A 72,089-nucleotide genomic window follows, 5' to 3' on the forward strand; every position below is an offset into this window, starting at 1 on the left:
AGGTCCTCCACCACCACCACTCACAGAGCCTGGCCACTTGGCTTCCACATTTGTGATAATGTTGGCAGCATCACATATGATCTTCACAGTGCAGAGAACACAAATTAGCATCCATTACTATAATGGAATTATTTGTTAGTTTGAAATGCTACAGGGAACTATGTACCTGTACATTAATGCTGTGGAAAGACTTCCTGTTCACGTAGTCTCCTTCCTTTACTGAAGGAGAAATGATTGGAATGTGAGTGCCATCTATACAGCCAATCACGCCTGGGAACCGTGAAAATAAATGTAAAATTTAAGTAGTAGTTCAAGTAGTAGTTCAAGTATCATCATGAATTAAGTTTTGTTCATCCTGATACCTGCAATTTTGTGGAATCCCTCTTTGATAAATCTTGTGGGTCTATGACCAGGGAACACCACAGACGAGTACAGGAGACGTTTCAGTGTAACTGTAACATTCCTGACTGCCCGACAGACGGTAGCCTTGGAAACGTGCTCAGCGTCACCAATATTATACAGAAAGCTCCCGTTTGCAACAAACCGAAGTGCAATACAAATAATATGTACAGAACTGAGAGAATGTCCGCGATGTGTCACATGAGCAATATTAGGCCTGAGGATGTTATTCAAATAAATTATAGATTGTGCTGAAAAACGATGACATTCACACAGAAAATCATCAGGAAATGATAAAATGTCCAAACGCGCTCTAATCACTCTCTCCCGGCGGAGAGCTCTGCGGAGAATTTGGGCTTCAACATCTACTGGCTCTTCAAGCAAGGGACACGCCATGTCTGACACTTCCTACAGTCAGGTTTCTGACAAAGAGGCGGAGAAGGTCAGGGTTAGTTGAAGTAAACCTGCTAGGGGGCAGGTTAGCTTCACGGAGTGTGTCGTCATAGTAACTCACTCAGAATTAATCTAAACTCACTTTGTGAAACCGAAAACCCAGAGTTTCCGTTAACTCAGGGTATACTTACTCAGAGTTTGCACTAAACCGGCTTCCTGAAATAGGGCCCTGATCTCCTAACCTGGGCCCTATTTCAGGAAGCCGGTTTAGAAAACTCAGAGTTAAAAATGATACACGGGGTTAAGTAACCCCGAACTGTCCAACTCGGAATATTCGGTTTCAGAAAGGCTGATAACAATTAGTTCAATCAACGTGGAGTTGCTTTAACCCCAAGTTAAGCGCACGCACAAGGATACATAAAGCCCTGATTAGTGGAGCACAGATTAAGTGAGTCACCATGGAGACGGAGGGAAAGAAGGCACGGTCAAAGTATTTTACAGCGCTTGAGGCCGAAATTCTGATGGCAGTATAGGGCTTTGGAGCGTGATGTCACGGGGCTGGGCGATAACATGCAAATTTTGCGGAAAAAAAGTAACACAGCCTCAGCTGCAAAAGAAAGGGAGCATGCATGGCAAAACATAGCCGACAGAGTCAATGTGTGAGTGTTAATTTAAACATTGATCTAGGGATTTCCACCCATTTAACACGTTATTTTATTATTTTTTATTTTATTTTTTATTTCATACATTTTATTTTGTGATGTGATGTGAGCGCAGGTGCAACCCAACAGGCCCCAAACGTTCCTGGCAGCAAGTAAAAATGAAATATAAAAATATAGTCCAAACAGGTAAGGTGTAATTGTATTATGAGCCATAGTGCTTGGTCTGTTTGTCCGATGTAAATCAATTGCAGTTAGAGGCTACATTAATTTCCCCTCTGTAAGCACTTATTGAAATTATCTGAGCACATTACAAGTACATATTTGCTTACTCTGTATGCTCAAATGCGACCCGTTATAGCCACTAGAAAAAAAGCAGAGGCCCGAAAAACAGGTGGAGGTCCTCCACCACCACCACCACTCACAGAGGCTGAGCAGTTGGCTTCCACATTTGTGATAATGTTGATCTTCACAGTGCAGAGAACACAAATTAGCATCCATTACTATAATGAAATAATTTGTTAGTTTGAAATGCTACAGGGAAATATGTACCTGTACATTAATGCTGTGGAAAGACTTCCTGTTCACATAGTCTCCTTCATTTACTGAAGGAGCAATGATTGGAATGTGAGTGCCATCTATACAGCCAATCACGCCTGGGAACCGTGAGAATAAATGTAAAATTTAAGTAGTAGTTCAAGTATCACCACATCATGAATTAAGTTTTGTTCATCCTGATACCTGCAATTTTGTGGAATCCCTCTTTGATAAATCTTGTGGGTCTATGACCGGGGAACACCACAAACAAGTACAGGAGACGTTTCAGTGCAACTGTAACATTCCTGACTGCCCGACAGACGGTAGCCTTGGAAACTTGCTCAGCGTCACCAATATTATACAGAAAGCTCCCGTTTGCAAAAAAACCGAAGTGCAATACAAATAATATGTACAGAACTGAGAGAATGTCCGCGATGTGTCACATGAGCAATATTAGGCCTGAGGATGTTATTCAAATAAATTATAGATTGTGCTGAAAAACGATAACGTTCACACAGAAAATCATCAGGAAATGATAAAATGTCCAAACGCGCTCTAATCACTCTCTCCCGGCGGAGAGCTCTGCGGAGAATTTGGGCTTCAACATCTACTGGCTCTTCAAGGAAGGGGCACGCCATGTCTGACACTTCCTACAGTCAGGTTTCCGACAAAGAGGCGGAGAAAGTTAGGGTTAGTTGAAGTAAACCTGCTAGGGGGCAGGTTAGCTTCACGGAGTGTGTCGTCATAGTAACTCACTCAGAATTAATCTAAACTCGCTTTGTGAAACTGAAAACCCAGAGTTTTCGTTGACTCAGGGTATACTTAGAGTTTGCACTAAACCGGCTTCCTGAAATAGGGCCCTGGTATTCTCCCCCAAGATCCTTGAGGTCTGCGGACCAAATGTTTTTGGTTTTCCCAAGGTCCAGATTACAACACAGAGGAGACCGGGCATTTGTTGTGACTGCACCTAAATTATGGAACACGCTGCCCCTGCATATCAGGACCTCCCCAACACTGGATACTTTTAAAACCTGTCTAAAGGCCAACTTTTATTCTCTGGCCTTTAAATCAATATGAGTCTTTTACTATTGTTCTTTCCATGATTCTATTTTCTCTTAATCTATATTTTATTTTATCTGGTATGTCTTCTGATTTTACTATTTTATAGTACAGTACCTTGGTCAACAGCTGTTGTTTTTAAAAGTGCTATATAAATAAATAAACTTGAAAAAAAAAAACCTAATGTGTACACTTATGTCTGCATTTTTATTTTGTTAAATACAAAAAAAATATAGCAGAAGTGTAGTAGGTTGCAACTTCATATTTTCATTTATTTCTTTAAACTCCTATGTGTCAGGGCTCTGTGTGCGGGCAGGTGGAGATGTGGATCCAAGTGCAGGACTCTCAGACGGAAATATAACTGAAAACCACAGCTTTATTGCTGGCACCAACAAAACAGAAATCAAACATGAAAACACTAACTGGAACACACAGTCAGGATCTGAGGGTACAACACAACACTGGGTTGAGGACAACACAGGGTGGTAATCAGGGAATGGGTAACAGAAGGGAGACACAGCTGGGGGAGATCAGGGCTAACGAGACGGGGGAGCTAAGCTGCACACACTAACATAAGACAAAGACTTTCACAATAAGACAGGAAACAACTTGATATTCAGCTTTTGTTGTTTCTGTTAAAACCTTCAACTTTTTCAAGCATAAAGCTCTCACAGTTATCCCAGAATTTTTAAAAAAGACTGATATCTGATGTCGGAGTTTTCATGAACGCAGCTTTGTGTTTAAAACTGTTTCTTGACATAAACTAGACACTAGAAACTAGTCCCTAAGGACCCCAAAGCGCTTTACATATCCAGTCATCGACCCATTCACACACACATTCACACACTGGTGATGGCAAGCTACATTGTAGCCACAGCCACCCTGGGGCGCACTGACAGAGGCGAGGCTGCCGGACACTGGCGCCACTGGGCCCTCTGACCACCACCAGTAGGCAACGGGTGAAGTGTCTTGCCCAAGGACACAATGACCAAGACTGTCCAAGCCGGGGCTCGAACCGGCAACCTTCCGATCACAAGGCGAACTCCCAACTCTTGAGCCACGATCGCCCCGGTCATTAAATCAAGTGGAAATTACTTAAGCATATTTTAAGTTACTCTCTGTTATAAATTCAACATGATGTTAACAAGTTTGCAGATGTATTAACAACAGTTTTATTAACATACTCTGGACTGCATACTAACAGTAATGTAAAAATCTAAAAAAAATCCTTTGTGAATATTTTTTTAAAGAACAAAAACCATTAATGGCATTCACTAAGAAGGTTTCACAGACAGGCAGAGATGGACGGTTGCTGCTTGTCTGTAGAAGGTATTTAGGTATTTAGGTATTTATTTATTTATTGTCATTGTCAAGAACAATGAAATTGCGTTTGGGGCTTCCATACAACCCAAAAAAAAGAAGAAAATAATAAATACCCCTTAAAACCCAAGTGTACATATTTAACCCAGTGTGACTCCAATGCAATAAGACAATCCTTAGCAATAATGTTCGTAGAAATTCAGACAAAGACCTGAGAAACATGACAAAATACAACAATGCAACCCATTCAATATTATTGTACTGTGAGATATGATATCAGATATGATAGTTATCTATTTAAGAAAGAGGGGGGGGGGGGGGGGGCAGGAGGGGGAAGAGAATAAAGATATGATGCACCAATGCAGACCAGTTCATTGCTATTAAGAAGTTGGATATGGTTATTGTCCGTGAGAGGGGGGCAGAGAGTTCAGGAGCCTCACAGCCTGTGGATACAGGCTGTTGGCCAGTCTGGATGTTCTGGCCTGTATAGACCTGTACCTTCTCCCTGAGGGCAGCAGATGGAAAAGGTGGCGCGCAGGGTGATGTTGGTCCCGCAGGATACTGTGCACCCTCCTCAGACAGCGAGTGGGGAAGATATTACTGATCTCTGGCAGACTTGTTCCAATAATTCTGCCAGCTTCTTTCACCACCCGCTGGAGTGCTTGCTGATCGGCCTTGGTGCAGCTGGGGAACCACACTAGAAATCCATACGTCAGAACGCTGCTGATGGCACAGTTGTAGAAGTTCAACATCAGAGATCTGGGAATGTGTGCGCTCCGCAGTCTCCTCAGGTAGTAGAGGCGCTGTTGGGCCTTCCGTACAACTGAGGTGATATGGTTGCCCCAGGACAGGTCCTCGGTCACAGTTACCCCCAAGAATTTAAAACTGCTCACCCTCTCCACCGCCTCACTGCCAATGAAGAGAGGCAGATGGTTGTTATGACCCCTCTTCCGGAAATCTACAATGATCTCCTTGGTCTTTTTGGTGTTTAAGACCAAGTTATTGTCGTGGCACCATGACTCTAGTTGTTGCACCTCTGTCCTATAGTTTGTCTCATCATTGTTGGATATAAGTCCGAGCACTGTAGTGTCATCTGCAAACTTAACAATGAGATTGGACGCGCAGGAGGAAATACAGTCATGGGTGAAGAGAGTGTATAGCAGAGGGCTCAGAACACACCCCTGAGGGGCACCGGTGTTGACCACAAGGGTGGAAGAGGTGTTCTTACCCACTCTGACACTCTGTCTACGGTTAGTGAGGAAGTCCACAATCCAGTTGCACAGAGAGGAGTTAAGTCCCAGTTGGTGGAGTTTGGGACGGAGTTTGTATGGCCGGATGGTATTAAAAGCCGAGCTGTAGTCTACAAAGAGGAGCCGTGCATAGGTGTTCCTGTGTTCCAAGTGCTTCAGTAATGTGTGCAGCACTGTGGCGATCGCATCCTCGGTTGACCGGTTCTCCCTGTATGCAAACTGGTGCGAGTCCAGGGATGGTGGAAAAGCAGCTCTGATGTGTTTAATGACCAGTCTCTCCAGGCATTTGGCGGGAATGGGGGTGAGTGCCACAGGTCTGAAATCGTTCAGACATGTGACATTTGACTGTTTTGGGATGGGAACGATGGTTGCTGCTTTGAAACAGGATGGTACCAGTGAACAGGACAACGAGGTGTTATATATAGAGGTGAAGACGTCCGCCAGGTCCGCAGCACAGTCTTTTAGCACCCGGCCCAGCACTCCATCCGGCCCGGCCGCCTTCCTGGTGTTAATGCTCCGGAACACACGCCTCAGCTCATGAGTGCTCAGGACCGGAGCAGGGTCGGTTGAGGGGAGAGGGGACAGGACAGGGTCGGTGTTCTCCCTGTCAAAACGGGCATAAAAGAGATTTAGATCCTCAGCCAGAGTAGAACTGTCGGCTGAGGGTGATGGTGTTCTTCTTTTGTAGTCCGTGATAGCCCTGATGCCCTCCCAGACCTGCCTTGGGTTTGTGTTGTTCTCAAACCTGGCCTCGATACGCCTCCTGTGCTGCTGCTTGGCAGTCTTGATGCCTCTTCTCAGGTTGGCCCTGGCAGCACTGTATGCCTCCTGGTCCCCGGATTTGAAAGCGTTGTTCCTTGTTCGAATAAGTTGTTGAACTCCGTGTGTCATCCAGGGTGGATTATTAGGGAACACACGGAATCGTTTCCAAGTTGTTACATTGTCCACACAGAAACAGATGTAGTCCAAGACAGTGGAGGTGTAACTGTCCAATGCGACACGATTGTCAGTGTCCTGCACCTTGAATACATCCCAGTCTGTGCAGTGGAAACAGTCCTGAAGCATCGGAATAGCATCCTGCGGCCATGTTCTCACGGTTTTGGTTGTAATCCCAGTGCTCTTGATCTTTTGTGTGTATATTGGGTGTAGCAGAAGGGAGAGATGGTCTGACAGACCCAGGTGGGGATAAGCCTGGGCTCTGTACGCATTCGCCATGTTGGTGTACACCTGGTCCAACGTTCTATCTCCTCTGGTAGCACACTTCACATTACGGTGGAAATTGTGAAGTACAGATTTCAGGTCCGCGTGGTTAAAATCCCCAGCCGCAATAAAGACACTGTCCGGGTGTGCTACCAGGCTGTTATTGATGCTGCTGCTCAATTGTGCTAACGCTAGCTTAGCATTAGCATCTGGTGGAATGTAAACAGCGCAGATGTAAACGGCAGAAAATTCCCGAGGGAGATAGAATGGACGGCACTTTAACACCAACAGTTCTACCTCTGTACTGCACAGTTTTTCCGTTACCGTGACGTTCGTGCACCAAAGGTTGTTAATATAGATGCACAGCCCCCCGCCAGTCTTCTTACCCGAGTCCGCAGACCTGTCGGCTCGATAGGCGGTGCGGCCTGCTAGATCGATAGCCGCATCGGGAATGGCGCTGTCCAGCCAGGTTTCAGTGAAAATCATGCACGAACAGTTATTAAAAGTCCGTCGAGTGGCGATCTGCAGTCGTATTTCATCCAGTTTGATCGGGAGTGGTGGTTTAAACGGACTAGTCTTTAGCCGTGCCCACAGGCCTCCCCGCTTGCCTCTCTTCTGCCTCCGCTCGCAATGTCTCCTCCTGCGGCTTGCTGTTGCGGGTAGCCCCGGGGGTTGCTTAACGATCTCCGGGGGGATGAGATACTCGGATGTTAGTTGAAGATCTCCACGGCTTAGTTGTAGTAGATCATCTCTGTTGTATTGAAGTAACCCCAGACTGTGTGAAATAATACACAGTACCACCAAAAGTGCAAAAGTGTAGGAGCTCCGGGCCGCTGCGTCTGTGCGCGCCGCCATCTTGGTTCTTATTTCACATCATTAAGAGGTGACAATATGCAAATGAAGCGCGGCAGCTGAACAACAAGCACCAAAATGACAAACTCAAAAATCCCTCATTTGAACTTTGTTATAAAGTTGGGGAAAATACAAAGTGTAAAAAATAACTGTGTTCCTTAAATACATTCTGTCAGTGATTCCTGGAATACTGTTTACATGTGTCAAAATCACAGAGAGGATACTTGGGCCTGGGTTTGGCAATCATTGACCTGCTGTGGATGGTTGGAGAGCCTTTTGAATGGTCACCTAATGTGTGACAAAGGAATCAACTGTGATGCTAATGACAGTCTGCGCTCTCTTATCCATCTGCAAAAGTTGGAATATTACTGTTATTACTACTGTTAAGACATCTACGTAATATATTTAACAAATTGTGTTATTAAAGTTTGTAATTATATATTCACCGATTCAGACGGGTCCTTCCACGCTCTGCATGTCTCTGACACAAAGGGAATTGTCAGGAAAGAGATGGCTGTTTGGAGATACACCCCTTTTATTAATATTTTGAAAAACAAGTTATGGGTACATATTTGCATAACTTTTTAGGTATATGTACAAGTAGCGGTAATTACAAGTACGAAACATGTACTGTGCTTCATAAATGAGTAACAAATGTAGTACATAACAATAACCTACAGCACACCAGAAAAATAGATTCGGACTACCTTTTAGGCTCAGGTGCAGTGACACGGCTTTAACAAGAAGAAAAGTCAGTCATTCACCACCATCTTTCTCTTCTTCCTGCAAACTAAACCACCGAAGTCCTCTTCTCCAGTGTCGGAAACGAATAGGCTCAGGGTGGCTTCATCATCCACTCTCAGCTTCTTTCCTTAGTTGTCACTTTCAAAACCAAACAAATCCTCGTTGTCAGTGTCAGAGTCGAACGCCCTCTGAAGGGCCGTGGCGGTGTCCTCCTCTCCATCATGCAGCAGTCCAGCCCTTCGAAATCCGTTGGTGATCGTGGATGTTTTCACACTTTTCCATGCTGTCAGATTCCACCGGTGCAGTTGAGCATAACTTGCTTTTCACAAGTTTATCGGCGCTCGTCATCCACGCCTTCCCGCTGAACGCGTAGCGCTATTTTGAAGTTTGTTTTCCGCGCTACTTGTACGGCAATATGTTCCCTGGTGAATGGACATGTGACCAACACACCACTCTTGAACCCCGATACTGTGTGTCTGATCATATGCCCTTCCGCCAGGCAACGTAGTGCCGTACAACAGCGGAACAAACAAAACAAATAGTCTTACGATATGACAAAAATCATGGACAATCCATAGAAAAGCCGCACCTGACTAAAAGCCGCAGGGTTCAAAAGTAGAAGCTTATAGCCCGACAATTACGCTAAATGAAATTTGTATGTTTTGGATACTTACTAAAACAATATATGAAAGTAATGAGAAAGTGGCCACTTTCATGAGTAAATCATGTAAGCCTTATATGATTTACTCATGAAAGTGGCCACTCATGAAAGTGGCCACTTTCATGAGTTTTTACTATTTCTTTTCCATATGGGTTACCCATGGATGCAAATGTGAGTGTGAATGGTTGCCTATTTCTCCGTGATAGACTGGTGACCCATCCAGGATGTACTTATGACTGCCAATAGCAGCTGGGATAGGCTTCTTGTGCTCCTAAATTGGATACATGGAAGAAAATGGATGGCTGGATGGATGTTGCCAGGTGCTTGCTCACAGGAGATTGTGTGATTGGTTTCTATTATTGTAGGATCTTTAGCTTACAATATAAAGCACCTTGAGGCAACCGTTGTTGTGAATTGGTGCTATATAAATAAAACTGAATTGAATTGAACAAACGAACACCTTGTTCGAACATAAGAGTGTCCATAAGTGGACGTGGCACCAGGACGCTCTAGGCCGTAGGTCGATGATCGATTTTGTAATCGTATCACCAGACCTGCGACCATATGTTCTGGACACTCGGATAAAGAGAGGGGCTGAGCTGTCAACTGATCACCACCTGGTGGTGAGCTGGATCAGGTGGCAGGGGAGGACGCTGGACAGACCTGGTGCACCTAAAGGCGTAGTGAGGGTGTGCTGGGAACGTCTAGCAGAGGCCCCAGTCCGCAAGATCTTCAACGCACACCTCCGGCAGAGCTTCAACAGCATTCCGAGGGAGACTGGGGACATTGAATCCGAATGGACCATGCTCAGCGTCTCCATTACCGAAACCGCTGCATTGAGCTGCGGCTGCAAGGTGGTTGGTGCCTGCCGTGGTGGTGATCCCCGAACCAAATGGTGGACACCAGAGGTGAAGGGAGCCACCAGGCTGAAGAAGGAGTCCTATCGGGCTTGGTTAGCCTGTGGGACTCCGGAGGCAGCCGACAGGTATCGACAGGCCAAGCGGAATGCAGCTCGGGCAGTGGCTGAAGCAAAAACTCGGGTGTGGGAGGAGTTTGGAGAGGCCATGGAAAAAGACTCTCGGACTGCCTCGAAGAGATTCTGGCAAACCGTCAGGGGTCTCAGGAGGGGAAAGCGGTGCTCTACCTGCACTGTAGTGCTGGCGGAGCGCTGCTGACATCGACTGAGAAAATTGTCAGGCGGTGGAAGGAATACTTCGAGGACCTCCTTAATCCCACTGACACGTCTTCCGAGGAGGAAGCAGAGTCTGGGGATGAGGGGAATGACCCGCCAATTTCCGGGTCATTTCCCCATTGCTACGGGCCATTCGATCCCTATACAACCGTTGCAAGAGCTTGGTTCGCATTGCCGGCAATAAGTCGGACTCGTTCCCGGTGGGTGATGGGCTCCGCCAGGGCTGCCCTTTGTCTCCGGTTCTGTTCATAATTTTTATGGACAGGATTTCTAGGCGCAGCCAAGTGGCGGAGGGCTTTCGCTTTGGTGGCCTCAGAATCTCGTCTCTGATTTTCAAATCAAATCAAATCACTTTTATTGTCACATCACATGTGCAGGTACATTGGTACAGCACATGTGAGTGAAATTCTTGTGTGCGAGCTTCACAAGCAACAGAGTCGTGCAAAATACAATAATGTAAACAAGCAAAATACAAGAATGGCTACATCTGAAACTAATAAATATATGTACAATATATAATAGTATATGCATTTCTGGATGTGTATACTAAATATTTTTCTACGTGTGTGTGTGTGTACACATATTTTACAAATTAAATAGAGTCAACAATAAATAAAATATATAAAAATATACATTAAGAAAAATATATGATTTTTGCGGATGATGTGGTTCTGTTGGCTTCATCGGGTGAGGGCCTCCAGCTCGCACTGGAACGGTTCGCAGCCGAGTGTGAAGCAGCGGGAATGAGGATCAGTACCTCCAAATCTGAGGCCATGGTTCTCAGCCGGAAAAGGGTGGAGTGCCCACTCCGGGTCGGGGATGAGTTCCTGCCCCAAGTGGAGGAGTTCAAGTATCTCGGGGTCTTGTTCGCGAGTGATGGGAGAAGGGAGACGGATTGGGGCTGCAGCTGCAGTAATGCGGACGCTGCACTGGTCCGTCGTGGTGAAGAGGGAGCTGAGTGTAAAAGCGAAGCTCTCAATTTACCGGTCGATCTACGTCCCTACCCTCACCTATGGCCACGAACTGTGGGTAGTGACCGAAAGAACGAGATCGCAGATACAAGCGGCAGAAATGAGCTTCCTCCGAAGGGTGGCTGGCCTCTCCCTTAGAGATAGGGTGAGAAGTTCGGCCATCCGGAAGGGGCTCAGAGTAGAGCCGCTGCTGCTCCACATCGAAAGGAGCCCCCTGGGCGCCTCCTGGGTGAGGTGTTCTGGGCATGTCCCACCGGGAGGAGGCCCCGGGGCAGACCCAGGACACGCTGGAGAGATTATATCTCTCGGCTGGCCTGGGAACGCCTTGGTATTCCCCCGGATAAGCTGGAGGAGGTGGCTGGGGAGAGGGAGGTCTGGGCCTCTTTGCTTAGGCTGCTGCCCCCGCGACCCGGCCTCGGATAAAGCGGATGAAGATGGATGGATGGATGGATGGATGGATGGATGAATTGAACAATAACCTAGAGGAGGTCTGAGTCATCACCGATGATGACCCCAACTCTACCTCTGAAGACATACTGCATGCTGCATCTGTTACAACAGCATGGCCTGTCTGCAGCAGTTTGCAGTTGGGCCTGGGCCCCCTTTCCCTGGCGGGTCGCGGAGTATGGGAGTGCCTACTGGGGTCAGCGGGGGAGCTGGCCCCAGGGAGGGGTCACCTGCCCCTCCCTTCCTTCCCTCCCCATCTCCAGCTGCCTCCCTCTTCCCGCTCCACCACAACCACCCACACATGCAGGGCCTTGGAGTAGGGGTATGTCACCAGGGTGCAGAGGAGGCTACCCCCCCCTCTGTCCCCTTCTGGCTGCCTCTGCCTCAATTTTATCCCACAACTTAGACATTCACATTACTCACACTCTCATTACACATACATATAGGATCTTGGGGGTGGGCACGCTACACGGAGTCCAAATTACCATCAGGGTGTACACCTCACCCCTGGCGTCGTTGCCCACCTCTCAATTTTGAATACACGTAGACATTGAGGGCTAGCAGGAGGGACTATGCGCTTACCTGCTGCTCTCTGGCAGGTAGCTCCATGCCCTCCTGGGTTTTAATTGCACCTTAGAACACACATGCATCAACACTACAATGAGCGGGTGGAGGGAGGTTTGGAGTCTTCTCTCACCCCCGTTCTCTGCGGCCTGCTGGAGCGGGGGGACTAGGAGGAGTTGGCTGTCTGACTGCGGTCTGGAGTGTCGGGCCTCCCTGCTGCTGCGGAGTCGGGGCGGTCTGCCTCTCCCCACCGCAGGGAAAAGGGTAACACCACCTGGGTCTGGGTGCAGTTTCCCCCTCCAGGGGCAAGGGTACCTAGACCCAGTTCGTAGAGTACGCTTGGGGAGTGTGATCGTGTGTACAGCGTCTCTTTATGTCTGTCTCCACATTGGTTGAGTGTGGAGTAAGTGCATATGAGAGCATGAGGGTTGGAATGGATGTTTGTGTCTGTGTGTGCCTGTATGTCCGTGTCTATATGTCAGGTTGGGTATCAGACACCACCTCTCTGGGGACATCTCAGGCCCTCCAAGGTTTGGAGGCCTATCTCCACCCACCACCACTTCCCCTGCCAGTGGCGGACTCCCTCAGGTGTCGGTGCGTTGGTGGTTCTTTGTGTCTGGGGATGGGCGTCCGGGTACACACCGGCTCACTCCTTGGCCGCCGCTTATCAGGGCCTGGAGCCTGGGGCTCGCTCGGGCCACTTCGGAGGTGGGGTGCCCCCGGCCTCTCGGCCTGGGGCTCGGTCACTCAGGCACAGCTGGCTGCCGGCGGAGCTCACGGGCGCGTCACTGCAACTCCCCCTGGCTTCTGCTCCGCGGCTGCTGAGTGAGCCCTCATCTGGGACTCTCCTCAGCTCTTACTGGGACAGTGGCACGGCTGCCCCTCTGTTGGTCTTCCTTGGTCTCTTGTGTTCTGGGGGCCTCTGGATGTCTGGAGGTTTGATCTCCTCCATACCTGCTTCATACCCTGGAGGACGGGGCTGTGGCTCCCCACACTCCCTAGCAGATCGTTACATGGAGAAACCTTTGGAATGCAAGCATGCTGATCCACACAGGTATGCACACAGGTGTACACACGGGTATTCACAGACGCGGACTACAGCTTTCTTGGCTGCTGCCTCAAAGCACATTGTGCGCTGTCTATCTTGCGTGCTGCACAATATCGTTTATTATTTAGTATCTATTGATATCTACTGCTAGCTAGTTTATTGTGATGGTGCCGTTTTTTTTTATTATGTTGCTCTTTGTTGTTTGCTTTCTCTTCTGTTTTTTTTTCTCCATACAGGTGACCCAGGTGTTTTTTTTTCTTTCTTCCCCCCCTTCTCACCGTCTCTTCTCCCCTTTGGTTCTCTTTCTCTCCCTCTCTTTCTTTCATTCTTTCTCCCTGTCCTATCCCCCAGTCATGTCTGTCCCGTTTGTAGCAACTGAAAATAAAATAAATTCATAATTATAATAAAGGTCAATCAAATGGACCAATATGGCAAGGCCATGATGATCCACTTGGTAAAATAAATCCTTTCTTCTTGCTTCCTCCACTTCTGTACCATTGTTTCCTGACTGAAGTTTGGTCCGTTTACAGCATCCTGCCATGCGATTGCATTTGTCTCTAACTATCAGGAACCTTCACGTTAACTTTTATCGAGTGGAAAAGTGAGCGTTCATCCTCCAGCTTCACTGTTTATGTTATGCTAACATAGCTGTGTCGCTAGCGATCACGTAGCACATCATTATATACCAGCTAGCCCAACTTCAGTAACCTTACAAATGTCACTGCTGTTTAGTTTCCTGTCTTCATTTATGTTGGAAATGATAGCAGAGCTGTACGTTTGAATTTTTTCAGAAATCTCTCAGTCAGAACATGCTATATCATGCTTAGGTAACTAGCAAAACTAGCGAGCTAACTTCTGCTAACTTCCTGCTAACTTCTAACTCTGTTAAATGTAATAAATTCTGTTTTCATGGATGCCTGGATGTTAAACTTCATAGTTACGTCTGGTAAAGCAGCAATGCTGATCGTTTTATTAAAGATGAAAGAATTTAGACAGTTTTTAACTCTCAGTGATGCTGCAGTGTTCGTTTGACGGAGTTTAGGACCCAGATTACTCCCAGATTTACGAGCACCTTAGTCCGACAAATACGGCAATAACGACTGCCCGCTTGCATGTTCTACAAAAAAAAAGTGCTTAGGTGTGTATTTGACGGACAAACACCAAACCAGTTCCACACCACTGAAGTTGCACCATTTTTACAAACCAATTCTGATTCATCCGTTTCACTCAACGATCCGCTTTCTCCCTTCTTATTCTCTGTTTCCGCCATGCTTTTTCAGCCATGTGTATGAAAACAAAAGCACTGCGCATGCGCCTTTTACCCATATTCTATCGCGATATTTTATTTTCTTATCGTTGCCTAACATTGTACCGGTATTACCGTGAACGGTATACAGGGAGTGCAGAATTATTAGGCAAATGAGTATTTTGTCCACATCATCCTCTTCATGCATGTTGTCTTACTCCAAGCTGTATAGGCTCGAAAGCCAATTAAGCATATTAGGTGATGTGCATCTCTGTAATGAGAAGGGGTGTGGTCTAATGACATCAACACCCTATATCAGGTGTGCATAATTATTAAGTAACGTCCTTTCCTTTGGCAAAATGGGTCAAAAGAAGGACTTGACAGGCTCAGAAAAGTCAAAAATAGTGAGATACCTTGCAGAGGGATGCAGTAGTCTCAAAATTGCAAAGCTTCTGAAGCGTGATCATCGAACAATCAAACGTTTCATTCAAAATAGTCAACAGGGTCGCAAGAAGCGTGTGGAAAAACCAAGGCGCAAAATAACTGCCCATGAACTGAGAAAAGTCAAGCGTGCAGCTGCCAAGATGCCACTTGCCACCAGTTTGGCCATATTTCAGAGCTGCAACATCACTGGAGTGCCCAAAAGCACAAGGTGTGCAATACTCAGAGACATGGCCAAGGTAAGAAAGGCTGAAAGACGACCACCACTGAACAAGACACACAAGCTGAAACGTCAAGACTGGGCCAAGAAATATCTCAAGACTGATTTTTCTAAGGTTTTATGGACTGATGAAATAAGAGTGAGTCTTGATGGGCCAGATGGATGAGCCCATGGCTGGATTGGTAAAGGGCAGAGAGCTCCAGTCCGACTCAAACGCCAGCAAGGTGGAGGTGGAGTACTGGTTTGGGCTGGTATCATCAAAGATGAGCTTGTGGGGCCTTTTCGGGTTGAGGATGGAGTCAAGCTCAACTCCCAGTCCTACTGCCAGTTTCTGGAAGACACCTTCTTCAAGCAGTGGTACAGGAAGAAGTCTGCATCTGATAGGTTTGTAGCTTGAACCTATTCGCTGGAACGTTGAAGGCAATATAATTACACAGCAAGCAAGACACGAAGTAGGCAAAGTTCTTCTTGTTACTCATGCATGAGGGAGACCTGCCTGGAGCCAAGTGTCGTTCCACCACTTGACCTCCATCAGACTCTCAGCCAGGTTCCCCATAGCACTCCTTTTATTGTGGTTACATGAATATGCATAGGGTCATTAACATATAGCATATTACATAGGTATACATGTGAACAAAGAATACTCTGTGTGTGTGTGTGTGTGTGTGTGTGTGTGTGTGTGTGTGTGTGTGTGTGTGTGGGGTACTGCTGATCAAAGGGTCATATAACATGAAAGCACAAAAGCAAACATCCTTGGTCAGGAAGAGGGTAGTCTCCCCCTCACCCTAGATGGTTCACCCTAGATAACATGGTGAGGAAGTCCAGCAGTTCATCTAAACAAAAAGCACTTAGACTAGAACAGACGTAGCTACGTTAATCCTACTGTAAAACAATAAGACAAGGTACGACCTCTCTCGTGCTCCCAGAGTGCTCTCTAATGCACACAAAGTTTGCAGACTATTAAGGATCAAAACTCTACCAATCTACAACTAATTATAAAACTCTAAGCATATATAAGTAGATATTTCTAAGCATAAATGACAATCAACAATACAAAACCTAACAGCATCCTTCAAGAAAAACACGATTTTCATACAGGACAATGCTCCATCACACGCGTCCAAGTACTCCACAGCGTGGCTGGCAAGAAAGGGTATAAAAGAAGAAAAACTAATGACATGGCCACCTTGTTCACCTGATCTGAACCCCATTGAGAACCTGTGGTCCATCATCAAATGTGAGATTTACAAGGAGGGAAAACAGTACACCTCTCTGAACAGTGTCTGGGAGGCTGTGGTTGCTGCTGCACGCAATGTTGATGGTGAACAGATCAAAACACTGACAGAATCCATGGATGGCAGGCTTTTGAGTGTCCTTGCAAAGAAAGGTGGCTATAATGGTCGCTGATTTGTTTTTGAATGTCAGAAATGTATATTTGTGAATGTGGAGATGTTATATTGGTTTCACTGGTAAAAATAAATAATTGAAATGGGTATATATTTGTTTTTTGTTAAGTTGCCTAATAATTATGCACAGTAATAGTCACGTGCACACACAGATATCCCCCTAAAATAGCTAAAACTAAAAACAAACTAAAAACTACTTCCAAAAACATTCAGCTTTGATATTAATGAGTCTTTTGGGTTCATTGAGAACATGGTTGTTGTTCAATAATAAAATTATTCCTCAAAAATACAACTTGCCTAATAATTCTGCACTCCCTGTATGTGTATCCCAGTCCTTTAAGTATAGCAATCAAGGTCCCCTTGCTTTAGAATTTTAGACTCATGTGCACATGTACCATTGTTTCACAAAAACACGTTGAAACCAATTTACAGAAGTCCCTGAGTGAGCCTTGTAAAACATTTGCCTGCACAAATATCTCATAATTATCCACAAACCTCACTCTACCTGAGGCAGCAAATGAGAGAAAGCCATTCTAGCAGCGCCATTAATGGCTTCACACTCTCCGAACATATCCACCTGCACTTCATATCATCCAAAAGCCAATTTTATAAAACATCTTTCATAATTTATGTGAATGTAACAACACCTCTGTAAACTGTGTCACATTTCCACAGCCTCAGAAAGGCTCTGGCAGATGTAGGGCCAGTCTTTCTAACTGAAGTCAATACATTTAATGTCCACTGACAGTGTTATCAAAAAAAAAAAAAGATTAGGAGAACCATTCAGTTAATTTCTAAATGTGTGGGCTCCTTAGAGGAAAGAAAGGTCCGAAATGTAAAGAACAGATAAAACAGGCTAGTGAAGTGGGGCTTCATTGTAGGCAGGAAAATAAGTAAATGTATTTATTGGCCTTTTCCAGTAGTGTCCCTCCTTCCCCCAGAAACATCTCCCCTTCGTCCTTTCCCTACGTTTCCTTCCACATCCATGCTTTCTGTACCCAATCAATTATTCAACGTGCAGGTTTCACAAGCTCTACCTCCCACTTTGCCAACTGCACGGCTTGTTGTATGCTCAGATAAACACAGCTACTGTAGGCTGCAGACACCAGCCAAGCTACGACCTGCACCTCCACTCACAGACCTGCAGGACTATTGCCAAGGGTGTATACTGTCTGCAAAACCACTATTTATTCCCAGCATCTCTGTTTGATCTGGAAACTTTAAAAACAGTTTCTCAGGGGACCAATAAAGTCTGGCTCCAAATTCCCATAGAGCCCCATGTTAATATACTTTTTCATTTTTAATATTGTACAGTTGAGTATAACTGTACAATATTAAAAATGAAAAAATATTACTGCTGAGAAGTAATGAAATATAAAGTATAAAGTATAAATATTTAGTATAAATACCATACTTCCACAATAAAACTAAAATAAAAATGTCAGATATCTGCGCTTTACTTTTGTATTTATAGCTATAGGATATAGCTGATTTGGAGCTTGAACTTTGAATTTGAAATTAAGGTAAAAATGAAACATAACAGACGACTCTTGTTTTCACCCGTAGTCTCTTCATTCCTATTGCAAACGAAGAGATGAAAGTGGAAAAAACAGATATTTTATGGATCATGTATAGCACGATCTGGAATGATCTGGAATAATGCTTTTGAGACAGATTACTTGTGTTTTTTTAACAGCTCAGCAAATCCCAGCAAACACAAAATGTTTCTGGTGCAGTTGCTATTTTTTCCAATGTGAGATGCAGAAAGATCTAAGACAGATAGGAGAGGACGAAGAGAGATTAGTTTTAGTGGTGAGGAATGCTCGCTGACAGTTTTTCATTTGGTTCCACCTTTTCTAGCTTTATACTATTGTAGGGTTTGGAAATCAGTCGTCGTAGCTTATGTAGCATCTTCTCACAAAAGAGCAGCATCCCAGCTCAGCAGATGAACGGAGATCACAGTAGAAATTATTATTATTATTAGAATCAGAAATCAAGTTAAGATAAAGTTTGTATTTGCTTTTATCAATATTATTTTATCAACATTAATATGACCCACAGTTAAATTACCATGCAGTTTCAGAGGCTCTACTAAGTTGAATCAGTAGCCTACTTCAGCTTTTACCAGAATACTTCTTAAAACTATGTGTACTTCACCTCAACCAAAACACACATATGTATATATAAACATCACATAAAGGGAAAAAAATCCCCTCGGAAAAGCCATTACAGTTTTCTGCCAAACAAAATAAAACTGCAGTAATGGCTTTTCTGAGGGGAATTTTTTCCCTTTCTTTGATTTATTTTTTTGGTAACTCTGCATATAATGAGAAAAATAATTATTTGCGGAATTCACTACTGAATTTGTAACTTTCCTTACAAAGAAATAAAGTCTTGAATTTTTATGGTAATTCAATTTTAACGGAGAGAAAATTTCAGCCAAAATTCCAGAAAAAAACTAAATTCCATAAAAGTTATAAACCCTCAAAATATGATTAGAAAACCAAACAAAAAACAAAGCAAAATGGGGGTTTATAAATCCAATTGAGATGCTGAGGGACCTTAAACAGGTCATTCAAGCTTGAAAATCCTCCAATGTGGCTGAATTAAAACAATTCTGCATAGAAGAGTCAGCCAAAACTCCTCCACAAAGATGTTATAGCAAATACTTGATTTCAGCTCTTGGGTGGGTCGGTTTTTTTCTCTTAATAAATAAATTATCTTTTAAAATATGAATCTTGTATTTATTCCATTTTTATTTGTCTAATTTGTTTGATAATCTGAAACGTTTAAGTGTGACACAGCACTATGCATAACCCTGTGCAGAAAGAATCTTTTCTGCTCCCAGTTTTGGATTTTAACCACATGCACTGCTGCAATATATATTTATCAGCCCTCTTGGTTGGGGCTGTCACTTTTACAAAGGCTAATTCCAAAAGGCGGAAATAATGAATGCTAAGGCAGATGATCCAGCCCACAATAAGAACACAGTGCTACATGCCACTATTGCTCTCAACCTCCTGTTTGCATCAGCCTGTACTCACTTCAAATGTGGGGAGGTAAAAATAGCAGCAGAAAGATAAAAGAAGACAGAATGTGTGTAAAAATGGAATACAAGAGGCGTGCCTCCAATCCCAGAAATAGAAGCCAAATCAAAATAATAGTGATCACAGTCTCCTGTGGCTGCGGCTGAACATTTCAAAAGCACTAGCAATACTTTGTCGTTCACTTTAAGCAGTCACATTACTATGTGCTTTTAATGTGTGTGCCTATTGTCTTAGGAAACAGCTCACAGCTTAAAGAACACTAATGATAATTAGACCATATGACAACTAAAATGAGCGGCTAAAAAGGTTACAGTGCATCTCTGTTATAGTAATGATAAAATGGTCCACCAGTATCAAACACACTGCAGAGGAAAAATTAAGCTAATTACCGTATTTCCCGGACTACAAAGCGCACCTGAATATTAGCCGCACAAGCTAAAATCAGAGGAAAATCCTGTTTTGTACATACATTAGCCGCACCTGACCAAAAGCCGCAGGGTTCAAAGCTTGTGCAAAAAGTAGCGGCTTATAGCCCGACAATTATGGTAGTCATTGCAGGCACGATGGCCATGAGTAGTTTTCTCTGTGAAACCTCCCATTACCAGCATCGTGTCCACAACTGTCAGTAGAAACCACACTCTTTTTGTTCCTGATCAGCCAGAGCAGGAAACTCTTGGCCTCGGTCTGTTCATCAATACAGGAATTTTAGTATCCTCTTTGCAGTTGTTGAATTTGTTTTGGCATGTTATAGGAAGTAAGTAAATGTGGCACACAGGTATTGAGGTCTGAGATCGTACTATAGAATCAATAAAGTAACTCTCTGTCTGAGAAATAAACACAACAGCCTGTTCATTCTGTTTAATAGCAAATTAAATAAATGTATTTACTTTTAAAGGTATAGTATTGTATTTTATATATATTCATTTTGTTTTCTTTGTTCTTTTTAAATGTACTTCAGGAAGTTTGTACTGCAGTAAAATAACATATTTTGGGGTCAACTTGAAAGAAAGGCACATGTGAAACGTAAAAGTGAGGTCAGAGGTCAAATGTAACATGATGTTTGGATACAAACAGGCATAACCAGGCTGAGGGAGGGGCAGCCATCTGCCACGACCAGTTGAGGTGAGAGAAGGAAGACAGGAAAAAAGACATGCTGTGGAAGAGAGCCAGAGATTAATAACAAGTATGATTCAGTGCAGAGGTCTATTAACACATGTTGAGTGAGAAGAACTGACTGAAAAAGAAATACTCAATGCATCATGGGAATCCCCCAGCAGCCTACACCTACAGCAGCATAATTAAGGGAGGATTCAGGGTCACCTGATCTAGCCCTAACTATAAGCTTTAGCAAAAAAGAAAAGTTTGAAGCCTAATCTCTAAAAAAGAGGGGCCTGACAACTGAAGGCTCTGCCTCCCATTCTACTTTTAAATACTCTAGGAACAACAAGTAAGCCTCCAGTGTGAGAGCAAAGTGCTCTAACAGTGTGATATGGTACTATAAGGTCATTAAAATAAGATGGGGCCTGATTGTATGTGAGGAGCTGGATTTTGAATCAAATTATAATTATTGTTGTTATTGTTATTACTGACTTAGACCTCAGATGTTTGCTCTGAGGTTGAAGTAATCATGGGTGGTTACCCTTAACCCTCAACCCTACCCTAACAGGTGAGTTAGACTGTGATAAGTTTTGTATCCTCAGAGGATAAAAAACAAACATTTTACCTTCCCTGCTCGGTGCTCAGAGAATTCCTTAATCCAAATGGCTGTGAAAGTTAAAAATATTATTCTGCTGGTATTTACATAAAATCCAAATGTAACAGTCCAGAGTAAAATTGTTGCTCGGCACAAAAACCCCTTTTGAGATCGTGCATCGAGCATTATCTTGACTCTGGTCCTTTACGGTCTACTAATCTATTCATACATTTATTTTGTACAAAATATGATGCAGATTTCACGATTCTTCACATTAGCCTGCAGTGGCCCCACACTTCCATTTGCCTCTTACTGAGGCTTGTCATTTGCCTGCAACAGTATCTGCAATATCCATACACACTCTCTCTTCTTCCCTCTCTTTATGCAGAGGGGTTTCCCAGGCATTCCCTCACTCTCTTATCTCTCCTCTGCTGCTGATACAGCGTGACCAGGATTACGCTTTTAACCCAGTCCAAGATGGCTGCCTCTATCTGCGAGCTCACTTGCTTGCTTTTTCTCCCTTGCCCCTCTCTTTCCCTATGCGCTTTCTGGAAGGCCTGAAAGAGAGAGAAAGACTTTAAAAAATGCATGACCCTGGAGACAAAATGTTACTCCAGTCAGCGTTTCTTTACCGCAACCTGTGCAGAGAGCTTAAGTATCAGCCACTATGTGACAGCTGAACATGCTAATTAAGTCAGCCCTTCCATCTGTCACTTTAGTTAAGAAAAAGTGCTGATCATTTTGGAGGGAACCTTTCAGACCCAAAGCAAATCAGTGATTCAGTGTTTTCATATATTCCTTCTTTCTTAAAGAAAGAAGGAGTGTTTCAGTGGATTGTTCTGTATGATCCTTGTCTAAAAATGTAAAACTTTACCGACAAACAAATAAATAAAAGGTTTACATTGATAATAATTCGATGTATTTGGAAGTCAGGAGGTCCTTTGTGAGCAGGTTTGCTTTTAAGTTCATATGTGCACACTGCAGACCAGACATATTGTTCCAGCGTCAAAGAAATTCCTGCTAAGGCCTGGTAAAATCAATAATTTACTGCAGTTCTAGTGCATGTAAAATTACTTTTTTCATTATTTAGCATTTCATGGACTGGAGTAACCCATATTCGCAGAATTCTTAGCAGCCTTTTCATTCAAGCTGCGAAACAAGAGTAGATATTTTTGCTCACCCTGGACTATGGCGCTGGAAATTGTTCATTAATTATCTGTTTTTTATCGATTTGTATCAATAACTCCTGGTGATTAATACACCAATAAGATTGCCTTTACTGTTTAGTCTCAGATGGGTTTGATATTTAAAGGAGCGCAGTGACTTGAAATAATAAGACTCCTTAAATGTCCTAAACCCAAAGTAACCAGGCTGTTTTAAAAATGTCAGAAGAAAAAAGTGTTTTTCAAAATATAGAGAGTAAAAGTAAACATGGGTAATTCCTCTTAAGTACAGTAAATAATTTATTTGTTATTTTCCACCTCAGACTTTAAAAAGAACAAAAGTTTCATATTTGGATAGGATGGTGTTAAGGTTCAGATCATCTCCTGTAATAGTGTCAGGATATTTTATGGGCACACTTTGGGCCCTTTAGTTTAAATGCCATTATCTAACTGAGAACTGCTGCTGTCCATGCCTTTATGACTGCAGTTGTAACAGCGGTCTGGCGAGGAAGGAGAGGCTAGCAGGTCGAGCGGTCCGGAGGTTAGACGGAAAGATTGGAGGCCAGTCAGTTAGATCAGCAGTCCCCAACCTTTTTTGCGCCACAGACCGGTTTATGTCTAAAAATATTTTCATTCCCTCATTCCTTTCAAGGTGTTGCGGATGAACACAACAAAATAAAATCAGTACCAGTATAAAAAAAAAAGATTTATTCATAACACACGGGAAAAGACCCAGTGAAACCGAGTTAACGATAAAAATGACAAAAAAATAACGATAAAAAAATGATAAAAACCCTGAAAACCATCAATTTCACACCCGAGCATCAACTCTCATGGACCGGTACCGGTCCGTGGCCTAGGGTTGGGGATCGCTGAGTTAGATAGAATAACAGGCATTTATTTGGTGTTAACAGAACAAGACCATACAAGCCAGGTCTTCATGGCTCTACCCTATTCACGTGTGCTGGAGTTTGGTAGTCGCCGTTGCCAGGCCGTTATATTGGTACGGTCTCTTTAAACACATGCACGGAGAGCAGCATGCTTGGCTGTAATGGCTATTGCTGCACTCATACTAGGAGTGCATACTCATACTCTAACTACTACAATAATAGAATGACACCCCCTAGCGGTGCTATGCCATAATAAGGGTTGTTACACAATGTACCAATCTTCCAATTACTTATCCCAGGAGGATAAAACTCAAAGCTAAAGCCATCTGGTTTCAAACTGGTTTCTTGGATCATCATGGATGTGCAGCCGAAAAAAAAGTTATAGTTGAATCTGACTGATAGCATTATTGATATTCCCTTTTTCCTTTTTTGATTATTCGATTTCTTTCTTTCTTTCTTTCTTTCTTTTTTCTCTTTTCTTTGCAGATTGGATGCTACACTGACCCTACAGCATGTTGTTATCAAGTGTGCTGTGTGCGACTGCCAGAAAGGACCCCAAATGCAGGCTCGAGGAGGCAAAGATAAACTCAAAAAACACAGCTTTATTGCTGGAGAAGAGGCAGACACTATATACAAGAGGACAACAGGGCAAAGAGGAAACACCTGGTAAACACAGCTGACACTAATTGCACAGATGAGATGGGGGAGAGCAAAAAACAACATGACACACAACGACTGGAGACTATCAAAGTAAAACAGGAAGTACACAGGGACATAACTAGGGGGAACAGACAGATGCACAGGAAGACAAGACTGCCCTAACAGGGGAGGAAACAGGCAAAACCTAGACTAGAAATACAGAATAAACTCAAGAATATACACATACTGGACTAGGAAATATAAAACACACAGAGAACCTAATAAATAAACAAGACTCAAAGAACCAAACGGCACAAAACACTGGGTCAAAGACCCAGGTATCCTAACAGTTGTGGTACAAGCTGATATTATATGAAGGCACAAAGGCAGACTGTTAAAGTCAATCTGTATGAAACATCTATCTTTTGGGTTGTAGAATGAAAGTCATTACCATTTGCATTAGCAGATTTTGAAAGGGTTGAATATGCAATGAGTATCACAGCGATTATGGAGTCAACATCAGATGTTGTAGAAGTCCTCTACAAAGTAAATGTTTACAATCATTATGTTAATGAAATGATTATATTTTGTAAACTTTTTTCCACCTGTTTTTTAGAGGTGGGAATCACAATACATCCCACGATACGATATTATTGCAATTTTTTAAAAAAATATCTAATATCAAAGTCTCACACTCAGTCTTTCTCTCATTTCAGTTAGTTTTATTGTTGACAAACTGAACGGTTTGTATTACAGTCTAGTCCAACTTAACTGAATGCAACCATCTGGTACAATTATAGCTATTCTGAACTATGCAATTTATGAAAACTATGCAGCCCCTTCAGCAACTAAAGAATTTGAAAGTAAATTAAAACAAAATATAATTTTACATTAAATAAAAAAGTTTTAAACTTAATTAAAATAAAACATGTCTTAAATTAAAATAAGTAAACTGTCATGTTTATTGCTGCCAAAAAAAAGTTAAACACATTTGGACAATGAAGGAATGTCAGGATTCTTGCTCAGAAAAAGGATCAACATGCTCTGAAGTCAGAGCACAAAAACCGTTTTTGTAACAAAATATCAATTTCTGCTGTCCCTGTATCGATACATTATTAGCAAACAAAATATCACGATACTACACAGTATCGATTTTTTCCCCTACTGTTTTTACAGATAAGTGTTGTGGACATATCAGACATCAGTTCTGACTAAAGAGCTGTTAAGTATTACTGCTCCACCTGCAACCCTGTTCTTAAAAGTTGTTTGCTGTTTAAAGCGGAGGCCTTCATCCACTCTCATTATAGAGACAACTAACGGCTTTTTAAAGTGACCTTCACCCACACCTGTCTATGACTGCATTCTCTATCAGACTCATGCTCAAAGAATCCTTCTCTCCTCGATTCATAATAGTTTTTGCTGTGTCTACATGTAATACAGTAGCTAAGCATGGGCACAGCACAAAAGCATGGCCACATTCACCCACATAAACACGAGCAGACGGCATGTGAATGCGTGTTTGCATACTGTCTGTGAATATCTGCAAGATTATGCACGGGTTACCATGGTGACACATCGCCCTCATTGCTCTCCAACTCGGTCCTGATGTTGAGAATCAGTCTGACACTTAAAGGAACACTCAGTGCTAAATGAAGATCGAGGACAGTGGTGAGGATGAGTGTGAGGAAGCAAGAAAACAAACAGCAGTTGTAGAGTTGAGGAAGATTTCTGTAAGGATATAAAAACAATCATTTTCTTCATTTCTAAGTATTTTGCAAATGGTAACATAGACTACCTGCAGCCAAATTCTCAGCTGTGCTAATGATTATTTATTAAGCTTTATTTGTAGCAGGTAATCTATTATCCACGAAGCATCACAGTGCAACATTTTCTCTAACCTGGTGTTTGTCAAAGTGGAGATCAAAGGACCGCCAAAAAGGGAATTTAAGTAGGCTGTTTATGGCATTAAAGAGAAGAAGCTCACTACAAGTCAGAGCTTAACACACCCAGTCGGGATGCTGACAGCTCTTGTCACTGCGGATCTCAGAGAAAAGCTGCGCATTTGTAAGCAGCAGGTTAAACTAAGGCAGGGATAAAAACACCTGTGCAAAAAACTCCAGTTCAAAAACATAAAACAACACATTAAAGAATGAAGAGGTAAAGTACTGCATTATAGTGTCTGATTTAATTAGTAATAAACAGTGTTTTTTCAATGTACTGGTAATACAAGTGAGTATGAAAGGTACCTGATAATATATAAAGTTTTAGGAGTTCCACGTTAGCTTGGACCTGTTGGTAACATGGATTATTCATGAATACGTATGAAATGATCTCCTGGCCAGAGGTGCAAAACTCCTAAAAAAGATGGAAACCAGGTGGACTAAAGTAACAACAACTTAACAACAAAGACAACTATGAAACACATAAACTATACAAGTAAAGACAAGTAAAACAACCAGAAATAGACACAGAAAGAACACAAATTATACAAAACAACCAAAAACATGACAACAACATGACACACACAAACAAAGAAACTACAGGGATTTGCAAAGGCATCACACAAAGCAAACTCCAAATAAGAGACTGTATATAAAAGATGGACCATAATATTACCTGTTAGTTTCTGGACTCTTGTGTTTTGAAGCCTCATTATTTTGTGTCACGGTCGGACGGTCCTCCTCGGATGACCTGCTTGTTTATTTGTGATGTGTGTGCGCCTTCCTTTCTTTCTCTCTCCCTCCCTATTCTGCGGGTCGGGCTATGCCTAGGAGCGGCGTCTCCGAGAGAGTGAGAAAGGCCGACCTCTGACCCGGAAGTGTAATCTTCAGCTCCAGCTGCCGCTAATCATTCCTCACTAAACGGAGGTATTTAACGGTGTGTCGAGACGGCAGTCGACGCTGGATTGTACTCGGAGCTCGGTGGAGAAGTACGGGACGCAGGAGTGGAAAAAAAGGATTCACTGGTGTTTTCGGGAGAAGGAATTCACACGGAAGTAGTGCACACCAACCTTACGGGGAAACTCACCTTCACCACTTTTGGGAATTGAGAGAAAGGACATTGTTGGATATCTCGCTGTTTAAAGACTATATTTCAAGCACTGTAAATAAACGCACTGTCTGCTTCAACCCAGAGCTCCGTGCCTGAGTCCATACCGTCCATTAGCCCTGACAATTTTGGGTGCTCTCAAATGTGAAGTTGGACTACTAAGTCATCAGCTAAAGCTAACTAGCTTTGTTCACAAGCTACATTAATAAACTGCATGGATTTTTTCTGATTTATGAGTTGAGCTTGAGACATATCAATAAAGTGGTTCTCATGAGAACTGTTCACAACAGTCTTTGAATTGTACTGGATTTAGAAAAGTATCAACTTTTATTTACAGGGCTGGGACATTTTTCCCATATATCACTCCTAGTATATTATCTCTCACATAACATGTTGATCAAACAAAAATTAATAAAATCTTTTGACACTGTTATGACAGTATGACAAATCAGGGAGAAGCAATATCTTTAATAATATTTATTTGCAAGCCAAATCATCCTAATGGCTTTTGTTCATTTATTTATCCATGCTTTAATTAATGGCTCAGTGACTTCTCTGATGTATTGGGCAGTGCTGAGTTGGCAGCTCAGATCCATTACCCATCTACTAATGCAGGTCTGTCTCTTTTTATGCAGCCATTTATCTCAGCCCTCTTCTTCTACTGTATAAGTCAGCAGCATCCGCTGCCACTTTCGATGAGCAAGAGAGTGCATATAATCTGACACAAAAGCAGACAAATGGGAACATTATGAAGAAACGGGGCCAATTTTACCAACTTTGCAATGTGTAGAGACCTGTCATTTTTGACAACATTCATTAATCAAAAAATTTTGTACTTCTAATAGCAATGCACAAGTGTTCAAGAACCCTTCAGCATGCCCTGCTTTATCTATAATTCGCAAGAGATCATCTTGGAAATTGGTGTTTGTATTTGTTACCGCCCACAAACAGTTTTTCTGAAACAGGGACCCCCTTTTTTTTTAAAGAAAAAAAGTTTGACACAAATAAAGAACATATCCTCCTTCACAGAGTATATTGTTTGAAATGATTCCAGAAACAGCTGTACCTGCTGCCTGACATCCCTATGAAACATCTCACCATACATGCATAGTCGATTGTGTAATTAGGGCCCAAGCACCGAGAGTGCGAAGGCCCTATTGTATCTGCTTTGTTTCTTATTATTATTATTAGGGCCCGAGCACTGAGAGTGCGAAGGCCCTATTGTATCTGCTTCGTTTCTTATTAGGGCCCGAGCACTGACAGTGCGAAGGCCCTATTGTAATTGCTCTGTTTATTATTATTATTATTATTATTATTATTATTATTAGGGCCCGAGCATTGACTGTGCGAAGGCCCTATTGTATCTGCTCTGTTTCTTATTATTATTAGGGCCCGAGCACCGAGAGTGCGAAGGCCCTATTGTATCTGCTCCGTTTCTTATTAGGGCCCGAGCACCGAGAGTGCGAAGGCCCTATTGTATCTGCTCCGTTTCTTATTATTATTATTAGGGCCCGAGCACTGAGAGTGCGAAGGCCCTATTGTATCTGCTCCGTTTCTTATTATTATTATTATTATTAGGGCCCGAGCACCGAGAGTGCGAAGGCCCTATTGTATCTGCTCCGTTTCTTATTATTATTATTATTATTATTATTATTATTATTAGGGCCCGAGCACTGATAGTGCGAAGGCCCTATTGTAATTGCTCTGTTTATTATTATTAGGGCCCGAGCACTGACAGTGCGAAGGCCCTATTGTAATTGCTCTGTTTATTATTATTATTATTATTATTATTCCGGCAAATGAATTGGCCGTTTGAGGGCCTAAACATGCTCGAAAACTCATGAAATTTTGCACACGCGTCAGGTCTGGTGAAAATTTACGTATTTTAATGTTCTCAGACATGGCCAGGGAAAATTAGCTCAGTAGCGCCACCTAGAAAAATGAAAAATGCGAGCCCCCGGTATGGGTATGACCTACATGTTTGAAAGTCGGTACACCTATATAACGTTCAGAGTCGAACAAAAAAGTCTATTATGGCAATGTCCTAAACCCAACAGGAAGTCCGCCATTTTGGATTGAAGGTGACATTTTGGCTCTGATTTTACCATTTCCATGCCTCGAACTTTAACGAACTCCTCCTTGGGGTTTGATTTCATAACCTTCATATTTGGTCAGTGCCAACTACACCCTTGTGCCATGTTAAATTGCGGAGCTTTTGAGTTTTCACAATACTATGAGGCCGTGGCGCCATGGCGAATTTTGATGACTCGCCATGAAAATCTTATTGCCTCTCATTCTGTCATACATGTTCCGATCTGGACCAAAGAGCACACATATGATAAGGCTCCACCCCTGAACATATTTCAACTGCCATATTTGACATCAAGGACAGCGCCACCTAGTGGGAACAGGAAATGTCATGTTTTACACTTTGGGGTACAGTATAGTGATGGGTGACATCTGCAGCCTCAAATTTCTCCAGGAAAGCCTTAAGGAGTTGGTCTTGGGTTACAGTGAAAACTGTGACTTTTCGCAAAAGGGTGTGACCCCAGCGGCGTGGCGAACTTTGATGTCACGCCATGAAGAAACAAATTAGTATAACTCAATGAAATCCAGTCTGATCAGTACCAGACTTTACAGGCATGATGTCAGACCCGCCCTGAACAGATTGATGTGCCCATTGTCGGAAATACGGACAGCGCCACCTAGTGGCAACAGGAAATGTCATGGCTTTAATTTTGTTGTACTGATTTTCACAGGTTCATCTTGGCCACCTCAAAAGCGGTGAATATCACCATCAGTCCCTCGTGATGCTTCAGTGCAAAAATTGTGAGTTTAAACTGAACGGCGCACCCTGGTGGCAACGCTGTTCAACATGAAAGATGAAGTGGCTTTTGAGGGTCTTGGCAAGTTTATAGAGGCTTGAAATTTGGCACACACCTCCAAATGGATGAAGGCTTTGTTGGCATGTGATCATTTTCATTGAATAGCGCGAAATTCCTCCACAGCGCCCCCTACAAAATTTCAAAACCACAGCCCCTGCTCTGTGTTCTATGTATGATTCTGAAACCTGGTAAGCTTATAGGAGATAGCAAGATGTACAAAAAAGTCTCTTGGTGCAATATCCCAAATCCAACAGGAAGTCAGCCATTTTAAAATTAATGTGTAATTTTGGCAACATTTTCCCCTCTTTCCAGGCACCGTTCTTTGACGAACTCCTCCAAGGGATTTCATCATATTGAACCAATCTCCAGTGTGTGGAATCTAAAGACCTTTGTGATGTTAAATTGCGAAGCTTTTTACGTTCAGTGAAACGGGGTGGTTATGGTGGCACTTAGAGTTTGAATCACTCGCCAAAAAGCAGTAATCTGCTGTCACTCAAAAACACAATGTCCAATCTCTCCCAAACGTCAGATCGGAGGTGCTGGTTTTAGGTGTTGGGCGTGGCTCGACACGCCAGGGTGCGAGGGCCCTCATAACGCTGCTTGCAGCTTTAATTATTATTATTATTATTATTATTATTATTATTTCGGCAAATGAATTGGCCGTTTGAGGGCCTAAACATGCTCGAAAACTCATGAAATTTTGCACACGCGTCAGGTCTGGTGAAAATTTACGTATTTCAATGTTCTCAGACATGGCCAGGGAAAATTAGCTCAGTAGCGCCACCTAGAAAAATGAAAAACGCGAGCCCCCGGTATGGGTATGGCCTACAAGTTTGAAAGTCGGTACACCTATATAACGTTCAGAGTCGAACAAAAAAGTCTATTATGGCAATGTCCTAAACCCAACAGGAAGTCCGCCATTTTGGATTGAAGGTGACATTTTGGCTCTGATTTTACCGTTTCCATGCCTTGTACTTTAACGAACTCCTCCTTGGGATTTGGTCGTATAAGCTTCAAATTTGGACAGTGTCAACTACACCCTTGTGCCATGTTAAATTGCGGAGCTTTTGAGTTTTCACAATACTATGAGGCCGTGGCGCCATGGCGAATTTCGATGACTCGCCATGAAAATCTTATTGCCTCTCATTTTGTCATACATTTTCTGACCTTGACCAAAGAGCACACATATGATAAGGCTCCACCCCTGAACATATTTCAACTGCCATATTTGACACCAGGGACAGCGCCACCTAGTGGGAACAGGAAATGTCATGTTTTACACTTTGGGGTACAGTATAGTGATGGGTGACATCTGCAGCCTCAAATTTCTCCAGGAAAGCCTTAAGGAGTTGGTCTTGGGTTACAGTGAAAACTGTGACTTTTCGCGAAAGGGTGTGACCCCAGCAGCATGGCGAACTTTGATGTCACGCCATGAAGAAACAAATTAGTATAACTCAATGAAATCCAGTCTGATCAGTACCAGACTTTACAGGCATGATGTCAGACCCGCCCTGAACAGATTGATGTGCCCATTGTCGGAAATACGGACAGCGCCACCTAGTGGGAAGAGGAAATGTCATGTCTTACACTTTGTTGTACTGATTTTCACAGGTTCATAGTGGCCACCTCAAAAGCGGTGAATATCACCATCAGTCCTTGATGATGCTTTAGTGCAAAAATTGTGACTTTAAACTGAACGGCGCACCCTGGTGGCAACGCTGTTCACCATGAAAGATGAAGTGGCTTTTGAGGGTCTTGGCAAGTTTATAGAGGCTTGAAATTTGGCACACACCTCCAATGTGACGATGGCTTTGTTGTCATGTGATCATTTTCATTGAATATCCCAAAATGGCTCCACAGCGCCCCCTACAAAATTTCAAAACCACAGCCCCAGCTCTGTGTTTTATGTATGAATCTGAAACCTGGTAGGCTTATAGGAGATATCAAGATGTACAAAAAAGTCTCTTGGAGCAATATCCCAAATCCAACAGGAAGTCAGCCATTTTAAAATTAATGTGCAATTTTGGCAACATTTTCCCCTCTTTTCAGGCATCGTTCTTTGACGAACTCCTCCAAGGGATTTCATCAGATTGGACTGATCTGCAGTTTGTGGAATCTAAAGACCTTTGTGATGTTAAATTGCGAAGCTTTTTACGTCCAGGGAAACGGGGTGGTTATGGCGGCACTTAGAGTTTGAATCACTCGCCAAAAAGCAGTAATCTGCTGTCACTCAAAAACACAATGTCCAATCTCTCCCAAACGTCTCAGGTGTGATGAGACTCGAGCTCGGAAGTGATTGTTATGCCATTTGTACATAATGGTTAGAGCGCCACCTAGTGGAACGACTAACTACTCATGAATGAATGACTTGAAATGTTAGCTGGTGGTTAAATGCATGAATTCCATCAATGTGACATCAGATCGGAGGTGCTGGTTTTAGGTGTTGGGCTTGGCTCGACGCGCCGGGGGTGCGAGGGCCCTCGTAACGCTGCTTGCAGCTTTAATTATTATTATTATTCAGGCAAAACAAGGGCCTTTTTGAGGGCCTAAACATGCTCAAAAACTCATGAAATTTTGCACACATGCCAGGTCTGGTGAAAAATTTTGTATTTTAATGGTTTTACATATGAGCACTGGGAAATGGCACTAGAGCGCCACCTATGCCTTGTTAAATGCAGCCCTACGACCACATCGTTTGAGCTACATGTATGAAATTTGGCACACATGTGTATCATGCCAAGACGAACAAAAAAGTCAGTGGGCCCATTGACGCAAACCCAACAGGAAGTCCGCCATTTGGAAGAGAAAGTGACATTTTGGCTCTAATTTTGCCATTTCCATGCCTCGAACTTTTGCGAACTCCTCCTTGGGGTTTGATTTCATAACCTTCATATTTAGTCAGTATCAACTACACCCTTGTGCCATGTTAAATTGCGGAGCTTTTGAGTTTTCACAATACTATGAGGCCGTGGCGCCATGGCGAATTTCGATGACTCGCCATGAAAATCTTATTGCCTCTCATTTTGTCATACATTTTCTGACCTTGACCAAAGTGAACACATATAATAAGGCTCCACCCCTAAACATATTTCAACTGCCATATTTGACATCAAGGACAGCGCCACCTAGTGGGAACAGGAAATGTCATGTTTTACACTTTGGGGTACAGTATAGTGATGGGTGACATCTGCAGCCTCAAATTTCTCCAGAAAAGCCTTAAGGAGTTGGTCTTGGGTTACAGTGAAAACTGTGACTTTTCGCAAAAGGGTGTGACCCCAGCAGCATGGCGAACTTTGATGTCACGCCATGAAGAAACAAATTAGTATAACTCAATGAAATCCAGCCTGATCAGTACCAGACTTTACAGGCATGATGTCAGACCCGCCCTGAACAGATTGATGTGCCCATTGTCGGGAATACGGACAGCGCCACCTAGTGGGAACAGGAAATGTCATGGCTTTAATTTTGTTGTACTGATTTTCACAGGTTCATCGTGGCCACCTCAAAAGCGGTGAATATCACCATCAGTCCCTTGTGATGCTTCAGTGCAAAAATTGTGACTTTAAACTGAACGCCGCACCCTGGTGGCAACGCGGTTCACCATGAAAGATGAAGTGGCTTTTGAGGGGCTTGGAAAGTTTAAAAAGTCTTGAAATTTGGCGCACACCTCCAATGTGGTTAAGGCTTTGTTGTTATGTGATCATTTTCATTGAATATCCCAAAATGGCTCCACAGCGCCCCCTACAAAATTTCAAAATCACAGCCCCTGCTCTGTGTTTTATGTATGAGTCTGAAACCTGGTAAGCTTATAGGAGATATCAAGATGTACAAAAAAGTCTCTTGGAGCAATATCCCAAATCCAACAGGAAGTCAGCCATTTTAAAATTAATGTGCAATTTTGGCAACATTTTCCCCTCTTTTCAGGCATCGTTCTTTGACGAACTCCTCCAAGGGATTTCATCATATTGCACTATTCTTCAGTGTGTGGAATCCAAAGACCTTTGTGTTGTTAAATTGCGAAGCTTTTTACGTTCAGGGAAACGGGGTGGTTATGGCGGCACGTAGACTCTCAATCACTCGCCAAAACGCAGTAATCTGCTGTTACTCAAAAACACAATGTCCAATCTCACCCAAAGGTCGCAGGCATAATGAGACTCGAGTTCGGAAATGTTTGTTATGCCATTTGTACATAATGGTTAGAGTGCCACCTAGTGGAACTACTAGCTAATCATGAATGAATGAGTTGAAATGTTAGCTGGTGGTTAAATGCATGAATTCCATCAATGTGACATCGATCGGACGTGCTGGTTTTAGGTGTTGGGCGTGGCTCGACGCGCCGGGGGTGCGAGGGCCCTCATAACGCTGCTTGCAGCTTTAATTATTATTATTATTATTATTATTCACCCCAAACAAGGGCCTTTTTGAGGGCCTAAACATGCTCAAAAACTCATGAAATTTTGCACACATGCCAGGTCTGGTGAAAAATTTTGTATTTTAATGGTTTTACATATGAGCACTGGGAAATTGCTCTAGAGCGCCACCTATGCCTTGTTAAATGCAGCCCTACGACCACATCGTTTGGGCTACATGTATGAAATTTGGCACACATGTGTATCATGCCAAGTCGAACAAAAAAGTCAGTGGGCCCATTGACGCAAACCCAACAGGAAGTCCGCCATTTGGAAGAGAAGGTGACATTTTGGCTCTAATTTTGCCATTTCCATGCCTCGAACTTTTTCGAACTCCTCCTTGGGATTTGGTTGTATAAGCTTCATCTTTGGACAGTGTCAACTACACACCTGGGCCATGTTAAATTGCGGAGCTTTTGAGTTTTCACAATACGGTGACGCCGTGGCGCCATGGCGAATTTCGATGACTCGCCATGAAAATCTTATTGCCTCTCATTTTGTCATACATTTTTTGACCTTGACCAAAGTGAACACATATGATAAGGCTCCACCCCTGAACATATTTCAACTGCCATATTTGACATCAGCAACAGCGCCACCCAGTGGGAACAGGAAATGTCATGTTTTACACTTTGGGGTACAGTATAGTGATGGGTGACATCTGCAGCCTCAAATTTCTCCAGGAAAGGCGTAAGGAGTTGGTCTTGGGGTACAGTGAAAACTGTGACTTTTCACGAAAGGGTGTGACCTCAGCAGCATGGCGAACTTTGATATCTCGCCATGAAGAAACAAATTAGTATAACTCCATGAAATCCAGTCTGATCAGTACCAGACTTTACAGGCATGATGTCACACCCGCCCTGAACAGATTGATGTGCCCATTGTCAGGAATATGAAGAGCGCCACCTAGTGGGAACAGGAAATGTCATGTCTTACACTTTGTTGTACTGATTTTCACAGGTTCATAGTGGCCACCTCAAAAGCGGTGAATATCACCATCAGTCCTTGATGATGCTTTAGTGCAAAAATTGTGACTTTAAACTGAACGGCGCACCCTGGTGGCAACGCTGTTCACCATGAAAAATGAAGTGGCTTTTGAGGGGCTTGGAAAGTTTATAGAGGCTTGAAATTTGGCACACACCTACATTGTGCTTAAGGCTTTGTTGTTATGTGATCATTTTCATTGAATAGCGCAAAATGGCTCCACAGCGCCCCCTACAAAATTTCAAAACATCAGCCCCAGCTCTGTGTTTTATGTATGAGTCTGAAACCTGGTAAGCTTATAGGAGATATCAAGATGTACAAAAAAGTCTCTTGGAGCAATATCCCAAATCCAACAGGAAGTCAGCCATTTTAAAATTAATGTGTAATTTTTGTGACATTTTCCCCTCTTTCCAGGCACCGTTCTTTGACGAACTCCTCCAAGGGATTTCATCATATTGAACCAATCTCCAGTGTGTGGAATCTAAAGACCTTTGTGATGTTAAATTGCGAAGGTTTTTACGTTCAGGGAAACGGGGTGGTCATGGCGACATGTGGAGTTTCAGTCACTCGCCAAAAAGCAGTAATCTGCTGTCACTCAAAATCAAAATGTCCAATATGTCCCAAAGGTCGCAGGCGTGATGAGACTCGAGCTCGGAAATGTTTGTTATGCCATTTGTCAGTAATGGTTAGAGCGCCACCTAGTGGGACAACTATAATCATGATTGAATGAGATGAAATGTTAGCTGGTGGTTGAATGCATGAATGTCATTAATGTGACATCAGATCGGAGGTGCTGGTTGTAGGTGTTGGGCGTAGCTCGACGCGATGGGGTGCGAGGGCCCTCATAACGCTGCTTGCAGCTTTAATTATTATTATTAGGGCCCGAGCACTGACAGTGCGAAGGCCCTATTGTAATTGCTCTGTTTATTATTAGGGCCCGAGCACTGAGAGTGCGAAGGCCCTATTGTATCTGCTCCGTTTCTTATTATTATTATTATTCACCCCAAACAAGGGCCTTTTTGAGGGCCTAAACATGCTCAAAAACTCATGAAATTTTGCACACATGCCAGGTCTGGTGAAAAATTTTGTATTTTAATGGTTTTACATATGAGCACTGGGAAATGGCTCTACAGCGCCACCTATGCCTTGTTAAATGCAGCCCTACGACCACATCGTTTGAGCTACATGTATGACATTTGGCACACATGTGTATCATGCCAAGACGAACAAAAAAGTCTGTGGGCCCATTGACGCAAACCCAACAGGAAGTCCGCCATTTGGAAGAGAAGGTGACATTTTGGCTCTAATTTTGCCATTTCCATGCCTCGAACTTTTGCGAACTCCTCCTTGGGGTTTCATTTCATAACCTTCATATTTGGTCAGTGTCAACTACACCCTTGTGCCATGTTAAATTGCGGAGCTTTTGAGTTTTCACAATACTATGAGGCCGTGGCGCCATGGCGAATTTCGATGACTCGCCATGAAAATCTTATTGCCTCTCATTCTGTCATACATGTTCCGATCTGGACCAAAGAGCACACATATGATAAGGCTCCACCCCTGAACATATTTCAACTGCCATATTTGACATCAAGGACAGCGCCACCTAGTGGGAACAGGAAATGTCATGTTTTACACTTTGGGGTACAGTATAGTGATGGGTGACATCTGCAGCCTCAAATTTCTCCAGGAAAGGCGTAAGTAGTTGGTCTTGGGGTACAGTGAAAACTGTGACTTTTCGCAAAAGGGTGTGACCCCAGCAGCATGGCGAACTTTGATGTCACGCCATGAAGAAACAAATTAGTGTAACTCCATGAAATCCAGTCTGATCAGTACCAGACTTTACAGGCATGATGTCAGACCCGCCCTGAACAGATTGATGTGCCCATTGTCAGGAAATACGGACAGCGCCACCTAGTGGCAACAGGAAATGTCATGGCTTTAATTTTGTTGTACTGATTTTCACAGGTTCATCTTGGCCACCTCAAAAGCGGTGAATATCACCATCAGTCCCTCGTGATGCTTCAGTGCAAAAATTGTGAGTTTAAACTGAACGGCGCACCCTGGTGGCAACGCTGTTCAACATGAAAGATGAAGTGGCTTTTGAGGGTCTTGGCAAGTTTATAGAGGCTTGAAATTTGGCACACACCTCCAAATGGATGAACGCTTTGTTGGCATGTGATCATTTTCATTGAATAGCGCGAAGTGGCTCCACAGCGCCCCCTACAAAATTTCAAAACCACAGCCCCTGCTCTGTGTTCTATGTATGCTTCTGAAACCTGGTAAGCTTATAGGAGATATCAAGATGTACAAAAAAGTCTCTTGGTGCAATATCCCAAATCCAACAGGAAGTCAGCCATTTTAAAATTAATGTGTAATTTTGGCAACATTTTCCCCTCTTTCCAGGCACCCTTCTTTGACGAACTCCTCCAAGGGATTTCATCATATTGAACCAATCTCCAGTGTGTGGAATCTAAAGACCTTTGTGATGTTAAATTGCGAAGCTTTTTACGTTCAGTGAAACGGGGTGGTTATGGTTGCACTTAGAGTTTTAATCACTCGCCAAAAAGCAGTAATCTGCTGTCACTCAAAAACACAATGTCCAATCTCTCCCAAACGTCTCAGGTGTGATGAGACTCGAGCTCGGAAGTGATTGTTATGCCATTTGTACATAATGGTTAGAGCGCCACCTAGTGGAACGACTAACTAATCATGAATGAATGAGTTGAAATGTTAGCTGGTGGTTAAATGCATGAATTCCATCAATGTGACATCAGATCGAAGGTGCTGGTTTTAGGTGTTGGGCTTGGCTCGATGCGCCGGGGGTGCGAGGGCCCTCGTAACGCTGCTTGCAGCTTTAATTAGGGCCCGAGCACCGAGAGTGCGAAGGCCCTATTGTATCTGCTCCGTTTCTTATTATTATTATTATTATTATTATTATTATTATTATTATTATTATTCAGGCAAAACAAGGGCCTTTTTGAGGGCCTAAACATGCTCAAAAACTCATGAAATTTTGCACACATGCCAGGTCTGGTGAAAAATTTTGTATTTTAATGGTTTTACATATGAGCACTGGGAAATGGCTCTACAGCGCCACCTATGCCTTGCTAAATGCAGCCCTACGACCACATCGTTTCAGCTACATGTATGAAATTTGGCACACATGTGTATCATGGCGAGTCGAACAAAAAAGTCATTGGGCCCATTGATGTAAACCGAACAGGAAGTCCGCCATTTGGAAGAGAAGGTGACATTTTGGCTCTAATTTTGCCATTTCCATGCCTCGAACTTTTGCGAACTCCTCCTTGGGATTTGGTTGTATAAGCTTCATCTTTGGTCAGTGTCAACTACACACCTGGGCCATGTTAAATTGCGGAGCTTTTGAGTTTTCACAATACTATGAGGCCGTGGCGCCATGGCGAATTTCGATGACTCGCCATGAAAATCTTATTGCCTCTCATTTTGTCATACATTTTCTGACCTTGACCAAAGTGAACACATATGATAAGGCTCCACCCCTGAACATATTTCAACTGCCATATTTGACACCAGGGACAGCGCCACCTAGTGGGAACAGGAAATGTCATGTTTTACACTTTGGGGTACAGTATAGTGATGGGTGACACCTGCAGCCTCAAATTTCTCCAGGAAAGCCTTAAGGAGTTGGTCTTGGGTTACAGTGAAAACTGTGACTTTTCGCAAAAGGGTGTGACCCCAGCAGCATGGCGAACTTTGATGTCACGCCATGAAGAAACAAATTAGTATAACTCAATGAAATCCAGTCTGATCAGTACCAGACTTTACAGGCATGATGTCAGACCCGCCCTGAACAGATTGACGTGCCCATTGTCGGAAATACGGACAGCGCCACCTAGTGGCCACAGGAAATGTCATGGCTTTAATTTTGTTGTACTGATTTTCACAGGTTCATCGTGGCCACCTCAAAAGCGGTGAATATCACCATCAGTCCCTCGTGATGGTTCAGTGCAAAAATTGTGACTTTACACTGAACGGCGCACCCTGGTGGCAACGCGGTTCAACATGAAAGATGAAGTGGCTTTTGAGGGGCTTGGAAAGTTTATAGAGGCTTGAAATTTGGCACACACCCCCAAATGGATGAAGGCTTTGTTGTCATGTGATCATTTTCATTGAATAGCGCGAAATTGCTCCACAGCGCCCCCTACAAAGTTTCAAAATATCAGCCCCTGCTCTGTGTTTTATCTATGAGTCTGAAACTTGGTAAGCTCATGGAAGATATTAAGATGTACAAAAAAGTCTCTTGGAGCAATATCCCAAATCGAACAGGAAGTCAGCCATTTTAAAATTCATGTGTAATTTTGGCGACATTTTCCCCTCTTTTCAGGCTTCATACTTTGACGAACTCCTCCAAGGGATTTCATCAGATTGGACCGATCTGAAGTTTGTGGAATCTAAAGAACTTTGTGATGTTAAATTGCGAAGCTTTTTACGTTCAGGGAAACGGGGTGGTCATGGCGGCACTTAGAGTTTCAATCACTCGCCAAAAAGCAGTAATCTGCTGTCACTCAAAAACACAATATCCAATCTCTCCCAAACGTCGCAGGTGTGATGAGACTCGAGCTCGGAAATGTTTGTTATGCCATTTGTCAGTAATAGTTAGAGCGCCACCTAGTGGGACGACTATAATCATGGTTCAATGAGATGAAATGTTAGCTGGTGGTTAAATGCATGAATTCCATCAATGTGACATCAGATTGGACGTGCTGGTTTTAGGTGTTGGGCGTGGCTCGACGCGCCGGGGGTGCGAGGGCCCTCATAACGCTGCTTGCAGCTTTAATTAGGGCCCGAGCACTGACAGTGCGAAGGCCCTATTGTAATTGCTCTGTTTATTATTATTATTATTAGGGCCCGAGCACTGACAGTGCGAAGGCCCTATTGTAATTGCTCTGTTTATTATTATTATTATTATTATTATTATTATTATTCCGGCAAATGAATTGGCCTTTTGAGGGCCTAAACATGCTCGAAAACTCATGAAATTTTGCACACGCGTCAGGTCTGGTGAAAATTTACGTATTTTAATGTTCTCAGACATGGCCAGGGAAAATTAGCTCAGTGGCGCCACCTAGAAAAATGAAAAATGCGAGCCCCCGGTATGGGTATGACCTACTTATTTGAAAGTCGGTACACCTATATAACGTTGAGAGTCGAACAAAAAAGTCTATTATGGCAATGTCCTAAACCCAACAGGAAGTCCGCCATTTTGGATTGAAGGTGACATTTTGGGTCTGATTTTACCGTTTCCATGCCTTGTACTTTAACGAACTCCTCCTTGGGATTTGGTCCTATAAACTTCAAATTTGGACAGTGTCAACTACACCCTTGTGCCATGTTAAATTGCGGAGCTTTTGAGTTTTCACAATAGTATGAGGCCGTGGCGCCATGGCGAATTTTGATGACTCGCCATGAAAATCTTATTGCCTCTCATTCTGTCATACATGTTCCGATCTGGACCAAAGAGCACACATATGATAAGGCTCCACCCCTGAACATATTTCAACTGCCATATTTGACATCAAGGACAGCGCCACCTAGTGGGAACAGGAAATGTCATGTTTTACACTTTGGGGTACAGTATAGTGATGGGTGACATCTGCAGCCTCAAATTTCTCCAGGAAAGCCTTAAGGGGCTGGTCTTGGGTTACAGTGAAAACTGTGAGTTTTCGCAAAAGGGTGTGACCCCAGCGGCGTGGCGAACTTTGATGTCACGCCATGAAGAAACAAATTAGTATAACTCAATGAAATCCAGTCTGATCAGTACCAGACTTTACAGGCATGATGTCAGACCCGCCCTGAACAGATTGATGTGCCCATTGTCGGAAATACGGACAGCGCCACCTAGTGGCAACAGGAAATGTCATGGCTTTAATTTTGTTGTACTGATTTTCACAGGTTCATCGTGGCCACCTCAAAAGCGGTGAATATCACCATCAGTCCCTCGTGATGCTTCAGTGCAAAAATTGTGAGTTTAAACTGAACGGCGCACCCTGGTGGCAACGCTGTTCAACATGAAAGATGAAGTGGCTTTTGAGGGTCTTGGCAAGTTTATAGAGGCTTGAAATTTGGCACACACCTCCAAATGGATGAAGGCTTTGTTGGCATGTGATCATTTTCATTGAATAGCGCGAAATTGCTCCACAGCGCCCCCTACAAAATTTCAAAACAACAGCCCCTGCTCTGTGTTCTATGTATGATTCTGAAACCTGGTAAGCTTATAGGAGATATCAAGATGTACAAAAAAGTCTCTTGGTGCAATATCCCAAATCCAACAGGAAGTCAGCCATTTTAAAATTAATGTGTAATTTTGGCAACATTTTCCCCTCTTTTCAGGCATCGTTCTTTGACGAACTCCTCCAAGGGATTTCATCAGATTGCACTATTCTTCAGTGTGTGGAATCCAAAGACCTTTATGTTGTTAAATTGCGAAGCTTTTTACGTTCAGGGAAACGGGGTGGTTATGGCAGCACGTAGACTCTCAATCACTCGCCAAAAAGCAGTAATCTGCTGTCACTCAAAAACACAATGTCCAATCTCGCCCAAACGTCTCAGGTGTGATAAGACTCGAGCTCGGAAGTGTTTGTTATGCCATTTGTACATAATGGTTAGAGCGCCACCTAGTGGAACGACTAACTAATCATGAATGAATGAGATGAAATGTTAGCTGGTGGTTAAATGCATGAATTCCATCAATGTGACATCAGATGCTGATGTCTGGTTTTAGGTGTTGGGCGTGGCTCGACGCGCCGGGGGTGCGAGGGCCCTCATAACGCTGCTTGCAGCTTTAATTATTATTATTATTATTATTATTCACCCCAAACAAGGGCCTTTTTGAGGGCCTAAACATGCTCAAAAACTCATGAAATTTTGCACACATGCCAGGTCTGGTGAAAAATTTTGTATTTTAATGGTTTTACATATGAGCACTGGGAAATGGCTCTAGAGCGCCACCTATGCCTTGTTAAATGCAGCCCTACGACCACATCGTTTGAGCTACATGTATGAAATTTGGCACACATGTGTATCATGCCAAGACGAACAAAAAAGTCTGTGGGCCCATTGACGCAAACCCAACAGGAAGTCCGCCATTTGGAAGAGAAGGTGACATTTTGGCTCTAATTTTGCCATTTCCATGCCTCGAACTTTTGCGAACTCCTCCTTGGGGTTTCATTTCATAACCTTCAAATTTGGACAGTGTCAACTACACCCTTGTGCCATGTTAAATTGCGGAGCTTTTGAGTTTTCACAATACTATGAGGCCGTGGCGCCATGGCGAATTTCGATGACTCGCCATCAAAATCTTATTGCCTCTCATTTTGTCATACATTTTCTGACCTTGACCAAAGTGAACACATATGATAAGGCTCCACCCCTGAACATATTTCAACTGCCATATTTGACATCAAGGACAGCGCCACCTAGTGGGAACAGGAAATGTCATGTTTTACACTTTGGGGTACAGTATAGTGATGGGTGACATCTGCAGCCTCAAATTTCTCCAGGAAAGCCTTAAGGAGTTGGTCTTGGGATACAGTGAAAACTGTGAGTTTTCGCGAAAGGGTGTGACCCCAGCAGCATGGCGAACTTTGATGTCACGCCATGAAGAAACAAATTAGTATAACTCAATGAAATCCAGTCTGATCAGTACCAGACTTTACAGGCATGATGTCAGACCCGTCCTGAACAGATTGATGTGCCCATTGTCGGAAATACGGACAGCGCCACCTAGTGGCAACAGGAAATGTCATGGCTTTAACTTTGTTGTACTGATTTTCACAGGTTGATCGTGGCCACCTCAAAAGCGGTGAATATCACCATCAGTCCCTCGTGATGCTTCAGTGCAAAAATTGTGACTTTAAACTGAACGGCGCACCCTGGTGGCAACGCGGTTCATCATGAAAGATGAAGTGGCTTTTGAGGGGCTTGGAAAGTTTATAGAGGCTTGAAATTTGGCACACACCTCCAAATGCATGAAGGCATTGTTGTTATGTAACCATTTTCCTTGAATAGCACAAAATGGCTCCACAGCGCCCCCTACAATATTTCAAAACATCAGCCCCTGCTCTGTGTTTCATCTATGAGTCTGACACTTGGTAAGCTTGTGTAAGATATCAAGATGTACAAAAAAGTCTCTTGGAGCAATATCCCAAATCCAACAGGAAGTCAGCCATTTTAAAATTAATCTGTAATTTTGATGACATTTTCCCCCCTTTTCAGGCCTCATACTTTGACGAACTCCTCCAAGGGATTTCATCATATTGAAGCATTCTTCAGTGTGTAGAATCTAAAGACCTTTGTGATGTTAAATTGCGAAGCTTTTTCCGTTCAGGGAAACGGGGTGGTCATGGCGGCACGTAGAGTTTCAATCACTCGCAAAAAGCAGTAATCTGCTGTCACTAAAAAACACAATGTCCAATCTCTCCCAAAGGTCGCAGGTGTGATGAGACTCGAGCTTGGAAATGTTTGTTATGCTATTTGTCAATAATGGTTAGAGCGCCACCTAGTGGCATGACTATAATCCTGGTTGAATAAGATGAAATGTTAGCTGGTGATTAAAAGCATGAAATCCATCAATGTGACATCACATCGGACGTGCCGGTTTGAGGTGTTGGCAGTGGCTCGACGTGCCGGGGGTGCGAGGGCCCTCATAACGCTGCTTGCAGCTTTAATTATTATTATTATTATTATTATTATTATTATTATTCCGGCAAATGAATTGGCCGTTTGAGGGCCTAAACATGCTCGAAAACTCATGAAATTTTGCACACGCGTCAGGTCTGGTGAAAATTTACGTATTTTAATGTTCTCAGACATGGCCAGGGAAAATTAGCTCAGTAGCGCCACCTAGAAAAATGAAAAACGCGAGCCCCCGGTATGGGTATGACCTACATGTTTGAAAGTCGGTACACCTATATAACGTTCAGAGTCGAACAAAAAAGTCTATTATGGCAATGTCCTAAACCCAACAGGAAGTCCGTCATTTTGGATTGAAGGTGACATTTTGGGTCTGATTTTACCGTTTCCATGCCTTGTACTTTAACGAACTCCTCCTTGGGATTTGGTCCTATAAACTTCAAATTTGGACAGTGTCAACTACACCCTTGTGCCATGTTAAATTGCGGAGCTTTTGAGTTTTCACAATACTATGAGGCCGTGGCGCCATGGCGAATTTCGATGACTCGCCATGAAAATCTTATTGCCTCTCATTCTGTCATACATGTTCCGATCTGGACCAAAGAGCACACATATGATAAGGCTCCAGCCCTGAACATATTTCAACTGCCATATTTGACATCAAGGACAGCGCCACCTAGTGGGAACAGGAAATGTCATGTTTTACACTTTGGGGTACAGTATAGTGATGGGTGACATCTGCAGCCTCAAATTTCTCCAGGAAAGCCTTAAGGAGTTGGTCTTGGGTTACAGTGAAAACTGTGACTTTTCGCAAAAGGGTGTGACCCCAGCGGCGTGGCGAACTTTGATGTCACGCCATGAAGAAACAAATTAGTATAACTCAATGAAATCCAGTCTGTTCAGTACCAGACTTTACAGGCATGATGTCAGACCCGCCCTGAACAGATTGATGTGCCCATTGTCAGGAAATACGGACAGCGCCACCTAGTGGCAACAGGAAATGTCATGGCTTTAATTTTGTTGTACTGATTTTCACAGGTTCATCTTGGCCACCTCAAAAGCGGTGAATATCACCATCAGTCCCTCGTGATGCTTCAGTGCAAAAATTGTGAGTTTAAACTGAACGGCGCACCCTGGTGGCAACGCTGTTCAACATGAAAGATGAAGTGGCTTTTGAGGGTCTTGGCAAGTTTATAGAGGCTTGAAATTTGGCACACACCTCCAAATGGATGAACGCTTTGTTGGCATGTGATCATTTTCATTGAATAGCGCGAAGTGGCTCCACAGCGCCCCCTACAAAATTTCAAAACCACAGCCCCTGCTCTGTGTTCTATGTATGCTTCTGAAACCTGGTAAGCTTATAGGAGATATCAAGATGTACAAAAAAGTCTCTTGGTGCAATATCCCAAATCCAACAGGAAGTCAGCCATTTTAAAATTAATGTGTAATTTTGGCAACATTTTCCCCTCTTTCCAGGCACCCTTCTTTGACGAACTCCTCCAAGGGATTTCATCATATTGAACCAATCTCCAGTGTGTGGAATCTAAAGACCTTTGTGATGTTAAATTGCGAAGCTTTTTACGTTCAGTGAAACGGGGTGGTTATGGTTGCACTTAGAGTTTTAATCACTCGCCAAAAAGCAGTAATCTGCTGTCACTCAAAAACACAATGTCCAATCTCTCCCAAACGTCTCAGGTGTGATGAGACTCGAGCTCGGAAGTGATTGTTATGCCATTTGTACATAATGGTTAGAGCGCCACCTAGTGGAACGACTAACTAATCATGAATGAATGAGTTGAAATGTTAGCTGGTGGTTAAATGCATGAATTCCATCAATGTGACATCAGATCGAAGGTGCTGGTTTTAGGTGTTGGGCTTGGCTCGATGCGCCGGGGGTGCGAGGGCCCTCGTAACGCTGCTTGCAGCTTTAATTAGGGCCCGAGCACCGAGAGTGCGAAGGCCCTATTGTATCTGCTCCGTTTCTTATTATTATTATTATTATTATTATTATTATTATTATTATTATTATTCAGGCAAAACAAGGGCCTTTTTGAGGGCCTAAACATGCTCAAAAACTCATGAAATTTTGCACACATGCCAGGTCTGGTGAAAAATTTTGTATTTTAATGGTTTTACATATGAGCACTGGGAAATGGCTCTACAGCGCCACCTATGCCTTGCTAAATGCAGCCCTACGACCACATCGTTTCAGCTACATGTATGAAATTTGGCACACATGTGTATCATGGCGAGTCGAACAAAAAAGTCATTGGGCCCATTGATGTAAACCGAACAGGAAGTCCGCCATTTGGAAGAGAAGGTGACATTTTGGCTCTAATTTTGCCATTTCCATGCCTCGAACTTTTGCGAACTCCTCCTTGGGATTTGGTTGTATAAGCTTCATCTTTGGTCAGTGTCAACTACACACCTGGGCCATGTTAAATTGCGGAGCTTTTGAGTTTTCACAATACTATGAGGCCGTGGCGCCATGGCGAATTTCGATGACTCGCCATGAAAATCTTATTGCCTCTCATTTTGTCATACATTTTCTGACCTTGACCAAAGTGAACACATATGATAAGGCTCCACCCCTGAACATATTTCAACTGCCATATTTGACACCAGGGACAGCGCCACCTAGTGGGAACAGGAAATGTCATGTTTTACACTTTGGGGTACAGTATAGTGATGGGTGACACCTGCAGCCTCAAATTTCTCCAGGAAAGCCTTAAGGAGTTGGTCTTGGGTTACAGTGAAAACTGTGACTTTTCGCAAAAGGGTGTGACCCCAGCAGCATGGCGAACTTTGATGTCACGCCATGAAGAAACAAATTAGTATAACTCAATGAAATCCAGTCTGATCAGTACCAGACTTTACAGGCATGATGTCAGACCCGCCCTGAACAGATTGACGTGCCCATTGTCGGAAATACGGACAGCGCCACCTAGTGGCCACAGGAAATGTCATGGCTTTAATTTTGTTGTACTGATTTTCACAGGTTCATCGTGGCCACCTCAAAAGCGGTGAATATCACCATCAGTCCCTCGTGATGGTTCAGTGCAAAAATTGTGACTTTACACTGAACGGCGCACCCTGGTGGCAACGCGGTTCAACATGAAAGATGAAGTGGCTTTTGAGGGGCTTGGAAAGTTTATAGAGGCTTGAAATTTGGCACACACCCCCAAATGGATGAAGGCTTTGTTGTCATGTGATCATTTTCATTGAATAGCGCGAAATTGCTCCACAGCGCCCCCTACAAAGTTTCAAAATATCAGCCCCTGCTCTGTGTTTTATCTATGAGTCTGAAACTTGGTAAGCTCATGGAAGATATTAAGATGTACAAAAAAGTCTCTTGGAGCAATATCCCAAATCGAACAGGAAGTCAGCCATTTTAAAATTCATGTGTAATTTTGGCGACATTTTCCCCTCTTTTCAGGCTTCATACTTTGACGAACTCCTCCAAGGGATTTCATCAGATTGGACCGATCTGAAGTTTGTGGAATCTAAAGAACTTTGTGATGTTAAATTGCGAAGCTTTTTACGTTCAGGGAAACGGGGTGGTCATGGCGGCACTTAGAGTTTCAATCACTCGCCAAAAAGCAGTAATCTGCTGTCACTCAAAAACACAATATCCAATCTCTCCCAAACGTCGCAGGTGTGATGAGACTCGAGCTCGGAAATGTTTGTTATGCCATTTGTCAGTAATAGTTAGAGCGCCACCTAGTGGGACGACTATAATCATGGTTCAATGAGATGAAATGTTAGCTGGTGGTTAAATGCATGAATTCCATCAATGTGACATCAGATTGGACGTGCTGGTTTTAGGTGTTGGGCGTGGCTCGACGCGCCGGGGGTGCGAGGGCCCTCATAACGCTGCTTGCAGCTTTAATTAGGGCCCGAGCACTGACAGTGCGAAGGCCCTATTGTAATTGCTCTGTTTATTATTATTATTATTAGGGCCCGAGCACTGACAGTGCGAAGGCCCTATTGTAATTGCTCTGTTTATTAGGGCCCGAGCACTGACAGTGCGAAGGCCCTATTGTAATTGCTCTGTTTATTATTATTATTATTATTATTATTATTATTCCGGCAAATGAATTGGCCTTTTGAGGGCCTAAACATGCTCGAAAACTCATGAAATTTTGCACACGCGTCAGGTCTGGTGAAAATTTACGTATTTTAATGTTCTCAGACATGGCCAGGGAAAATTAGCTCAGTAGCGCCACCTAGAAAAATGAAAAACGCGAGCCCCCGGTATGGGTATGACCTACATGTTTGAAAGTCGGTACACCTATAAAATGTTCAGAGTCGAACAAAAAAGTCTATTATGGCAATGTCCTAAACCCAACAGGAAGTCCGCCATTTTGGATTGAAGGTGACATTTTGGCTCTGATTTTACCATTTCCATGCCTCGAACTTTAACGAACTCCTCCTTGGGATTTGGTCCTATAAACTTCAAATTTGGACAGTGTCAACTACACCCTTGTGCCATGTGAAATTGCGGAGCTTTTGAGTTTTCACAATAGTATGAGGCCATGGCGCCATGGCGAATTTCGATGACTCGCCATGAAAATCTTATTGCCTCTCATTTTGTCATACATTTTCTGACCTTGACCAAAGTGAACACATATGATAAGGCTCCACCCCTGAACATATTTCAACTGCCATATTTGACATCAAGGACAGCGCCACCTAGTGGGAACAGGAAATGTCATGTTTTACACTTTGGGGTACAGTATAGTGATGGGTGACATCTGCAGCCTCAAATTTCTCCAGGAAAGCCTTAAGGAGTTGGTCTTGGGTTACAGTGAAAACTGTGAGTTTTCGCGAAAGGGTGTGACCCCAGCAGCATGGCGAACTTTGATGTCACGCCATGAAGAAACAAATTAGTATAACTCAATGAAATCCAGTCTGATCAGTACCAGACTTTACAGGCATGATGTCAGACCCGCCCTGAACAGATTGATGTGCCCATTGTCGGAAATACGGACAGCGCCACCTAGTGGCAACAGGAAATGTCATGGCTTTAATTTTGTTGTACTGATTTTCACAGGTTCATCGTGGCCACCTCAAAAGCGGTGAATATCACCATCAGTCCTTCGTGATGCTTCAGTGCAAAAATTGTGACTTTAAACTGAACGGCGCACCCTGGGGGCAACACGGTTCAACATGAAAGATGAAGTGGCTTTTGAGGGGCTTGGAAAGTTTATAGAGGCTTGGAATTTGGCACACACCCCCAAATGGAGGAAAGCTTTGTTGTCATGTGATCATTTTCATTGAATAGCGCGAAATTGCTCCACAGCGCCCCCTACAAAATTTCAAAACCACAGCCCCAGCTCTGTGTTTTATGTATGAGTCTGAAACCTGGTAAGCTTATAGGAGATATCAAGATGTACAAAAAAGTCTCTTGGAGCAATATCCCAAATCCAACAGGAAGTCAGCCATTTTAAAATTAATGTGCCATTTTGGCAACATTTTCCCCGCTTTTCAGGCACCGTTCTTTGACGAACTCCTCCAAGGGATTTCATCACATTGATGCGATCTCCTGTGTGTGGAATCTAAAGACCTTTGTGATGTTAAATTGCGAAGCTTTTTACATTCAGGGAAACGGGGTGGTCATGGCGGCACATAGAGTTTCAATCACTCGCCAAAAAGCAGTAATCTGCTGTCACTCAAAAACACAATGTCCAATCTCTCCCAAAGCTCATAGGCGTGATGAGACTCGAGCTCGGAAATGTTTGTTATGCCATTTGTGCATAATGGTTAGAGCGCCACCTAGTGGAACGACTTACTAATCATAAATGAATGAGTTGAAATGTTAGCTGGTGGTTAAATGCATGAATTTCATCAATGTGACATCAGATCGGAGGTGCTGGTTTTAGGTGTTGGGCGGGGCTCGACGCGCCGGGGGTGCGAGGGCCCTCATAACGCTGCTTGCAGCTTTAATTATTATTATTATTATTATTATTATTATTATTCCGGCAAATGAATTGGCCTTTTGAGGGCCTAAACATGCTCGAAAACTCATGAAATTTTGCACACGCGTCAGGTCTGGTGAAAATTTACGTATTTTAATGTTCTCAGACATGGCCAGGGAAAATTAGCTCAGTGGCGCCACCTAGAAAAATGAAAAATGCGAGCCCCCGGTATGGGTATGACCTACTTATTTGAAAGTCGGTACACCTATATAACGTTGAGAGTCGAACAAAAAAGTCTATTATGGCAATGTCCTAAACCCAACAGGAAGTCCGCCATTTTGGATTGAAGGTGACATTTTGGGTCTGATTTTACCGTTTCCATGCCTTGTACTTTAACGAACTCCTCCTTGGGATTTGGTCCTATAAACTTCAAATTTGGACAGTGTCAACTACACCCTTGTGCCATGTTAAATTGCGGAGCTTTTGAGTTTTCACAATAGTATGAGGCCGTGGCGCCATGGCGAATTTTGATGACTCGCCATGAAAATCTTATTGCCTCTCATTCTGTCATACATGTTCCGATCTGGACCAAAGAGCACACATATGATAAGGCTCCACCCCTGAACATATTTCAACTGCCATATTTGACATCAAGGACAGCGCCACCTAGTGGGAACAGGAAATGTCATGTTTTACACTTTGGGGTACAGTATAGTGATGGGTGACATCTGCAGCCTCAAATTTCTCCAGGAAAGCCTTAAGGGGCTGGTCTTGGGTTACAGTGAAAACTGTGAGTTTTCGCAAAAGGGTGTGACCCCAGCGGCGTGGCGAACTTTGATGTCACGCCATGAAGAAACAAATTAGTATAACTCAATGAAATCCAGTCTGATCAGTACCAGACTTTACAGGCATGATGTCAGACCCGCCCTGAACAGATTGATGTGCCCATTGTCGGAAATACGGACAGCGCCACCTAGTGGCAACAGGAAATGTCATGGCTTTAATTTTGTTGTACTGATTTTCACAGGTTCATCGTGGCCACCTCAAAAGCGGTGAATATCACCATCAGTCCCTCGTGATGCTTCAGTGCAAAAATTGTGAGTTTAAACTGAACGGCGCACCCTGGTGGCAACGCTGTTCAACATGAAAGATGAAGTGGCTTTTGAGGGTCTTGGCAAGTTTATAGAGGCTTGAAATTTGGCACACACCTCCAAATGGATGAAGGCTTTGTTGGCATGTGATCATTTTCATTGAATAGCGCGAAATTGCTCCACAGCGCCCCCTACAAAATTTCAAAACAACAGCCCCTGCTCTGTGTTCTATGTATGATTCTGAAACCTGGTAAGCTTATAGGAGATATCAAGATGTACAAAAAAGTCTCTTGGTGCAATATCCCAAATCCAACAGGAAGTCAGCCATTTTAAAATTAATGTGTAATTTTGGCAACATTTTCCCCTCTTTTCAGGCATCGTTCTTTGACGAACTCCTCCAAGGGATTTCATCAGATTGCACTATTCTTCAGTGTGTGGAATCCAAAGACCTTTATGTTGTTAAATTGCGAAGCTTTTTACGTTCAGGGAAACGGGGTGGTTATGGCAGCACGTAGACTCTCAATCACTCGCCAAAAAGCAGTAATCTGCTGTCACTCAAAAACACAATGTCCAATCTCGCCCAAACGTCTCAGGTGTGATAAGACTCGAGCTCGGAAGTGTTTGTTATGCCATTTGTACATAATGGTTAGAGCGCCACCTAGTGGAACGACTAACTAATCATGAATGAATGAGATGAAATGTTAGCTGGTGGTTAAATGCATGAATTCCATCAATGTGACATCAGATGCTGATGTCTGGTTTTAGGTGTTGGGCGTGGCTCGACGCGCCGGGGGTGCGAGGGCCCTCATAACGCTGCTTGCAGCTTTAATTATTATTATTATTATTATTATTCACCCCAAACAAGGGCCTTTTTGAGGGCCTAAACATGCTCAAAAACTCATGAAATTTTGCACACATGCCAGGTCTGGTGAAAAATTTTGTATTTTAATGGTTTTACATATGAGCACTGGGAAATGGCTCTAGAGCGCCACCTATGCCTTGTTAAATGCAGCCCTACGACCACATCGTTTGAGCTACATGTATGAAATTTGGCACACATGTGTATCATGCCAAGACGAACAAAAAAGTCTGTGGGCCCATTGACGCAAACCCAACAGGAAGTCCGCCATTTGGAAGAGAAGGTGACATTTTGGCTCTAATTTTGCCATTTCCATGCCTCGAACTTTTGCGAACTCCTCCTTGGGGTTTCATTTCATAACCTTCAAATTTGGACAGTGTCAACTACACCCTTGTGCCATGTTAAATTGCGGAGCTTTTGAGTTTTCACAATACTATGAGGCCGTGGCGCCATGGCGAATTTCGATGACTCGCCATCAAAATCTTATTGCCTCTCATTTTGTCATACATTTTCTGACCTTGACCAAAGTGAACACATATGATAAGGCTCCACCCCTGAACATATTTCAACTGCCATATTTGACATCAAGGACAGCGCCACCTAGTGGGAACAGGAAATGTCATGTTTTACACTTTGGGGTACAGTATAGTGATGGGTGACATCTGCAGCCTCAAATTTCTCCAGGAAAGCCTTAAGGAGTTGGTCTTGGGATACAGTGAAAACTGTGAGTTTTCGCGAAAGGGTGTGACCCCAGCAGCATGGCGAACTTTGATGTCACGCCATGAAGAAACAAATTAGTATAACTCAATGAAATCCAGTCTGATCAGTACCAGACTTTACAGGCATGATGTCAGACCCGTCCTGAACAGATTGATGTGCCCATTGTCGGAAATACGGACAGCGCCACCTAGTGGCAACAGGAAATGTCATGGCTTTAACTTTGTTGTACTGATTTTCACAGGTTGATCGTGGCCACCTCAAAAGCGGTGAATATCACCATCAGTCCCTCGTGATGCTTCAGTGCAAAAATTGTGACTTTAAACTGAACGGCGCACCCTGGTGGCAACGCGGTTCATCATGAAAGATGAAGTGGCTTTTGAGGGGCTTGGAAAGTTTATAGAGGCTTGAAATTTGGCACACACCTCCAAATGCATGAAGGCATTGTTGTTATGTAACCATTTTCCTTGAATAGCACAAAATGGCTCCACAGCGCCCCCTACAATATTTCAAAACATCAGCCCCTGCTCTGTGTTTCATCTATGAGTCTGACACTTGGTAAGCTTGTGTAAGATATCAAGATGTACAAAAAAGTCTCTTGGAGCAATATCCCAAATCCAACAGGAAGTCAGCCATTTTAAAATTAATCTGTAATTTTGATGACATTTTCCCCCCTTTTCAGGCCTCATACTTTGACGAACTCCTCCAAGGGATTTCATCATATTGAAGCATTCTTCAGTGTGTAGAATCTAAAGACCTTTGTGATGTTAAATTGCGAAGCTTTTTCCGTTCAGGGAAACGGGGTGGTCATGGCGGCACGTAGAGTTTCAATCACTCGCAAAAAGCAGTAATCTGCTGTCACTAAAAAACACAATGTCCAATCTCTCCCAAAGGTCGCAGGTGTGATGAGACTCGAGCTTGGAAATGTTTGTTATGCTATTTGTCAATAATGGTTAGAGCGCCACCTAGTGGCATGACTATAATCCTGGTTGAATAAGATGAAATGTTAGCTGGTGATTAAAAGCATGAAATCCATCAATGTGACATCACATCGGACGTGCCGGTTTGAGGTGTTGGCAGTGGCTCGACGTGCCGGGGGTGCGAGGGCCCTCATAACGCTGCTTGCAGCTTTAATTATTATTATTATTATTATTATTATTATTATTATTCCGGCAAATGAATTGGCCGTTTGAGGGCCTAAACATGCTCGAAAACTCATGAAATTTTGCACACGCGTCAGGTCTGGTGAAAATTTACGTATTTTAATGTTCTCAGACATGGCCAGGGAAAATTAGCTCAGTAGCGCCACCTAGAAAAATGAAAAACGCGAGCCCCCGGTATGGGTATGACCTACATGTTTGAAAGTCGGTACACCTATATAACGTTCAGAGTCGAACAAAAAAGTCTATTATGGCAATGTCCTAAACCCAACAGGAAGTCCGTCATTTTGGATTGAAGGTGACATTTTGGGTCTGATTTTACCGTTTCCATGCCTTGTACTTTAACGAACTCCTCCTTGGGATTTGGTCCTATAAACTTCAAATTTGGACAGTGTCAACTACACCCTTGTGCCATGTTAAATTGCGGAGCTTTTGAGTTTTCACAATACTATGAGGCCGTGGCGCCATGGCGAATTTCGATGACTCGCCATGAAAATCTTATTGCCTCTCATTCTGTCATACATGTTCCGATCTGGACCAAAGAGCACACATATGATAAGGCTCCAGCCCTGAACATATTTCAACTGCCATATTTGACATCAAGGACAGCGCCACCTAGTGGGAACAGGAAATGTCATGTTTTACACTTTGGGGTACAGTATAGTGATGGGTGACATCTGCAGCCTCAAATTTCTCCAGGAAAGCCTTAAGGAGTTGGTCTTGGGTTACAGTGAAAACTGTGACTTTTCGCAAAAGGGTGTGACCCCAGCGGCGTGGCGAACTTTGATGTCACGCCATGAAGAAACAAATTAGTATAACTCAATGAAATCCAGTCTGTTCAGTACCAGACTTTACAGGCATGATGTCAGACCCGCCCTGAACAGATTGATGTGCCCATTGTCGGAAATACAGACAGCGCCACCTAGTGGCAACAGGAAATGTCATGGCTTTAATTTTGTTGTACTGATTTTCACAGGTTCATCTTGGCCACCTCAAAAGCGGTGAATATCACCATCAGTCCCTCGTGATGCTTCAGTGCAAAAATTGTGAGTTTAAACTGAACGGCGCACCCTGGTGGCAACGCTGTTCAAAATGAAAGATGAAGTGGCTTTTGAGGGTCTTGGCAAGTTTATAGAGGCTAGAAATTTGGCACACACCTCCAAATGGATGAAGGCTTTGTTGGCATGTGATCATTTTCATTGAATAGCGCGAAATTGCTCCACAGCGCCCCCTACAATATTTCAAAACATCAGCCCCTGCTCTGTGTTTCATCTATGAGTCTGAAACCTGGTAAGCTTATGGAAAATATCAAGATGTACAAAAAAGTCTCTTGGAGCAATATCCCAAATCCAACAGGAAGTCAGCCATTTTAAAATTAATGTGTAATTTTGGCGACATTTTCCCCTCTTTTCAGGCTTCACACTTTGACGAACTCCTCCAAGGGATTTCATCATATTGAACCATTCTCCAGTGTGTGGAATCTAAAGACCTTTGTGATGTTAAATTGCGAAGCTTTTTACGTTCAAGGAAACGGGATGGTCATGGCGGCACGTGGAGTTTCAATCACTCGCCAAAAAGCAGTAATATGCTGTCACTCAAAGACACAAAGTCCAATCTCTCCCAAAGGTCGCAGGCGTGATGAGACTCGAGCTCGGAAATGTTTGTTATGCCCTTTGTCTATAATGGTTAGAGCGCCACCTAGTGGGACGACTATACTCATGGTTGAACCACATGAAATGTTAACTGGTGGTTAAATGCATGAATTCCATCAATGTGACATCAGATCGGACGTGCTGGTTTCAGGTGTTGGGCATGGCTCGACACGCCAGGGTGCGAGGGCCCTCATAACGCTGCTTGCAGCTTTAATTAGGGCCCGAGCACTGAGAGTGCGAAGGCCCTATTGTATCTGCTCCGTTTCTTATTAGGGCCCGAGCACTGACAGTGCGAAGGCCCTATTGTAATTGCTCTGTTTATTATTATTATTATTATTATTATTATTATTATTATTATTATTATTATTATTATTATTATTTCGGCAAATGAATTGGCCGTTTGAGGGCCTAAACATTCTCGAAAACTCATGAAATTTTGCACACGCGTCAGGTCTGGTGAAAATTTACGTATTTTAATGTTCTCAGACATGGCCAGGGAAAATTAGCTCAGTAGCGCCACCTAGAAAAATGAAAAACGCGAGCCCCCGGTATGGGTATGACCTACATGTTTGAAAGTCGGTACACCTATATAACGTTCAGAGTCGAACAATAAAGTCTATTATGGCAATGTCCTAAACCCAACAGGAAGTCCGCCATTTTGGATTGAAGGTGACATTTTGGCTCTGATTTTACCATTTCCATGCCTCGAACTTTAACGAACTCCTCCTTGGGGTTTGATTTCATAACCTTCATATTTGGTCAGTGCCAACTACACCCTTGTGCCATGTTAAATTGCGGAGCTTTTGAGTTTTCACAATACTATGAGGCCGTGGCGCCATGGCGAATTTCGATGACTCGCCATGAAAATCTTATTGCCTCTCATTTTGTCATACATTTTCTGACCTTGACCAAAGTGAACACATATGATAAGGCTCCACCCCTGAACATATTTCAACTGCCATATTTGACATCAGCGACAGCGCCACCTAGTGGGAACAGGAAATGTCATGTTTTACACTTTGGGGTACAGTATTGTGATGGGTGACATTTGCAGCCTCAAATTTCTCCAGGAAAGCCTTAAGGAGTTGGTCTTGGGGTACAGTGAAAACTGTGACTTTTCACGAAAGGGTGTGACCTCAGCAGCATGGCGAACTTTGATATCTCGCCATGAAGAAACAAATTAGTATAACTCAATGAAATCCAGGCTGATCAGTACCAGACTTTACAGGCATGATGTCAGACCCGCCCTGAACAGATTGATGTGCCCATTGTCGGAAATACGGACAGCGCCACCTAGTGGCAACAGGAAATGTCATGGCTTTAACTTTGTTGTACTGATTTTCACAGGTTGATCGTGGCCACCTCAAAAGAGGTGAATATCACCATCAGTCCCTCGTGATGCTTCAGTGCAAAAATTGTGACTTTAAACTGAACGGCGCACCCTGGTGGCAACGCGGTTCATCATGAAAGATGAAGTGGCTTTTGAGGGGCTTGGAAAGTTTATAGAGGCTTGAAATTTGGCACACACCTCCAAATGGATGTAGGCTTTGTTGTCATGTGATCATTTTCATTGAATAGTGCGAAATGGCTCCACAGCGCCCCCTACAATCATTCAAAACCACAGCCCCTGCTCTGTGTTTTATGTATGAATCTGAAACCTGGTAAGCTTATGGAAGATCTTAAGATGTACAAAAAAGTCTCTTGGAGCAATATCCCAAATCCAACAGGAAGTCAGCCATTTTAAAATTAATGTGTAATTTTGATGACATTTTCCCCCCTTTTCAGGCCTCATACTTTGACGAACTCCTCCAAGGGATTTCATCATATTGAAGCATTCTTCAGTGTGTAGAATCTAAAGACCTTTGTGATGTTAAATTGCGAAGCTTTTTCCGTTCAGGGAAACGGGGTGGTCATGGCGGCACGTAGAGTTTCAATCACTCGCAAAAAGCAGTAATCTGCTGTCACTAAAAACACAATGTCCAATCTCTCCCAAAGGTCGCAGGTGTGATGAGACTCGAGCTTGGAAGTGTTTGTTATGCCATTTGTACATAATGGTTAGAGCGCCACCTAGTGGAACGACTAACAAATCATGAATGAATGAGTTGAAATGTTAGCTGGTGGTTAAATGCATGAATTCCATCAATGTGACATCAGATCGGACGTGCTGGTTTTAGGTGTTGGGCGTGGCTCGACACGCCGGGGGTGCGAGGGCCCTCATAACGCTGCTTGCAGCTTTAATTATTATTATTATTATTATTATTCACCCCAAACAAGGGCCTTTTTGAGGGCCTAAACATGCTCAAAAACTCATGAAATTTTGTACACATGCCAGGTTTGGTGAAAAATTTTGTATTTTAATGGTTTTACATATGAGCACTGGGAAATGGCTCTACAGCGCCACCTATGCCTTGTTAAATGCAGCCCTACGACCACATCGTTTGAGCTACATGTATGAAATTTGGCACACATGTGTATCATGCCAAGACGAACAAAAAAGTCTGTGGGCCCATTGACGCAAACCCAACAGGAAGTCCGCCATTTGGAAGAGAAGGTGACATTTTGGCTCTAATTTTGCCATTTCCATGCCTCGAACTTTAACGAACTCCTCCTTGGGATTTGGTCCTATAAGCTTCAAATTTGGACAGTGTCAACTACACCCTTGTGCCATGTTAAATTGCGGAGCTTTTGAGTTTTCACAATACTATGAGGCCGTGGCGCCATGGCGAATTTTGATGACTCGCCATGAAAATCTTATTGCCTCTCATTCTGTCATACATGTTCCGATCTGGACCAAAGAGCACACATATGATAAGGCTCCACCCCTGAACATATTTCAACTGCCATATTTGACATCAAGGACAGCGCCACCTAGTGGGAACAGGAAATGTCATGTTTTACACTTTGGGGTACAGTATTGTGATGGGTGACATCTGCAGCCTCAAATTTCTCCAGGAAAGCCTTAAGGAGTTGGTCTTGGGTTACAGTGAAAACTGTGACTTTTCACGAAAGGGTGTGACCCCAGCAGCATGGCGAACTTTGATGTCACGCCATGAAGAAACAAATTAGTATAACTCAATGAAATCCAGTCTGATCAGTACCAGACTTTACAGGCATGATGTCAGACCCGCCCTGAACAGATTGATATGCCCATTGTCGGAAATACGGACAGCGCCACCTAGTGGCAACAGGAAATGTCATGGCTTTAACTTTGTTGTACTGATTTTCACAGGTTGATCGTGGCCACCTCAAAAGCGGTGAATATCACCATCAGTCCCTCGTGATGTTTCAGTGCAAAAATTGTGACTTTAAACTGAACGGCGCACCCTGGTGGCAACGCGGTTCATCATGAAAGATGAAGTGGCTTTTGAGGGGCTTGGAAAGTTTATAGAGGCTTGAAATTTGGCACACACCTCCAAATGGATGAAGGCATTGTTGTTATGTAACCATTTTCCTTGAATAGCGCAAAATGGCTCCACAGCGCCCCCTACAATATTTCAAAACATCAGCCCCTGCTCTGTGTTTCATCTATGAGTCTGACACTTGGAAAGCTTGTGTAAGATATCAAGATGTACAAAAAAGTCTCTTGGAGCAATATCCCAAATCCAACAGGAAGTCAGCTATTTTAAAATTAATGTGTAATTTTGATGACATTTTCCCCCCTTTTCAGGCCTCATACTTTGACGAACTCCTCCAAGGGATTTCATCATATTGAAGCATTCTTCAGTGTGTAGAATCTAAAGACCTTTGTGATGTTAAATTGCGAAGCTTTTTCCGTTCAGGGAAACGGGGTGGTCATGGCAGCACGTAGAGTTTCAATCACTCGCAAAAAGCAGTAATCTGCTGTCACTAAAAAACACAATGTCCAATCTCTCCCAAAGGTCGCAGGTGTGATGAGACTCGAGCTTGGAAATGTTTGTTATGCTATTTGTCAATAATGGTTAGAGCGCCACCTAGTGGCATGACTATAATCCTGGTTGAATAAGATGAAATGTTAGCTGGTGATTAAAAGCATGAAATCCATCAATGTGACATCACATCGGACGTGCCGGTTTGAGGTGTTGGCAGTGGCTCGACGTGCCGGGGGTGCGAGGGCCCTCATAACGCTGCTTGCAGCTTTAATTATTATTATTATTATTATTATTATTATTATTATTATTCACCCCAAACAAGGGCCTTTTTGAGGGCCTAAACATGCTCAAAAACTCATGAAATTTTGCACACATGCCAGGTCTGGTGAAAAATTTTGTATTTTAATGGTTTTACATATGAGCACTGGGAAATGGCTCTACAGCGCCACCTATGCCTTGTTAAATGCAGCCCTACGACCACATCGTTTGAGCTACATGTATGACATTTGGCACACATGTGTATCATGCCAAGACGAACAAAAAAGTCTGTGGGCCCATTGACGCAAACCCAACAGGAAGTCCGCCATTTGGAAGAGAAGGTGACATTTTGGCTCTAATTTTGCCATTTCCATGCCTCGAACTTTTGCGAACTCCTCCTTGGGGTTTGATTTCATAACCTTCATATTTGGTCAGTGTCAACTACACCCTTGTGCCATGTTAAATTGCGGAGCTTTTGAGTTTTCACAATACGGTGAGGCCGTGGCGCCATGGCGAATTTCGATGACTCGCCATGAAAATCTTATTGCCTCTCATTTTGTCATACATTTTCTGACCTTGACCAAAGTGAACACATATGATAAGGCTCCACCCCTGAACATATTTCAACTGCCATATTTGACATCAAGGACAGCGCCACCTAGTGGGAACAGGAAATGTCATGTTTTACACTTTGGGGTACAGTATAGTGATGGGTGACATCTGCAGCCTCAAATTTCTCCAGGAAAGCCTTAAGGAGTTGGTCTTGGTTTACAGTGAAAACTGTGACTTTTCGCGAAAGGGTGTGACCCCAGCAGCATGGCGAACTTTGATGTCACGCCATGAAGAAACAAATTAGTATAACTCAATGAAATCCAGTCTGATTAGTACCAGACTTTACAGGCATGATGTCACACCCGCCCTGAACAGATTGATGTGCCCATTGTCAGGAATATGAAGAGCGCCACCTAGTGGGAAGAGGAAATGTCATGTCTTACACTTTGTTGTACTGATTTTCACAGGTTCATAGTGGCCACCTCAAAAGCGGTGAATATCACCATCAGTCCTTGATGATGCTTTAGTGCAAAAATTGTGACTTTAAACTGAACGGCGCACCCTGGTGGCAACGCTGTTCACCATGAAAGATGAAGTGGCTTTTGCGGGTCTTGGCAAGTTTATAGAGGCTTGAAATTTGGCACACACCTCCAATGTGACGATGGCTTTGTTGTCATGTGATCATTTTCATTGAATATCCCAAAATGGCTCCACAGCGCCCCCTACAAAATTTCAAAACCACAGCCCCAGCTCTGTGTTTTATGTATGAATCTGAAACCTGGTAGGCTTATAGGAGATATCAAGATGTACAAAAAAGTCTCTTGGAGCAATATCCCAAATCCAACAGGAAGTCAGCCATTTTAAAATTAATGTGCAATTTTGGCAACATTTTCCCCTCTTTTCAGGCATCGTTCTTTGACGAACTCCTCCAAGGGATTTCATCAGATTGGACCGATCTGCAGTTTGTGGAATCTAAAGACCTTTGTGATGTTAAATTGCGAAGCTTTTTACGTCCAGGGAAACGGGGTGGTTATGGCGGCACTTAGAGTTTGAATCACTCGCCAAAAAGCAGTAATCTGCTGTCACTCAAAAACACAATGTCCAATCTCTCCCAAACGTCTCAGGTGTGATGAGACTCGAGCTCGGAAGTGTTTGTTATGCCATTTGTACATAATGGTTAGAGCGCCACCTAGTGGAACGACTAACTAATCATGAATGAATGAGTTGAAATGTTAGCTGGTGGTTAAATGCATGAATTCCATCAATGTGACATCAGATCGGAGGTGCTGGTTTTAGGTGTTGGGCGTGGCTCGACGCGCCGGGGGTGCGAGGGCCCTCATAACGCTGCTTGCAGCTTTAATTAGGGCCCGAGCACCGAGAGTGCGAAGGCCCTATTGTATCTGCTCCGTTTCTTATTATTATTATTATTATTATTATTATTATTATTATTATTATTATTATTCAGGCAAAACAAGGGCCTTTTTGAGGGCCTAAACATGCTCAAAAACTCATGAAATTTTGCACACATGCCAGGTCTGGTGAAAAATTTTGTATTTTAATGGTTTTACATATGAGCACTGGGAAATGGCTCTACAGCGCCACCTATGCCTTGTTAAATGCAGCCCTACGACCACATCGTTTCAGCTACATGTATGAAATTTGGCACACATGTGTATCATGCCGAGACGAACAAAAAAGTCTGTGGTCCCATTGACGCAAACCCAACAGGAAGTCCGCCATTTGGAAGAGAAGGTGACATTTTGGCTCTAATTTTGCCATTTCCATGCCTCGAACTTTTGCGAACTCCTCCTTGGGATTTGGTTGTATAAGCTTCATCTTTGGTCAGTGTCAACTACACACCTGGGCCATGTTAAATTGCGGAGCTTTTGAGTTTTCACAATACTATGAGGCCGTGGCGCCATGGCGAATTTCGATGACTCGCCATGAAAATCTTATTGCCTCTCATTTTGTCATACATTTTCTGACCTTGACCAAAGTGAACACATATGATAAGGCTCCACCCCTGAACATAATTCAACTGCCATATTTGACACCAGGGACAGCGCCACCTAGTGGGAACAGGAAATGTCATGTTTTACACTTTGGGGTACAGTATAGTGATGGGTGACACCTGCAGCCTCAAATTTCTCCAGGAAAGCCTTAAGGAGTTGGTCTTGGGTTACAGTGAAAACTGTGACTTTTCGCAAAAGGGTGTGACCCCAGCGGCATGGCGAACTTTGATGTCACGCCATGAAGAAACAAATTAGTGTAACTCCATGAAATCCAGTCTGATTAGTACCAGACTTTACAGGCATGATATCAGACCCGCCCTGAACAAATTGATGTGCCCATTGTCAGGAATATTATGAGCACTGGGAAATGGCTCTACAGCGCCACCTATGCCTTGTTAAATGCAGCCCTACGACCACATCGTTTCAGCTACATGTATGAAATTTGGCACACATGTGTATCATGCCAAGACGAACAAAAAAGTCTGTGGTCCCATTGACGCAAACCCAACAGGAAGTCCGCCATTTGGAAGAGAAGGTGACATTTTGGCTCTAATTTTGCCATTTCCATGCCTCGAACTTTTGCGAACTCCTCCTTGGGATTTGGTTGTATAAGCTTCATCTTTGGTCAGTGTCAACTACACACCTGGGCCATGTTAAATTGCGGAGCTTTTGAGTTTTCACAATACTATGAGGCCGTGGCGCCATGGCGAATTTCGATGACTCGCCATGAAAATCTTATTGCCTCTCATTTTGTCATACATTTTCTGACCTTGACCAAAGTGAACACATATGATAAGGCTCCACCCCTGAACATAATTCAACTGCCATATTTGACACCAGGGACAGCGCCACCTAGTGGGAACAGGAAATGTCATGTTTTACACTTTGGGGTACAGTATAGTGATGGGTGACACCTGCAGCCTCAAATTTCTCCAGGAAAGCCTTAAGGAGTTGGTCTTGGGTTACAGTGAAAACTGTGACTTTTCGCAAAAGGGTGTGACCCCAGCGGCATGGCGAACTTTGATGTCACGCCATGAAGAAACAAATTAGTGTAACTCCATGAAATCCAGTCTGATTAGTACCAGACTTTACAGGCATGATATCAGACCCGCCCTGAACAAATTGATGTGCCCATTGTCAGGAATATGAAGAGCGCCACCTAGTGGGAACAGGAAATGTCATGTCTTACACTTTGTTGTACTGATTTTCACAGGTTCATTGTGGATACCTCAAAAGCGGTGAATGTCACCGTCAGTCCTTCATGATGCTGCAGTGCGAAAATTGTGACTTTATACTGAACGGTGCACCCTGGTGGCAACGCTGTTCACCATGAAAAATGAAGTGGTTTTTGAGGGGCTTGGAAAGTTTAAAAAGTCTTGAAATTTGGCCCACACCTCCAATGTGCTTAAGGCTTTGTTGTTATGTGATCATTTTCATTGAATATCCCAAAATGGCTCCACAGCGCCCCCTACAGAATTTCAAAACCACAGCCCCAGCTCTGTGTTTTATGTATGAGTCTGAAACCTGGTAAGCTTATAGGAGATATCAAGATGTACAAAAAAGTCTCTTGGAGCAATATCCCAAATACAACAGGAAGTCAGCCATTTTAAAATTAATGTGCAATTTTGGCAACATTTTCCCCTCTTTCCAGGCACCGTTCTTTGACGAACTCCTCCAAGGGATTTCATCATATTGAACCAATCTCCAGTGTGTGGAACCTAAAGACCTTTGTGATGTTAAATTGCGAAGCTTTTTACGTTCAGGGAAACGGGGTTGTCATGGCGGCACGTGGAGTTTCAATCACTCGCCAAAAAGCAGTAATCTGCTGTCACTCAAAATCAAAATGTCCAAACTCTCCCAAAGGTCGCAGGCGTGATGAGACTCGAGCTAGGAAATGTTTGTTATGCCATTTGTCAGTAATGGTTAGAGCGCCACCTAGTGGAACGACTATAATGATGATTGAATGAGATGAAATGTTAGCTGGTGGTTAAATGCATGAATTCCATCAATGTGACATCAGATCGGAGGTGCTGGTTGTAGGTGTTGGGCGTGGCTCGACGCAATGGGGTGCGAGGGCCCTCATAACGCTGCTTGCAGCTTTAATTAGGGCCCGAGCACCGAGAGTGCGAAGGCCCTATTGTATCTGCTCCGTTTCTTATTAGGGCCCGAGCACCGAGAGTGCGAAGGCCCTATTGTATCTGCTCCGTTTCTTATTATTATTATTATTCAGGCAAAACAAGGGCCTTTTTGAGGGCCTAAACATGCTCAAAAACTCATGAAATTTTGCACACATGCCAGGTCTGGTGAAAAATTTTGTATTTTAATGGTTTTACATATGAGCACTGGGAAATGGCTCTACAGCGCCACCTATGCCTTGTTAAATGCAGCCCTACGACCACATCGTTTCAGCTACATGTATGAAATTTGGCACACATGTGTATCATGCCGAGTCGAACAAAAAAGTCTGTGGGCCCATTGATGCAAACCCAACAGGAAGTCCGCCATTTGGAAGAGAAGGTGACATTTTGGCTCTAATTTTGCCATTTCCATGCCTCGAACTTTTGCGAACTCCTCCTTGGGATTTGGTTGTATAAGCTTCATCTTTGGTCAGTGTCAACTACACACCTGGGCCATGTTAAATTGCGGAGCTTTTGAGTTTTCACAATACTATGAGGCCGTGGCGCCATGGCGAATTTCGATGACTCGCCATGAAAATCTTATTGCCTCTCATTTTGTCATACATTTTCTGACCTTGACCAAAGTGAACACATATGATAAGGCTCCAGCCCTGAACATATTTCATCTGCCATATTTGACACCAGGGACAGCGCCACCTAGTGAGAACAGGAAATGTCATGTTTTACACTTTGGGGTACAGTATAGTGATGGGTGACACCTGCAGCCTCAAATTTCTCCAGGAAAGCCTTAAGGAGTTGGTCTTGGGTTACAGTGAAAACTGTGACTTTTCGCAAAAGGGTGTGACCCCAGCAGCATGGCGAACTTTGATGTCACGCCATGAAGAAACAAATTAGTATAACTCAATGAAATCCAGTCTGTTCAGTACCAGACTTTACAGGCATGATGTCAGACCCGCCCTGAACAGATTGATGTGCCCATTGTCGGGAATACGTACAGCGCCACCTAGTGGCAACAGGAAATGTCATGGCTTTAATTTTGTTGTACTGATTTTCACAGGTTCATCGTGGCCACCTCAAAAGCGGTGAATATCACCATCAGTCCCTCGTGATGCTTCAGTGCAAAAATTGTGACTTTAAACTGAACGCCGCACCCTGGTGGCAACGCGGTTCACCATCAAAGATGAAGTGGCTTTTGAGGGGCTTGGAAAGTTTAAAAAGTCTTGAAATTTGGCGCACACCTCCAATGTGGTTAAGGCTTTGTTGTTATGTGATCATTTTCATTGAATATCCCAAAATGGCTCCACAGCGCCCCCTACAAAATTTCAAAATCACAGCCCCTGCTCTGTGTTTTATGTATGAGTCTGAAACCTGGTAAGCTTATAGGAGATATCAAGATGTACAAAAAAGTCTCTTGGAGCAATATCCCAAATCCAACAGGAAGTCAGCCATTTTAAAATTAATGTGCAATTTTGGCAACATTTTCCCCTCTTTTCAGGCATCGTTCTTTGACGAACTCCTCCAAGGGATTTCATCAGATTGGACCGATCTGCAGTTTGTGGAATCTAAAGACCTTTGTGATGTTAAATTGCGAAGCTTTTTACGTCCAGGGAAACGGGGTGGTTATGGCGGCACGTGGAGTTTCAATCACTCGCCAAAAAGCAGTAATCTGCTGTCACTCAAATACACAATGTCCAATCTCTCCCAAACGTCTCAGGTGTGATGAGACTCGAGCTTGGAAGTGTTTGTTATGCCATTTGTACATAATGGTTAGAGCGCCACCTAGTGGAACGACTAACTAATCATGAATGAATGAGTTGAAATGTTAGCTGGTGGTTAAATGCATGAATTCCATCAATGTGACATCAGATCGGACGTGCTGGTTTTAGGTGTTGGGCGTGGCTCGACGCGCCGGGGGTGCGAGGGCCCTCATAACGCTGCTTGCAGCTTTAATTATTATTATTATTATTCAGGCAAAACAAGGGCCTTTTTGAGGGCCTAAACATGCTCAAAAACTCATGAAATTTTGCACACATGCCAGGTCTGGTGAAAAATTTTGTATTTTAATGGTTTTACATATGAGCACTGGGAAATGGCTCTACAGCGCCACCTATGCCTTGTTAAATGCAGCCCTACGACCACATCGTTTGAGCTACATGTATGACATTTGGCACACATGTGTATCATGCCAAGACGAACAAAAAAGTCTGTGGGCCCATTGACGCAAACCCAACAGGAAGTCCGCCATTTGGAAGAGAAGGTGACATTTTGGCTCTAATTTTGCCATTTCCATGCCTCGAACTTTTGCGAACTCCTCCTTGGGGTTTCATTTCATAACCTTCAAATTTGGACAGTGTCAACTACACCCTTGTGCCATGTTAAATTGCGGAGCTTTTGAGTTTTCACAATACTATGAGGCCGTGGCGCCATGGCGAATTTCGATGACTCGCCATGAAAATCTTATTGCCTCTCATTTTGTCATACATTTTCTGACCTTGACCAAAGTGAACACATATGACAAGGCTCCACCCCTGAACATATTTCAACTGCCATATTTGACACCAGGGACAGCGCCACCTAGTGGGAACAGGAAATGTCATGTTTTACACTTTGGGGTACAGTATAGTGATGGGTGACACCTGCAGCCTCAAATTTCTCCAGGAAAGCCTTAAGGAGTTGGTCTTGGGTTACAGTGAAAACTGTGACTTTTCGCAAAAGGGTGTGACCCCAGCAGCATGGCGAACTTTGATGTCACGCCATGAAGAAACAAATTAGTATAACTCAATGAAATCCAGTCTGTTCAGTACCAGACTTTACAGGCATGATGTCAGACCCGCCCTGAACAGATTGATGTGCCCATTGTCGGGAATACGTACAGCGCCACCTAGTGGCAACAGGAAATGTCATGGCTTTAAGTTTGTTGTACTGATTTTCACAGGTTCATCGTGGCCACCTCAAAAGCGGTGAATATCAACATCAGTCCCTCGTGATGCTTCAGTGCAAAAATTGTGACTTTAAACTGAACGGCGCACCCTGGTGGCAACGCGGTCCACCAGGAAAGATGAAGTGGCTTTTGAGGGGCTTGGAAAGTATATAGAGGCTTTAAATTTAGCACACCCCTCCAAATGGATGAAGGCTTTGTTGTCATGTGATCATTTTTATTGAATAGCGCGAAATGGCTCCACAGCGCCCCCTACAAAATTTCAAAACCACAGCCCCAGCTCTGTGTTTTATGTATGAGTCTGAAACCTGGTAAGCTTATAGGAGATATCAAGATGTACAAAAAAGTCTCTTGGAGCAATATCCAAAATCCAACAGGAAGTCAGCCATTTTAAAATTAATGTTTAATTTTGGCAACATTTTCCCCTCTTTCCAGGCATCGTTCTTTGACGTACTCCTGCAAGGGATTTCATCAGATTGATGCGATCTCCTGTGTGTGGAATCTAAAGACCTTTGTGATGTTAAATTGCGAAGCTTTTTACGTCCAGGGAAACGGGGTGGTCATGGCGGCACGTGGAGTTTCAATCACTCGCCAAAAAGCAGTAATCTGCTGTCACTCAAAAACACAATGTCCAATCTCTCCCAAAGCTCATAGGCGTGATGAGACTCGAGCTCGGAAATGTTTGTTATGCCATTTGTGCATAAGGGTTAGAGCGCCACCTAGTGGAACGACTAACAAATCATGAATGAATGAGTTGAAATGTTAGCTGGTGGTTAAATGCATGAATTCCATCAATGTGACATGAGATCGGACGTGCTGGTTTTAGGTGTTGGGCGTGGCTCGACGCGCCGGGGGTGCGAGGGCCCTCATAACGCTGCTTGCAGCTTTAATTATTATTATTATTATTAGGGCCCGAGCACCGAGAGTGCGAAGGCCCTATTGTATCTGCTCCGTTTCTTATTATTATTATTATTATTATTATTATTATTAGGGCCCGAGCACCGAGAGTGCGAAGGCCCTATTGTATCTGCTCCGTTTCTTATTATTATTATTATTATTATTATTATTATTATTATTATTATTATTATTATTATTATTATTATTCAGGCAAAACAAGGGCCTTTTTGAGGGCCTAAACATGCTCAAAAACTCATGAAATTTTGCACACATGCCAGGTCTGGTGAAAAATTTTGTATTTTAATGGTTTTACATATGAGCACTGGGAAATGGCTCTACAGCGCCACCTATGCCTTGTTAAATGCAGCCCTACGACCACATCGTTTGAGCTACATGTATGACATTTGGCACACATGTGTATCATGCCAAGACGAACAAAAAAGTCTGTGGGCCCATTGACGCAAACCCAACAGGAAGTCCGCCATTTGGAAGAGAATGTGACATTTTGGCTCTAATTTTGCCATTTCCATGCCTCGAACTTTTGCGAACTCCTCCTTGGGGTTTGATTTCATAACCTTCATATTTGGTCAGTGTCAACTACACCCTTGTGCCATGTTAAATTGCGGAGCTTTTGAGTTTTCACAATACTATGAGGCCGTGGCGCCATGGCGAATTTCGATGACTCGCCATGAAAATCTTATTGCCTCTCATTTTGTCATACATTTTCTGACCTTGACCAAAGTGAACACATATGATAAGGCTCCACCCCTGAACATATTTAAACTGCCATATTTGACATCAAGGACAGCGCCACCTAGTGGGAACAGGAAATGTCATGTTTTACACTTTGGGGTACAGTATTGTGATGGGTGACATCTGCAGCCTCAAATTTCTCCAGGAAAGCCTTAAGGAGTTGGTCTTGGGTTACAGTGAAAACTGTGACTTTTCGCGAAAGGGTGTGACCCTAGCAGCATGGCGAACTTTGATGTCACGCCATGAAGAAACAAATTAGTATAACTCAATGAAATCCAGTCTGATCAGTACCAGACTTTACAGGCATGATGTCAGACGCGCCCTGAACAGATTGATGTGCCCATTGTCGGAAATACGGACAGCGCCACCTAGTGGGAACAGGAAATGTCATGGCTTTCATTTTGTTGTACTGATTTTCACAGGTTCATCGTGGCCACCTGAAAAGCGGTGAATATCACCATCAGTCCCTCGTGATGCTTCAGTGCAAAAATTGTGACTTTAAACTGAACGGCGCACCCTGGTGGCAACGCTGTTCACCATGAAAGATGAAGTGGCTTTTGAGGGTCTTGGCAAGTGTATAGAGGCTTGAAATTTGGCACACACCTCCAATGTGACGAAGGCTTTGTTGTCATGTGATCATTTTCATTGAATATCCCAAAATGGCTCCACAGCGCCCCCTACAAAATTTCAAAACCACAGCCCCAGCTCTGTGTTTTATGTATGAATCTGAAACCTGGTAGGCTTATAGGAGATATCAAGATGTACAAAAAAGTCTCTTGGAGCAATATCCCAAATCCAACAGGAAGTCAGCCATTTTAAAATTAATGTGTAATTTTGGCGACATTTTCCCCTCTTTTCAGGCTTCATACTTTGACGAACTCCTCCAAGGGATTTCATCAGATTGGACCGATCTGAAGTTTGTGGAATCTAAAGACCTTTGTGATGTTAAATTGCGAAGCTTTTTACGTTCAGGGAAACGGGGTGGTCATGGCGGCACTTAGAGTTTCAATCACTCACCAAGAAGCAGTAATCTGCTGTCACTCAAAAACACAATATCCAATCTCTCCCAAACGTCGCAGGTGTGATGAGACTCGAGCTCGGAAATGTTTGTTATGCCATTTGTCGGTAATAGGTAGAGCGCCACCTATTGGGACGACTATAATCATGGTTCAATGAGATGAAATGTTAGCTGGTGGTTAAATGCATGAATTCCATCAATGTGACATCACATCGGATGTGCTGGTTTTAGGTGTTGGGCGTGGCTCGACACGCAAGGGTGCGAGGGCCCTCATAACGCTGCTTGCAGCTTTAATTATTATTATTATTAGGGCCCGAGCACCGAGAGTGCGAAGGCCCTATTGTATCTGCTCCGTTTCTTATTATTATTATTAGGGCCCGAGCACTGAGAGTGCGAAGGCCCTATTGTATCTGCTCCGTTTCTTATTATTAGGGCCCGAGCACCGAGAGTGCGAAGGCCCTATTGTATCTGCTCCGTTTCTTATTATTATTATTATTATTATTATTATTATTATTATTATTATTATTCAGGCGAAACAAGGGCCTTTTTGAGGGCCTAAACATGCTCAAAAACTCATGAAATTTTGCACACATGCCAGGTCTGGTGAAAAATTTTGTATTTTAATGGTTTTACATATGAGCACTGGGAAATGGCTCTAGAGCGCCACCTATGCCTTGTTAAATGCAGCCCTACGACCACATCGTTTGAGCTACATGTATGAAATTTGGCACACATGTGTATCATGCCAAGACGAACAAAAAAGTCAGTGGGCCCATTGACGCAAACCCAACAGGAAGTCCGCCATTTGGAAGAGAAGGTGACATTTTGGCTCTAATTTTGCCATTTCCATGCCTCGAACTTTTGCGAACTCCTCCTTGGGGTTTGATTTCATAACCTTCATATTTGGTCAGTGTCAACTACACCCTTGTGCCATGTTAAATTGCGGAGCTTTTGAGTTTTCACAATACTATGAGGCCGTGGCGCCATGGCGAATTTCGATGACTCGCCATGAAAATCTTATTGCCTCTCATTTTGTCATACATTTTCTGACCTTGACCAAAGTGAACACATATGATAAGGCTCCACCCCTAAACATATTTCAACTGCCATATTTGACCTCAAGGACAGCGCCACCTAGTGGGAACAGGAAATGTCATGTTTTACACTTTGGGGTACAGTATAGTGATGGGTGACATCTGCAGCCTCAAATTTCTCCAGAAAAGCCTTAAGGAGTTGGTCTTGGGTTACAGTGAAAACTGTGACTTTTCGCAAAAGGGTGTGACCCCAGCAGCATGGCGAACTTTGATGTCACGCCATGAAGAAACAAATTAGTATAACTCAATGAAATCCAGTCTGATCAGTACCAGACTTTACAGGCATGATGACAGACCCGCCCTGAACAGATTGATGTGCCCATTGTCGGGAATACGGACAGCGCCACCTAGTGGGAACAGGAAATGTCATGGCTTTAATTTTGTTGTACTGATTTTCACAGGTTCATCGTGGCCACCTCAAAAGCGGTGAATATCACCATCAGTCCCTTGTGATGCTTCAGTGCAAAAATTGTGACTTTAAACTGAACGCCGCACCCTGGTGGCAACGCGGTTCACCATGAAAGATGAAGTGGCTTTTGAGGGGCTTGGAAAGTTTAAAAAGTCTTGAAATTTGGCGCACACCTCCAATGTGGTTAAGGCTTTGTTGTTATGTGATCATTTTCATTGAATATCCCAAAATGGCTCCACAGCGCCCCCTACAAAATTTCAAAATCACAGCCCCTGCTCTGTGTTTTATGTATGAGTCTGAAACCTGGTAAGCTTATAGGAGATATCAAGATGTACAAAAAAGTCTCTTGGAGCAATATCCCAAATCCAACAGGAAGTCAGCCATTTTAAAATTAATGTGCAATTTTGGCAACATTTTCCCCTCTTTTCAGGCATCGTTCTTTGACGAACTCCTCCAAGGGATTTCATCAGATTGATGCGATCTCCTGTGTGTGGAATCTAAAGACCTTTGTGATGTTAAATTGCGAAGCTTTTTACATTCAGGGAAACGGGGTGGTCATGGCGGCACGTAGAGTTTCAATCACTCGCCAAAAAGCAGGAATCTGCTGTCACTCAAAGACACAATGTCCAATCTCTCCCAAAGCTCATAGGCGTGATGAGACTCGAGCTCGGAAATGTTTGTTATGCCATTTGTACATGATGGTTAGAGCGCCACCTAGTGGAACGACTAACTAAT

The sequence above is a fragment of the Diplotaxodon limnothrissa genome, linkage group LG15, assembly GCF_057381915.1.
Source record: "Diplotaxodon limnothrissa isolate DT_005_m linkage group LG15, D_limnothrissa_male_GT1.1, whole genome shotgun sequence".
Lineage (NCBI taxonomy): Eukaryota > Metazoa > Chordata > Actinopteri > Cichliformes > Cichlidae > Diplotaxodon > Diplotaxodon limnothrissa.